Genomic DNA, 72,089 nt, shown 5'->3' on the forward strand with positions numbered 1-72,089 from the left:
ATAATTTTTTTATCCCACTTTGTAACACAACAAAATGTGGAAAAAGTCAAGGGGTGTGAATACTTTCTGAAGGCACTGTAGATAGTGTGTTAAAAGTCATGTAATCATTAACTAGGCTATTCAATCACCAATACTTATTATACATAATTGATTATAAATAATTTATACTGTACATACCTCCTCTCAGTCAGCAACAGTCTTCTAATGGCTTCATGAAACATGGTCCCCTCAATTGACTCCACACGGAAATACTGAAATAAAAGTAACAATTAGCTCATTGCCAATGTCAGGCTGGGTCTGTAGCTCTATTTGGCATATCCCATAATAAAAAAGTATGTTTATTTGAAAGAGTTAGCCTGCTAGATTGTACAGTGGAGAATTAAAGTAGCCTAGCTTTTTCTGTTTAGCTAGCAAGCTTACAAAGGTGCACAAATTCTAATAATGTTTCAACTTTATTTATCTAGCTGTAGTTTATCATATGACTTTGGGTTCATATATTTGAATTAAATAATCAACTTTGCTTAACTTAATACATTGAAAGATAACGTGCTTATTGGTAGGTTACTTGCAAGTTTGTTCAACCACCATCCTCTTGCGTCGTCATGCTGGAATGGCAATTGGTTTTTGAATCGGAATGGCCGTTAAATTTGAATTGACCAAAAGGTTCTATATAGAACCCCACATTTATATCTGCTTCTAGCTAGAATTTAGTTTGCAACAGCACAGGTTTGTATGAACCTTGCTGTTTGTCACTCAGACCTCTGCAAAATGTAGCAAAATATGAATTCGATTTTCCCCCTGCCATAGAGAGCTAATGGTGTCGGATGTCAGCCAGCCATTTTGCTGACCAGGCGAAATCATGCAGCAGCATCATTAATATGGATATAAATGTAAAACAGCTGAAACAAATTAAAAGGGAACGTTAGCTGTAATTTGAGAGTTTTATGTGACTGGGTTAGCTTTTGTTAGCTGTTGTTTTTCTAAAATCCCCATTACACTCTGGGGTAGGGATAGAACTATTAAGGTTATTTGCCTTCACTGGGTATATCATTTATATAGAACCTTTTTTAATAAAGGGTTCTTTAATCTCATCCGAAGAACCAGAAGGTTCTATATAGAACCCCAAATAACTATTTTTTCTAAGCATCAGATAGATGGGCTACACAGACTGAGACAGAGGGGGCGCTGTTTCGCTCGCTCGGATGCTTTCTTGCGAATTGAAGGAAAACATGTTATTTTATATTTTATTATTGGTCAATTCTTGGGGGAAGCCTGTCTTCCCTTGGCATCCATGAGTACGCGCCACTGATTGTGACATAGCTACACAGCTCTGAGACCAACATCCAAGGGGAATGGACAGGCCAAACACGCACCTCCCCACAAATCAAATCAAATCAAATACATTTTTATTTGCCACATGCACCGAATACAACAGGTGTAGACATTCCCAACCAACACGTCTCCAGTACGCGGCCTCTAATCTTTTGAATTTGTTGACAGTTGGAGAAATTGCTTGAGCTGCAGTGAGAATTCGCAGAAGTATGAATGTCAACGGTACAATATTCTAGAACACTGCTGTGTGTACCCGTTTGGTACGCTGATAGACCCTTTAGGGGTTGATGTAAGCCTTAAAGTAAATAAGATGTTTTCATTGTCACATACTGTAGGCTACACCAGATAGGTGCAGTGAAATTGTTTTTTTTTTACAGGGTCAGCCATAGTAGTACAGTGCCCCTGGAGAAAATTAGGGTTAAGTGCCTTGCTCAAGGGCACATTGACTGATTTTTCACCTTGTCAGCTTGGATATTCAAACCAGCAACCTTTCAAATACTGGGCCAACACCGCTAGGCTACCTGCCGCCCTAAAGTGCCCTAGCCCGTGTACTACACACACTGTCCTGTGCTGTTCTGTGCCAATTACTGTGAATCTTCAGCATTATTAAAACACCTCAACTGTAATAGAGTACCACAGTATGAGTCATAATACCCATAAAACCTAGCAGTCAAACAGGGAAATCGTTCCAATCCTTTTTCCACCATTCATTTTCCCCATAGGGGATTTTAGAAACACTTCAAATGCTGTGTGTCGTGTAGGCTTACCCTGGCGTGACGTTTTGATAACCGTGTAAATCTCTTTAAGACAAGGTGACTTTTATCAATATATTTGCCTGTATTTACCCCCAAAAATGAAACGCTAATTAGCTTCTAATGTGGCTATCATAAAGAACTACAAATGCCATGATGATCTGGACGACATTGCCGAATCGAGGCAAAGGTAAGAATATCTGGATTAACTATCTAATGTTAGCTAGATGTAGTAATGAATAAATTGGCTAAATTTCTTTAAGTTGACAATTCTGTGTACTGTCTTGTGGAAGTTTTAAATTGATACAATACCTGTTAGCAAAGGTGTCAGCTAGAGATGACGTTCAGGAGCTTGCAGGGATTTGTAGTTTTGCATGATGTCTACTTTGATGCTAATTAGCATTTTTGAATCTGAGAGTAAATAGAGATGAATATATTGATAAAAATCACCTTGTCCGAGAGAGATTTACATGGTTATCAAAACGTCACACCAGGGTAAGCCTACATGAAACACAGCCCTTATTTTAAGTGTTTCCACCATCCCCTAGAGGGAAAATGAATGGTGGAAAAACGATTGGAACCATTTTCCTGTTTGACCGCTAGGTTATATGGGTATTATGACACCTCCACTGTGGGGCTCTATCCTCTGTCTTGTCGTCTGTGCCCTTACCAGCACACAGGAGTGAATACATAAAGTAAAACATAGCCTAAAGAACATCAAGTCGTCAGTAACAAATACTATGCTAACATTCATTCAGCCATTTTCGTTCAAAACTCGTCCCACCAGTAGGTGGCAGTATAGTCATATAATTGAGGGGTCCTAGCGTTGGAGAAGGACCTGAGCGATGAAGGGCCTGAGAGATGATGTCTAAACTCGTCCCACCAGTAGGTGGCAGTATAAAAAGGGGCCTGAGAGATGATGGGCTTGAGAGTGAAGTTAGACTCTATTGAAAGTGGCCTGACAGCGACGTAATTTGGAGGTATTAGTGATGACCCCATTACCCGCAGTTATTGCCGCGTTCTAAACAACTGGGAACTCGGAAAAATAGGTCACATTATGACGTCATTGATTTTCAGGTAGGAAAGTCAGAGCTCTAGAAAAAGCCCTGAGTTCCCGAGTTGGAATTCCTAGTTGGATGACCGTTCAAATCGATTTTTTCGCAATTGAAAATCGTTTTAATTCCGAGTTCCCAGTTGTTTTGAACGCACTGTCTATGTCGGAAATTTCGGAAGTCAGAGATTTGTTGTTTTGAACACGGCATAAATCCGTGGGCCGTCGGGTTATACGAGACCAGGCTGAATTATAGACAAGTTGACTAATAAATAGCCTACCAAAATGTCGGAAATTATTTGCAGAAACATATCTAAATCAGGCAAAAACATTGTCCTGCTTAGTGGGTCGGGTGTGAGCCTTTGATTTTCACTTGGTCACATATAGTCCGGTGGTTGCGGATGGATTATTAGCAATTGTGGGAAGGTGCAGGTGAACAAACAGCTGACCCGCGCACCACTAGGAGGTATGGCTATACGAGACTAGCAGTAGTTTAACCCCATTTATACATAAACTCAAAGAAACAGTGTGGAAGTAATTGTGTTGGGAAAGTTTGCTTTCTGTGTTGCAGTGAAGAAATCCCCTCACACTGGCCCTCTGCCAAAGATCATATTTGCTCAGTACTTCTATTTCTATTTGGTTTGTTTTGGGTAGACTTTGGAGACATATTAGTACCTCATTAATTTAGTCTGGGACCGCAAAAATAACAAAAATACACGTATGAATTCATATGATATTGCAAAACTGTATGGATCAAAAGGTAGGCTACATTATAGATTGACCATCCATCAGGCTATTATCAAATAAAACCAAGAGAAGAGCCAATAGTGTTGGTGGTTGGGTCAGCCAGTTGCACTGTGCAATGGGTAAATGACCTTTATCTTAAATCGCCAGCTAATCAATGTTTGTTTGAACCCACACAAAAGGAAGATAAAGATGGTGTGACACTTTTTGGGGATTTTTGCCAGGATTTCTGTAGGATATTCAATATTCGGTCTGGTGAACAGATGTTCGCTCTGATTACCTTGGTGCAATCTACACCTTCAAACAAAGGTAAATCATGACAAGATCTATCACTTTGAGAAAAGTTTTTAACACTTTAGTCCAAGACATGTTCTGACAGTGGTGGAGTGACTAAGTATAAAAGAAGACAGACTGATTTTGAGGCGCTTCATCTGTTCATCTGTTCTAGCCTATAGGCTAAGTTCAAATAACTTTAGGCTATTCAGTTGTATTGTTGCCTTCCCTTAATTGTATTCACAATAAATAAAGACAGATCTATGCTGCATTAATTGTAACGTGCCTTTTCTCCAAAATACATCTGAACACTCTTCAAATGTTCAAAAGACAAACCATGGGGGAGATGTGTGAACCTGAAATGATTAATCACCTAAAAAGAGTATTGGTGAAGCTATGAGCTATATAATATATATTTTATAGTCTTTATATCCTACTTATACAGATATAGATCTATATAGATATTGATTTTCTAGTCAGTAATATAGATATTCTTATTCACTATAAATATTCTATAGACAATCTTTTGACAGTGCAGTGGCACAGTTATCTTTGAGTAAAATAAATGACGAAAACCCCAAATTTGGTGACGCAATGGGATTATGTGTATGCTGATCCAGAAGGAAGTGACGACAAAAGCGGCCACAACAACATGTTCGTTCGCATCTCCTGAAATTATTTTCGAGGCAACGTTACAGGTAGGTGGCAACAGTAGCTTTTCCACGAACTGGAAGCTACGTGGAGAGAAAATTATTTGTGTAGCACCACCTGAGAGGGGAGTCGCCTTATGTGATAAACCCGTCATTCACAAGCCAATTATATGCGAATTTGACGCGTTTTCTTTTGTGCGAGTCATCCCTCCAGATTGCTAGACGGAATGCCCATGTGTCCGTGTCCAGGTTGGATTAGCTAACGCTAGCTAGCTAGCTTGGAGAGATGTAGACACAGGGTCTAGCTTTATAGGCTATCATCAGTGGTTTGCAAATTGCATAATGACTATCATTTATGCAACTAGCCAGTTAGCCACAGTCTGACATTGAACTGATGTATTTAGCTATCTTCTTTGCAGTGACATACCATTTGCGGGGTATGAACAGCTGGAATAACTGGTACATTTCTTAGATTTGTGGTGGGCAGAAACTGGCTAGCTAGCTACGGAGATGTTATTTTTGTAACAATGTATCAATACAACAACATTATTATAGCATAATCGTTGACACACTGTAATATTTGTAGCAAGTCACCGCGTTGATTTAAATGTATACATTGTGTCAAATTCTCTTATCACGTTGGCACGAACTGTCTGGGCCGGACATTTACAAGGTCAACTAAAGAAAAAAGCTCGCGGTATCACTGTGTTCTAACCTGTCATTCATGAAGGGCCAGTGCTATCCGGGGTCATTTGGACGTCCCTACTACCCTAGTCCTTGATCATGAATCACAGTTAGATTACATACTATACTCTCACCATTACAACAGGGGAGGTTAATTTATGTATATCGGGTCCAGATGGGAAAGCCAAATTTAATTTCGGAACGGGTCAAACTTTTCTCTCTATTTGTGACTACTATGATTTCCCATTGTAGCCAATTCAATTGCAGTCATTCTGTTACAGATTTTTTGGCAATTCTGTTACCAATTTGGTAACAGAATTTCGAGTTAATCACTTCATAATTCATAAACCACATAGATATCAGTAAAAACATGAACTAATTGGAAGGTCTTAGTCTACCTTTACTTGTTAGTTGTGTGAACTTTCATTATCTTCCCTGCATGAGGGAGGGAAATTAGAAAATATCTTAAAGATATGTGGGTTTTTGGTAACAGAATTAAAGGGATACTTCTGGATTTTGGTAATGAGGCCATTTGTCTACTCCCCAAGAGTCAGATGAACTCGTGGATACCATTTTTATAGGTAGTTTCATGAACCAATGTTAACTAGCGGTAGCGCAATGGTTGGAAGTCTATGGGTATACCCATAGACTTCCAGTCATCGCGCTATCGCTAATTAGCAATTGTGCTAGTTAGCAACTTCCTTCAAACTGCATGCAGAGAAATAAAAATGGTATCACACGAGTTCTTCTGACTGGTGAAGTAGATTAAGAGTCTCATTGCCAAAATCCTGAAGTATCCCTTTAAGGCACAGGGCAATGTTTCTTAAACATACACAAGGCAAATAATTTCTCAAAAACTAAATATAAGTGTTATTAGTTGGCAGGGGTCTTCAGCATTGTTGTGTTTTGATGTATTTCTAGTACCTATTTAAAGGGATACTTTGGGATTTTGGCAACGAGGCCCCTTCATCTACTTCCCCAGAGTCAGATGAACTTGCGGATACCATTTTTATGTCTCTACGTACAGTATGAAGGAACTTAGTGGTAGTTTTGCGAGCCAATGCTAACTAGCGTTAGCGCAATGACTCGAAGTCTATGGTATCTGCTATCATACTAGCAGATACCACAGACTTGACTGGATTGCAACAATTGCACCTACCCAGTCACCCACTGGTACAGATCATGCCAAACTTATTCCAAAGTTAGTATTTTGACATTTTATTTTCAATTAACAGTGTGCTTTACTATCTCAACCCGCTTCAGATGCTGACAGACTTGGATGGGGCAGTTTTGGATGACACGCAGTGAAATAACAGAATATATTCTCAGGATATAGCTATCTACTCGACCTAGGGATTCAGAAAGCAATGACCAAGCCCGACTCGAAAAGGAGCGGCATGGCTCTTGTCACTGGCAGACCTGCCAATGCTGCGGAGGAGCAGGTCAATAATGGCTCATCCGACCCTTCAGTGTCCGGTGCGCCCCACCATGCAGTGACCCTGGCGACTCCAACCAAACCCAAATCTGCTAAACAAGTCTCCCGAGACAACCTTTCTAGACGAAACACGGAGTCTGAAGTATTCGACGACGGAACCAACACCTTTTTCTGGTGAGTGCTGCTGCCCAATGGCAGGTCATTTTATTCTCCCAAACTGAAGGCTGTCACAGTTGGCTACAGATATGAAACAGCTCTGCTTTTTATGTGGGCTATGAATTCAAGGTTAATTGTAAATTTGTCACATGCCACTGGAATGCAAGCTCAGACAGGCTTTTCATGCCCCCATGTATTTGTGATGGGCATTCTGAGTCTTTTTGGTGATACAGATCTTTTGGTTCTGTTAACCTAAAAGAGATGTTCCTTTGGCTCCCAAATGGCTCTCCGTTCAGTAGTGCTAAAAATTGTATGAAAACCCATGAAAAAAAACATATAATGTAACGCCTAAAAAGTTATCTACCATTATCTCAGATCGTAAAATGTGAGTTCAATTAAGTTTTTTACCTGACAAAATTAGATTAAATTAATTTCTTTTTAACACATTGCAAAAATGAGCATGGACCAGAATGATGCTCTCTCCTCACAACCTATTGTTCCTGCAGTATAACTAATCTCCAGATAATCGTTGTCTGGAGCTCAAAAAGCATTAGTAGCGGTATGCAAATCAGAGAGCCAAATTAATAGCTCTTTCACAGATGCGATTCGGATCAAATCTAAAATAAAAGTGTATTTGTCACATGCGCCGAATACAATGGGTATAGACTTAACTGTGAAATGCTTGCTTATGAACCCTTCCCAACGATGCAGAGTACAACAAATAATAATAAAATAAAATGGTAACGAGGAATAAAGTACACAAGATGGTGCTACAGTTGAAGTCTGAAGTTTACATACACCTTAGCCAAATACATTTAAACTCAGTTTTTCACAATTCCTGACATTTATGGCAGATTTATGGCACAATTCCTGACAGATTCCCTGTCTTAGGTCAGTTAGGATCACCACTTTATTTTAAGAATGTGAAATGTCAGAATAATAGTAGAGAGAATTATTTATTTAAGCTTTTATTTCTTTCATCACATTCCCAGTGGGTCAGAAGTTTACATACACTCAATTAGTATTTGGTAGCATTGCCTTTAAATTGTTTAACTTTGGTCAATCGTTTTGGGTAGCCTTCCACAAGCTTCCCACAAAAAATTGGGTGAATTTTGGCCCATTCCTCATGACAGAGCTGGTGTAACTGAGTCAGGTTTGTAGGCCTCCTTGCTCGCACATGCTTTTTCAGTTCTGCCCACACATTTTCTATAGGATTGAGGTCAGGGCTTTGTGATGGTTACTCCAATACCTTGACTTTGTTGTCCTTAAGCCATTTTGCCACTACTTTGGAAGTATGCTTGGGGTCATTGTCCATTTGGAAGACCCATTTGCGACCAAGCTTTAACTTCCTGACTGATGTCTTGAGATGTTGCTTCAATATATCCACATAATTTTCCTTCCTCATGATGCCATCTATTTTGTGAAGTGCACCAGTCCCTCCTGCAGCAAAGCACCCCCACAGCATGATGCTGCCACCCCCGTGCTTCTCGGTTGGGATGGTGTTCTTCGGCTTGCAAGCGACCCTCTTTTTCCTCCAAACATAACGATGGTCATTATGGCCAAACAGTTTTGTTTCATCAGACCAGAGGACATTTCTCCAAAAAGTACGATCTTTGTCTCCATGTGCAGTTGCAAACCGTAGTCTGGCTTTTTTATGTCGGTTTTGGAGCAGTGGCTTCTTCCTTGCTGAGCGGCCTTTCAGGTTATGTCGATATAGGACTCGTTTTACTGTGGATATAGATACCTTTGTACCTGTTTCCTCCAGCATCTTCACAAGGTTCTTTGCTGCTGTTCTGGGATTGATTTGCACTTTTCGCACCAAAGTACGTTAATCTCTAGGAGACAGAACGCGTCTCCTTCCTGAGCGGTGTGACGGCTGTGTGGTCCATGGTGTTTATACTTGTGTACTATTGTTTGTATAGATGAACGTGGTACCTTCAGGCGTTTGGAAATTGCTCCCAAGGATGAACCAGACATGTGGAGGTCTACAATTTTTTCTCTGAGGTCTTGGCTGATTTCTTTTGATCTTCCCATGATGTCAAGCAAAGAGGTACGGAGTTTGAAGGTAGGCCTTGAAATAAATCCACAGGTACACCTCCATTTGACTCAAATGATGTCAATTAGCCTATCAGAAGCTTCTAAAGCCATGACATCGTTTTCTGGAATTTTCCTAGCTGTTTAAAGGCACAGTCAGCTTAGTGTATGTACACTTCTGACCCACTGGAATTGTGATACAGTGAAATAATCTGTCTGTCAACAATTGTTGGAAAAATTACTTGTCATGCAGAAAGTAGATGTCTTAACCGACTTGCCAAAACTATAGTTTGTTAACAAGAAATTTGTGGAGTGGTTAAAAAAGGAGTTTTACCTAAGACTCCAACCTAAGTGTATGTAAACTTCCGACTTCAACTGTATATAAAGGGAGTACCAGTACCAGATCATTGTGCTGGGGTATGAGGTATTTGAGGTAGATATGTACGTGAAGGCAGGGTAAAGTGACTAGGTATCACGATAGATAAGAGTAAAATGAAGAACGGAGTTGCAGCAGCATATGAGTGTAAAAGTGTGTATTCAGAAAGTATTTATACCCCTTGACTTATACCACATTTTGTTGTTACAGCCTGAATTCAAAATTGATAAAATAAAATAAAAATCTCACCCATCTGCAAACAATACCCCATAAGGACAAAGTGAAGATTTGTTTTTAGACATTTTAGCAAATGTATTGAAAATGAATTACTGAAATATCTCATTTACATAAGTATTCAAACCCCTGAGTCAATACTTTGTAGAAGCACCTTTGGCAGCGATCACAGCTGTGTCTTTCTGGGTAAGTCTCTAAGAGCTTTCTACACCTGGATTGTGCAACATTTGCCCATTTATTATTTTCTAAATTCCTTAAGCTCTGTCAAATTGGTTGTTGATCATTGCTAGGCAACCATTTTCAGGTCTTGCCATAGATTTTCAAGTGCATTTAAGTCTAAACTGTAACTCGGCCGCTCAGGAACATTCGCTGTCTTCTTGGTAAGCAACTCCAGTGTGGATTTGGCCTTGTGTTTTAGGTGATTATCCTGCTTAAAGGTAAATTCATCTCCCAGTGTCTGGTGGAAAGCAGACTGAACCAGGTTTTCCCTCTAGGATGTTGCCGGTGCTTAGCTCCATTCTGTTTCTTTTTTCTTTTCCTACAAAACTCCCCAGTCCTTAACGATTAGAAGCATAGCCATAACATGATGCAGCCACCATTATGCTTGAAAATATGGAGAGTGGTACTCAGTAATGCGTTGTGTTGGATTTGCCCCAAACATACTTTGTATTCAGGACAACAAGTTTATTGCATTGCCACGTGTTTTGCAGTATTACTTTAGTGCCTTGTTGCAAACAGGATTTGTGTTCTGTACATGCTTCCTCCTTTTCACTCTGTCAATTAGGTTAGTATTGTGTAGTAACTACAATGTTGATGCATCCATCAATAGGTGCCCTTCTTTGCGATACTTTGAAAAACCTCCCTGGTCTTTGTGGTTGAATCTGTGTTTGAAATTCACTGCTCGACTGAGGGACGTTCCAGATAATTGTATGTGTTTGGTACAGAGGTAGTCATTCAAAAATCATGTTAAACACTATTATTGCACAGAGAGTGAGTCCATGCAACTTATTGTGCGACTTGTTAAGCACATTTTTACTCCTGAACTTTAGGTTTGCCATAACATAGAGGTTGAATACTTATTGAATCGAGACATTTCAGCTTCGCATTTGTGATTAATTTGTCAACATTTCTGAAAACATAATTTCACTTTGACCTTATGGTGTATTCTGTGTAGGCCAGTGACCCCAAAAAATCTAAATTTAATCAATTTTAAATTGAGGCTGCAACACAACACTGGTAAAAGTCAAGGGGTAGGAATACTTTCTGAAGACACTGTATGTGTGTGTATTTGTTGTGTTGGTTTGTGTGTGTGTGTAATGTATGTGAATGTCTGTGGGTTGTGTGTGTATACAGTGTGTGTGTATATACACTGAGTATACCAAACCATTAGAAACGCCTTCGTAATTTTGAGTTGCCCCTTTTTCCCCCAGACCAGCCTCAATTCATCGGGGCATGGAGTCTACAAGGTGTCAAAAGCGTTCCACAGGGATGCTGGCCCATGTTGACTCCAATGCTTCCCACAGTTGTCAAGTTGGCTGGATGGCCTTTGGGTGGTGGACTATTGTTGATACACACGGGAAACTGTTAAGTGTGAACCCCAGCAGCTATGCAGTTCTTGACACAAACCGGTGTGCCTGGCACCTACTACTATGCCCCATTCAAAGGCACTTAAATCTTTTGTCTTGCCCATTCACCCTCTGAATGGCACACATACACAATCCATGTCTCCTCCCCTTCATCTACACTGATTGAAGTGGATTTAACAATTGACATCGATAAGGGATAATAGCTTTCATCTGAATTCACTGAATAAAAACAATTATATATATTTTGCTCAGAACTTAGGGGGACAAATCAAATCTTCTGTGTCCCAATTTCGCTTTGCATGCCGCCAGTTGGGGAATCCTGTCCAGCAATATATTATCAACTCAAAAATATTACCTGAATAGTAGCCTCATCGCATTGACCGTCAATTCACTGTCTGGCTATTACTAGCTAGATCATATCTCATTATCTGCATACGAGTGATCATTATTGACATAAATTAGGGTGTCCTCCCACTCTGCCAAGAGAAAATGCGCTTTGGTGTTGAAATTTCACTTCCTTATGTTATAAAATACATTTTACCAAGACAAATATGATTATTCATGTTCTGAATCGTTCAGTGGGGTCTTTCTCTAACATATCATTAACATTATATCCAAAAAGTCGGATTTCGTAACCTAATACAGCCGATAATAAACATTGAACTCTGTTGATAATAGAGGTGCAGGTTTCTCGTAACAACTTTAGAGGATTTTACATTTCGTAGTTGTCGTCTTCAAAGTTGTTTCCGCGGGACGCAAAAAGTAAAATTAAATGTAAAATGCTTTGAAAATAAAAAGCTTTGTATACTCTCAATGCTCTGTTGACATTTTACAGAGATATGTTTGTTTTTGTTAGAAAACTTCTAAAATTAACAGGAATTTTGAGTAAATATGAAAAGCGTATGCTAAAAGAGATACTACATGTCATATCTGAAAATCGATATCCATCTTACCTCTTTTGATTTATGTCTTGCGGATTTGAGAAGAAAGATGACGAGTTCAACGGGAAAGTGAGCCTGTCAGGTAGCCTTAATTCTTGCACAGAATCCAGCCTAGCTGAAGCGATGCAATTTTCAGGATTTTTGTCCACTTTTTTCTCTGGCCTCCATAGGTGATATGCACAGGCGAGCATGACGTATTTCCGGTTAAATCTCAGGATGGATGTAAACTTCCGGTTATCGTAGAATGCTGTGCTACCGTATGCTAGCATTGAATGCTTGTCGTCAAAAACATCCGAAACGGTTAATTTTCGTTGTTGTTGTTGTTTATCTTAATGTTTATGTTAATGTTTTTACTTGTAATACTTCGTCTTGACTTATAACACGATGACGTGTAAACGTACGAAAGTGTAAACGTACGAAAGTGTCCTTTCAAAAACGGGATGACAGCTCTTCCAGCCATCACTGCTGTGTGCCGCAATGTACAGTGTCTGCCAGATGCAATTCTTCTGTTCGTTTTTTTACTTTTCCCAAAGACAGTGAATTACATAAACGGTGGGTGATTAACTTTCAACGAGTCAACTTTCTTACAACAAACACATGAGTCTGCAGCCGACACTTTCTAAGTGAAGATGTGATAGAGCCTCCGACGGAGAGATGCTAGTATGCATGTGACACAACTGTCTGGTATTGAAATGATACAAACCATTGTTCGTGGTTTATGCCACTTCTGCTCTGTTTCAGTGCACGAAAGTACAGGAGGGACGACAGACATGCCACATTCAGAGTAATGGGCAGTCTGATATAGTAATGCAACCAAATGTTTGCATATCCCACACCCAGCCACACAGGAACAGTAGCTTTTAACAAGCACAACTGGCTGTGAATCACGCAATGTCATCTGAAATACACAGAAGCATAATTTTATGGGTTTTGAAAGACGAGGGTCTACAGCAGCAGGAGTAGGAGCAAAACTTGTTCTTTCTACTTTTTACTGGTGTAAGCAACTTATCTACTGTCTCGTGTCACTTTTGTGCTTTCTGCATCACTTTCCTACTGTCTTGCACCACATGGCTATACTGTTTCCCACCACTTACCTATTGTCTTGTGCCATTTACCTACCTTCAAACAGTATTGGCAGAGCAGTAGGTGAGTGGTGCAACATTGTAGCCTAGTACCAATAACAACAGTAGAGTGAAGGTTTTGCTCCTAATTCCTCTTGAAAAGTAGAAACATCAAGTACAAAAGCAAGGAAGTTGGGCCATATGTTTATAAAGAAAGAAGTAAAGATGACAGGACAGTTTTGAGTAGAACATCAGCAGTTTGAAGAATAGCTGAGTGGAATATGTTACTGTCATTGCAGTCATCAAGTCAGGAAAAAGTAGTAATCTCATTATTGTTTACATTTCAAACCAAACTCCAATTTGTTTACAACAGACCCAACAACAAAGCATGGCAATTCCCACTCAGCTACCCTGGTCTGTATTAGGCTACCACTGTTCAGCTATCGTGAAAACCACTAAAGTTCTAAAGTGTTCTCTTAGCAATGGCAATCAAAGCTGTGGTAACATTAAACGAGTAAAACGTGTTGAACGGAACCTTGAACAAGTTCAACAGAACTTTGAACGTGTCACTTAATCTAGTCCTACTCTCAGCTGGTGTGGTGGCTTTAGTTTCTTCATTGAGCGGTAGCAGTGGGCTCTCACAGAGATCTCATTTGTAGCCCCGTTTTTACCTGATACACATGAAGTGAGAGGTATATACACATGATTAAACTTTATTTAAAGCATGATTAACCTGAGGCAGGACGGAGTCATGACTTAAAACACCAAAGCAAGGCTTCTAGCTCAGGCTAGCTAGCGTTAGCATATTACCTTCAAAGTTGCAAAGAAAAGAAGAAACGTAAAATTTGAAGCCTTTATCCAGTTTGCTACGTGGTGTCGTACTGGATGTCCGGACGACCCTCCGTATATCATTAACAGATACTTTAGGCAACTCCAGCAAACACCTTGTAAACTTCATCTCTGCCATCATAACGGTCTACTGTCACTGGCTAATGTTTTTTTTCCGGTAACAGGAAATGCCCAAACATCCTTATGCCAATGCGGAAGTGATGCGTGCGTAGAGCCTATTGATTTAGTCACCCTAATTCTGGCCATCCTACAAGTGTAAAATCTCCAATAACTTTTGAATGGACTATGATGGAGACTTGAGGTTTGGACCATTGGTTTTCGTAAAGGAGTATCTACACAATTAACATAGTATTTTACACATTGGTCAAAATATGTGTTTTTGATTGGACACCCTACATAAATGTTTATTCCCCAGATATAGGAGTGTCTTATCACGTCAGTTAGTACTGGGCTGTAAACCGTGTTTTACTATATACCGGTATTGATGCATGGACCGGTTTTGGACTTTTACTTTACCTTACGTAACTGTATTTCAATGTTTGGTTTGTTAAATGTTGTATGAATGTAATAACTGAGTGATGAAAGTCTTTATGGCAATCATCCGTTCTTACCGGCAGTAAGAGTCTGCTTACCGTTGAGAACTGCACATTTTTCTAGCAAGAGCTTCTGGTGTGCAAATGTACTTTTTTGCCATGAATCTTGCCTGTGCGGCAGTGCTGGTGCCAAAAGCAAAATTGGCACCCTTTCCCTTGTGGCGAAAGTAAGAACTGCCATTGAAAACACATGGTCCTAGAGGATAATTATTATTTTGATTAAGGAAAAGTGACTTTTTCACAAAATAGAGGCATACAAAGACTAAACAAATGTGGTACAGTGTGGAAAGGATAACATGGGTGAAGGAAATGCAGAAATTGGTGAAAATGCTGACTTTTTTTTGGGGGGGGGGGTTGATTTTAAAACCACTTAGAGAGAGAGAGAGAGAGAGAGAGAGATTGATTTTAAAACCACTTAGAATGTATTTGTTCCCAACATAGGGTCATGCACTACTCATGAAGCATATTTAGAATTTTATTATTCAAAAACATAAAATACTGTCTCATACCGTCAACAATGAGAAAAATATTTTGGCCATACCCCCCAGCCCTAATGTCAGTATAATTTGTTTAATTTCTGATCCATAAAAAGGGCTCACAGACATTCACACCTGAAAATGCTGTTGAGGATTATTTATTGAAGCCTAAATGAGCATTATTATTAAGTGTTATGATTTTTATGGAGACCTTTGCCTGTCAAATTTGAAATGATCATGATGTAGTCTAAATTGACAAATCTTCCAAGTAGAAGAAGGAGAGAGACATTGAATATGTTATGTTCTAGCAAGCATGTTCTGACAGTATCATTTCAAAAATGCTGGTAGGTGAGCAGCAACAAGCATTAGGCCAACATTTGAAGCTTATGTTGAGATTTGACTGCGATACATTGCACCATGACACTTTAGCTTGCGATAATGTGCTTCTTGGTCCTAGCCCATGTGAGCTTTTGTGAACTGAGAGCTGTTTGACAGGCTATATCCCCACCCCTGCCTCGTCAGCAGAAAGCACTTAGAGATCATTAAAGTCATTTAAAGGGTTACTTCGGGATTTTGGCAATGAGGCCGTATATCTACTTCCCCAGAGTCAGATGAACTTGTGGATATTGTTATGTGTCTGTGTCCAGTATGAAGGAAGTTGCAGGTAGTTTCACAAGCCAATGCAAATTAGCGTTACCCGTAGACTTCCAGTCGTTGCGCTAGTTAGCAATTGCACTAGTGCTAGTTAGTAACTTCCTTCAATCTGCATGAAGAGACATACAGATGGTATCCACAAGTTCATCTGACTCTGGGGAAGTAGATAAAGGGCCTCATTGACAAAAATCCCAAAGTAACTCTTTAAATGACTTTAATGATCTCGAAGTGCTTTCTGCTGACGAGGCAGGGGTGGGGATATAGCCTGTCAAACATCTCTGTTCACAAAAGCTCACATGGGCTAGGACCAAGAAGCACATTATCACAAGCTAAAGTGTCATGGTGCAATGTATCGCAGTCAAATCTCAACATAATCTTCAAATGTTGGCCTAATGCTTGTTGCTGCTCACCTACCAGCATTTTTTAAATGATACTGTCAGAACATGCTTGCTAGAACATAACATTGTCTCATTGTCACAATCCAGAAGTATCCCTTTAAGCCGGGACAGATGCTTCGGGGGGCAGTGGAGGGAGTGCAGATATCTGCATCCTGTAAATGGTAGTGGCAACCCACGATCGCCTGTCTGGTTTTAAGACCGACACCTCTGTAGGCCTGTAGGCCTACACATACAAACTTTGAGGACCACAGATCCAAGTAGCTGCCATGCATGGGACAGAAGCTCTAAGTGGGGTTGAGGCTATATTAATTTTTTCATGTTTTCTTGAAATAAGCTTTGTTGTACAATTGAAGGTCAAATAAACTGCATTTCAAACAGTCAGCAATAATCTAATGAATTCAGGGCTTGTGAAGTTATTCCTAGGCTAAATATGTCTTCCACAACCATAAGACCCACTAATAATTACAATATTTTATCGAAATAGTTTAACCTGCTTTTTTGCAATAATCACTGAACTGGCTTTCAAGTCTATGAAAATGCTAATTTTGGTACAAATGTAATCAGAACCATGCATAATGCACATTCATTAATAATGACTAACTTATTGCAGCAGGCATTATTGAAAATTGACACAGATCTCAAAAACAATCTCAAGCACAAGTAGCTAGCTAATCTTTTATATTTCAAGTTTAGCCAACTTAGATCTATTTGATAGCTAACAAGGCAGAACAGTTGAATTGTTATGAACACACCCTTCTGTCCGTCTCCAACTGTTTGAACAGCATGCTAGCCTGTCCACTTTGTTCAGATTTGAAATCAAGTGGCCTACCTTATTTCTCAGAATGAGAACAAGTTGGCAATTCCTTTTTTGCTTATTGCACATTTATAAAACCGACTAGACCGCTAGTATAACAGTCTTTGGCTAAAATGCTGCTAGTGGTACTGCAATGCCGTGCGAGACATTGAGCATTCATTTTCCAGAATCAATGTTAATTGATACTCCCATTTTAGTAGTGTCTGCTCTGCTCGCAATTTGAGGAGTTGAGACAAAAAGGGTATCATGAGAACCTTTCTCATGATAACCTAACTTCTCCTCTATTAGAGTAAAATAATGTCTCAATGTGATTCGGTGTCCATATGACCGATTCTGTTGGACCAAACCTCAAATGCAAATAGTGAGTTGAAACCACTTGTCAGAGAGGAAGAAGTGATCTCATCTTTTTTTGTTTTGAGTGGCAGGGGGCGTGGCTTGGTGTGTGTGTGTGTGTGTAAACAGAGGAAGAGGCGAAGCGAGGTTTCACTCTTGCCAAAATCGGTCCAAAATAACCCCAATGCGTTTCTATGGGCTTATTTTGGACCTAAGCTTGTCGCCTGCCTTTCCGCCTATGGGACAACGACTCCCATTGTTAGGGCGGAGACATGAGCATCTCGTCATTATAAAGTGCCTTCAGAAAGTATTCACACCCCTTTACTTTTTCCACATTTTGTTTTGTTACAAAGTGGGATTAAAATTGATTTAATTGTCTTTTTTGTCAACGATCCACTCAATATTCTGTCAAAGTGGAAGAAATATTGTATTTTATGTATGAAAAAGTAAATACTAATGTATCTTGATTAGATAAGTATTCAACCCTTGAGTCAATACATGTTAGAATCACCTTTGACAGCGATTACAGCTGCGAGTCGTTCTGGGTAAATGTCTCTTAAGAGCTTTGCACACCTGGATTGTACAATATTTGCCCATTTATTCTTTAAAAAAGATATTCAATCTCTGTCAAGTTGGTTGTTATCATTGCTAAACAGTTCTTGCCATAGATTTTCAAGACAATTTAAGTCAAAACTGTAACTAGGCTACTCAGGAACATTCAATGTCATCTTGGTAAGCAACTCCAGTGTAGATTTGGCCTTATGTTTTAGGTAGTTGTCCTGCTGAAAGGTGAATTTCTCTCCCAGTGTCTGTTGGTAAGCAGACTGAACCACGTTTTACTCTAGGATTTTTATTTCTGTTTTACTCTAGGATTTAAATATTCCGTTTATTTTTATCCTAAAAAACTCCCTAGTCCTTGCCGATGACAAGCATACCCAAAACATGATGCAACCACCACCATGCTTGAAAATATGACGAGTGGTGCTCCGTGGTGTGTTGTTGGGTTTGCCCAAAGCATAACGCTTTGTATTCAGGACAAAAAGTGAATTTCTTTGCCAAAATGTTTGCAGCATTGCCTTATTGCAAACAGGATGCATGGTTTTTATTTAAATGTTTATTCTGTACAGGCTTCCGTATTTTCACTCTGTCATTTATGTTAGTATTGTGGAGTAACTACAATGTTGTTGATCCATCCTCAGTTTTATCCTATCACAGCCAATAAACTCTGTAACTGTTTTAAAATCACCATTGGCCTCATGGTGAAATCCCTGAGCGGTTTCCTTCCTCTCTGGAAACTGAGTTAGGAAGGGCGCCTGTATCTTTGTAGTGACTGGGTGTATTGATACACCATCCAAAGTGTAATTATTAACTGCACCATGCTCAAAGGGATATTCAATGTCAGTTTTTTTCTTTTTTTACCCATCTACCAATAGGTGCCCCTTGTGAACCATTGGAAAAAAACCCTGGTCTTTGTGGTTGAATCTGTGCTTGAAATTCACTGCTCGACTGAGGGACCTTACAGATAATTGTGTGTGTGAGGTACAGAGATGAGGTAGTCATTCAAAAATCATGTTAAACACTATTATTGCACACCGAGTGAGTCCATGCAACTTATTATGTGACTTTCTTTACTCCTGAACTTATTTAGGCTTGCCATAACAAAAGGGTTGAATACTTATTGACTCAAGATATTTCAGCTTTTCATTTTTTATTAATTTGTAAAAAAATATATATATATATCCACTTTGACATTCTGGGGTATTGTATGTAGATCAGTGACACACAATCTCAATTTAATCAATTTTAAATTCAGACTGTAATACAACAAAATGTGGAAAAAGTCGAGGGGTGTGAACACTTTCTGAAAGCACTGTGTATACAGATCTCTGGTATAAATGGGAAGGTGCACACAGCACAGCACAGAGACGAGACCAAAAAGACAAAAGCAGACATAAACGCTCATATAAAAAATCAACTTCCATTTGGAATATCGCACTAAAACATACGTTCAAATTAATTGAATGAATTTGATATATTGCCCAGCCCTAAGCTCACTCCCTCTCTCTCAAGAATGCTGGCAGACAGGCATCGTACCTCAGAGGGATTCTGTGACCGCCGCGATCCCTTTCTTCCACCCTTCTCCCTCCTTCCCCTATCGCTCTCTCACACAATTTACCCTTTTGAACATCCTCCAACCTATCATTCACTCAATGTTTTTCTTCTCTTCCCTGCCCCTACCAGTCTTTTATGGTTAAACAGTGTCTGTAGATACATTGTGTGGTAGGTACGTGCTTGAAACTTAAAACATGCAATGTGGCCTGTTCATATGTAGCACTCTGAACTGTGGAGAAAAGGGAAATCTCATAACTGTACTCAAACTAGGATGCTGTATGGAGGAACGTTATAACAGCCCAGTATCAGCACATGCATGGCAAAGTGCAGATTAACTGTCTGTTGTCATTGAACTGAAGTCGCCCAAGAAGCTCAACTCTCTCTTACACACATACTTTGTGACTTCTGCTCATGTCCAGCCAATGAATGTTGCTGATTCTTCTTGCCACACTGTCATTATTGCCATTCTCTCTCCCCACCCTCTCTCTCTCTCTCTCTCTAATTGCAGGAGAGCACATACAGTCACTGTGCTTTTCATTCTCACCTGCGTGTTGGTCTATGTCACTCTGTTGGAGGAGACACCCCAGGATACAACGTACAACACTAAAAGGTCAGCCATTCGGTTACGCACGCACAATGTCTCTCCCATGACGTCTTATATATTCATGCAGCACACTACAAAACACATTCACTTAGTCACGACCGCTTGTGTGAAATGAATCACTTCCACCTCCAACAGCCAGTCACCTTCAGCCCAGCTGGCATGTAGCACAGTCAGCACATAGACTATTAGGTTCCTCCTTTATTTTTTAGGTTTAACTGTTCCATTCTTGAGCACTTTTGAAATGTCAAAATATATATTGTACAGTAAGACGTGCTGAACTCTTACTAAGTTATGTAGCGTAAAGATGCTTTAGATGCTGTGAAGCCTAGTAGAAATCTGACTTTTATGAAAGAGATGGCCAGCACTTCAGCAAAGCGGCTGATTGAGAATACATCTAAGATTGCCAGGCATAGATATAATGTAGGAAAAAGCTAGGTATTGACTAATGGATGCTTTGGAGAGCAGAGGACTGTTTCTATTTCTCCCCCCCCCCCCGCTTTGGTACTAGTCATAAACATACATTAGAGTCCCAAAATTTACTAAAGTATAAGTAAGATAACTTTAAGAACCTTTTTGAGCCTTTGCATGATCTTAAGCCATTTCAGTGAGTTTTGCGAGCAGAGGAATTTGGCAGCATTGGGGAGTCTTCAGACGGAGGAAGTGTGTTTGCGTGCTTGTTTGTGTGTGTAGTATGTGTGCGGGCGTTACTTAGGAAGGAGTTAACAGGAATAGCTGGGCGGGGGTTGTCTGTACTGACAATCTGACGGTCATTAACGGGATTTGCCATGGTCAGCGAGGCCCAGCTGGCCTGGGAGATTAGAGCCCACAGCAACTTCTTCCCCCGGGTCACAACCAACGGCACTGCCCTACTGCCTGCCTGGCTGAATGCCTTCACCTGAATGTACTAATCCCCTGGGGGTGGTTGTCTAACTCACCTTGGCTTTCTTACCTGATCGCCTCTGTCATGTGCACTGATCAGAAAGGACATGATAGGGAAAAGCACACATGCCCTCATAGGCGTAATGCAGTTTGCTATATTGTTTTTGTCGATCCAGGTCTCTCAGATGGGTGTGGTGAAAGGAGAGGAGGCCGTGTAGATTGAGATGCAACCCTGTAGACCTTTTAGCTAGCATGCCACATATACTCAGCGTGCCTGGGCCCTGACCTTAACTTGCCTGGTCTTTGACCTCATTGGTCAAATAATGATCATATTTCAATGCAAACCATGAATTCCAGTCCATGTACACTGCTCAAAAAAATAAAGGGAACACTTAAACAACACAATGTAACTCCAAGTCAATCACACTTCTGTGAAATCAAACTGTCCACTTAGGAAGCAACACTGATTGACAATACATTTCACATGCTGTTGTGCAAATGGAATAGACAACAGGTGGACATTTTAGGCAATTAGCAAGACACCCCCAATAAAGAAGTGGTTCTGCAGGTGGTGACCACAGACCACTTCTCAGTTCCTATGCTTCCTGGCTGATGTTTTGGTCACTTTTGAATGCTGGCGGTGCTTTCACTCTAGTGGTAGCATGAGACGGAGTCTACCACTCACACAAGTGGCTCAGGTAGTGCAGCTCATCCAGGATGGCACATCAATGCGAGCTGTGGCAAGAAGGTTTGCTGTGTCTGTCAGCGTAGTGTCCAGAGCATGGAGGCGCTACCAGGAGACAGGCCAGTACATCAGGAGACGTGGAGGAGGCCAACAACCCAGCAGCAGGACCGCTACCTCCGCCTTTGTGCAAGGAGGAGCAGGAGGAGCACTGCCAGAGCCCTGCAAAATGACCTCCAGCAGGCCACAAATGTGCATGTGTCTGCTCAAACGGTCAGAAACAGACTCCATGAGGGTGGTATGAGGGCCCGACGTCCACAGGTGGGGGTTGTGCTTACAGCCCAACACCGTGCAGGACGTTTGGCATTTGCCAGAGAACACCAAGATTGGCAAATTCGCCACTGGCGCCCTGTGCTCTTCACAGATGAAAGCAGGTTCACACTGAGCACATGTGACAGACGTGACAGAGTCTGGAGACGCCGTGGGGAACGTTCTGCTGCCTGCAACATCCTCCAGCATGACCGGTTTGGCGGTGGGTCAGTCATGGTGTGGGGTGGCATTTCTTTGGGGGGCCGCACAGCCCTCCATGTGCTCGCCAGAGGTAGCCTGACTGCCATTAGATACCGAGATGAGATTCTCAGACCCCTTGTGAGACCATATGCTGGTGCGGTTGGCCCTGGGTTCCTCCTAATGCAAGACAATGCTAGACCTCATGTGGCTAGAGTGTGTCAGCAGTTCCTGCAAGAGGAAGGCATTGATGCTATGGACTGGCCCGCCCGTTCCCCAGACCTGAATCCAATTGAGCACATCTGGGACATCATGTCTCGCTCCATCCACCAACGCCACGTTGCAGCAGACTGTCCAGGAGTTGGCGGATGCTTTAGTCCAGGTCTGGGAGGAGATCCCTCAGGAGACCATCCGCCACTTCATCAGGAGCATGCCCAAGCATTGTAGGGAGGTCATACAGGCACGTGGAGGCCACACACACTACTGAGCCTCATTTTGACTTGTTTTAAGGACATTACATAAAAGTTGGATCAGCCTGTAGTGTGGTTTTCCACTTTAATTTTGAGGGTGACTCCAAATCCAGACCTCCATGGGTTGATACATTTGATTTCCATTGAAAATCTTTGTGTGATTTTGTTGTCAGCACATTCAAGTATGTAAAGAAAAAAGTATTTCATAAGATTATTTCATTCATTCAGATCTAGGATGTTGTTTAAGTGTTCCCTTTATTTTTTTGAGCAGTGTATATAGATGTCATAATGTTATAAATGTATATTTTAGTCATCCTGTAAAGAGGACTGATCTCTATGTGAGTTTATCATTAGTTGTTCTAATTACTTAAGTCTGCTTATGTTTTCTACCAGAGGGATTGTGGCCAGCATCCTAGTGTTCCTCTGCTTTGGAGTGACACAAGCCAAAGATGGCCCATTCACCAGACCACATCCAGGTAACACAACCTCCACCCGCAGTGCAAATACTCTTCACATTTCAGCTTCTTTGTGCTCTTGTACTTCAGTTAACACAAGCCTGACACATTAAATGGGACTCACTCACAGCATAACTACATCCTGTCCAAAGAAGAGACACTGCCAGTGCTAAAAGTTAGTGAGTCAATTTGCAGTCGCTCTTACACCTTGAAAGAAGAAAAGAGGGAGATAATACATTTGCGAAACCGAAAAGCGGCATCCCTATAAGAATTCTTCCCAAGGTACGGCCTGCGGTGAATCACTGCTTTTAAAGGGGGTGTTGCAGCAGCACTGTGTACATGTCAAACATATAAAAAGTTGTCAACTGCCGGGGAAAGCACAGACGTTAAGTCAAACTCTGTAATGGAGTATTGATCCCCTGTCTGTTCTTCTTCCTTTGGAAATGTCTTTAGTGGGGAGAGACAGAATGCATGTCTGCTTTTAGATCAATATAGATGTTTGGAGGCACCGCAATGGAGTGGGCCATGAAGACTATCCCGACTGTGTGTGAAATACAGACAGATTACATACACTGCGTCAGATAACATTACATCCGCCAAACCCAGATTAGTCCATCGGACTGCCAGATGGTGAAGCGTGATTCGTCACTCCAGAGAACGCATTTCCACTGCTCCAGAGCTTTACACCACTCCAGCCAACACTTGGCATTGCGCATGGTGATGTTAGGCTTGTGTGTGGCTGCTCGGCTATGGAAACCCATTTCATTAAGCTCCCGACAAACAGTTATTGTGCTGACGTTGCTTCCAGAGGCAGTTTGGAACTTGGTAGTGAGTGTTGCAACCGAGGACAGACTATTTTTACGTGCTTCGGGACTCGGTGGTCCCGTTCTGTGAGCTTGTGTAACTTACCACTTCGCGGCTGAGCTGTTGTTGCTCCTAGACGTTTCCACTTCACAATAACAGCACTTACAGTTGACCGGGGCAGCTCTAGCAGGGCAGACATTTTACAAATTGACTTGTTGGAAAGGTGGCAAGCTTGACGGTGCCACGTTAAAAGTCAATGGGCTCTTCAGTAAGGCCAATGTTTGTCTATGGAGATTGCATGGCTGTGTGCTCGATTTTATACACCTGTCCGCAATGGGTGTGGCTGATATAGCCAAATCCACTAATTTGAAGGGGTGTTCACATACTTTTGTGTATATACAGTGCATTCGGAAAGTATTCAGACCCCTTGACTATCTCCACATTTTGTTACCTTACGGCCTTATTCTAAAATTGATTAAATTGTTTTTTTTCCCCTCATCAATCTACACACAATACCCCATAAAGACAAAGCAAAAACAGGTTTTTAGAAATGTTAAGTTTCTTCAAGTGCAGTCGCAAAAACCATCAAGCGCTATGATGAAACTGGTTCTCATGAGGACTGCCACAGGAGTGACCTCTGCTGCAGAGGATAAGTTCATTAGAGTTACCAGCCTCAGAAATCAGCAATTAACTGCACCTCAGATTGCTGCCCAAAATAAATGCTTCACAGAGTTCAAGTAACAGACACAGCTCAACATCAACTGTTCAGAGGAGACTGTGTGAATCAGGCCTTCATGGTCGAATTGCTGCAAAGAAACCACTCCTAAAGGACACCAATTAGAAGAAGAGACTTGCTTGGGCCAAGAAACACGAGCAATGGACATTTAGACCGGTGGAAATCTGTCCTGTGGTCTGATGAGTCCAAATTTGAGATTTTTGGTTCCAACCTCCGTGTCTTGATGAGACGCAGAGTATGTGAATGGATCTCCGCATGTGTGGTTCCCACCGTGAAGCATGGAGGAGGTGGTGTGATGGTGTGGGGGTGCTCAGCATATGTGGGAACTCCTTCAAGACTGTTGGAAAAGCATTCCTCATGAAGCTGGTTGATAGAATGCCAAGAGTGTGCAAAGCTGTCATCAAGGCAAAGGGTGGCTACTTTCAATAATTTAAAATATAATTTCATTTTTTTAACACTTTATGGTTACTACATGATTCCATATGTGTTAATTTATAGTTTTTATGTATTCGCTATTATTCTACAATGTAGAAAATAGTACAAATAAAGAAAAACCCTTGAATGAGTAGGTGTGTCCAAACCTTTGACAGGTACTGTATGTATTCAGACCCTTTACTCAGTACTTTGTTGAAGCACATTTGGCAGCGATTACAGCCTCGAGTCTTCTTGGGTATGAAGCTACAAGCTTTGCACACCTGTATTTGGGGAGTTACTCCCATTCTTCTTTGCAGATCCTCTGAAGCTCTGTCAGGTTGGATGGGGCACGTCGCTGCACAGCTATTTTCAGGTCTCTCCAGAGATGTTAGATACGGTTCAAGTCCAGGCTCTGGCTGGGCCACTCAAGGACATTCAGAGACTTGTCCCGCAGCCACCCCTGCGTTGTATTGGCTGTGTGCTAAGGGTCATTGTCCTGTTGGAAGGTGAACCTTCGCCCCAGTCTTAGGTCCTGAGCGCTCTGGAGCAAGTTTTCGTCAAGGATCTCTCTGTACTTTGCTCTGTTCATCTTTCCCTCGATCCTGACTAGTCTCCCAGTCCCTGCTGCTGAAAAACATCCCCACAGCATGATGCTGCCACCGCCGTGCTTCACCGTAGGGATGGTGCCAGGTTTCCTCCAGACTTGACGCTTGGTAGAGTGGCCAGACAGAAGCCACTCTTCAGTAAAAGGCACATGACAGCCCGCTTGGAGTTGGCAAAATGCACCTGAAACGATTCTCAGACCATGAGAAACAAGATTGAACTCTCCAAATACAGGTGTGCCAGGCTTGTAGCGTCATACCCAAGAAGACTTCAGGCTGTAATCGCTGCCAAAGGTGCTTCAACAAAGTACTGAGTAAAGGTTCTGAATACTTATGTAAATGTGATATTTCAGTTTTTTGTTTAGTAAAATTGTGTAAAAACCTGTTTTTGCTTTGTCATTATGGGGTATTGTGTGTAGATTGAAAAAAAACAATAATTTAATCCATTAGAGTAAGGCTGTAACGTCACAAAATGTGGAGAAAGTTAAGTGGTCTGATCCTTTCCAAATGCACTGTATGTTTGAAATTCACTGCTCGACTGCGGCACCTTAATGTGCTTCTTCTTGAGCCACTCCTTTGTTGCCTTGGCCGTGTGTTTTGGGTCATTGTCATGTTGGAATACCCATCCACGACCCATTTTCAATGCCCTGGCTGAGGGAAGGAGGTTCTCACCCAAGATTTGACGATACATGGCCCCGTCCATCGTCCCTTTGATGCGGTTAAGTTGTCCTGTCCCCTTAGCAGAAACACCCCCAAAGCGTAATGTTTCCACCTCCATGTTTGACGGTGGGGATGGTGTTCTTGGGGTCATAGGCAGCATTCCTCCTCCTCCAAACACGGTGAGTTGAGTTGATGCCAAAGAGCTCCATTTTGGTCTCATCTGACCACAAAACCTTCACCCAGTTCTCCTCTGAATCATTCAGATGTTCATTGGCAAACTTCAGACGGGCATGTATATGTGCTTTCTTGAGCAGGGGGATCTTGCGGGCGCTGCAGGATTTCAGACCTTCACGGCAAAGTGTGTTACCAATTGTTTTCTTGGTGACTATGGTCCGAGCTGCCTTGAGATCATTGACAAGATCCTCCCGTGTAGTTCTGGGCTGATTCCTCACCGTTCTCATGATCATTGCAACTCCACGAGGTGAGATATTGCATGGAGCCCCAGGCCAAGGGAGATTGACAGTTATTTTGTGTTTCTTCCATTTGCGAATAATCGCACCAACTGTTGTCACCTTCTCACCAAACTGCTTGGCGATGGTCTTGTAGCCCATTCCAGCCTTGTGTAGGTCTACAATCTTGTCCCTGACATCCTTGGAGAGCTCTTTGGTCTTGGTCATGGTGGAGAGTTTGGAATCTGATTGATTGCTTCTGTGGACAGGTGTCTTTTATACAGGTAACAAACTGAGATTAGGAGCACTCCCTTTAAGAGTGTGCTCCTAATCTCTGCTCGTTACCTGTATAAAAGACACCTGGGAGCCAGAAATCTTTCTGATTGAGAGGGGGTCAAATACTTATTTCCCTCATTAAAATTCAAATCAATTTATAACATTTTTGACATGCGTTTTTCTGGATTTTTTTGTTTTTATTCTGTCTCTCACTATTCAAATAAACCTACCATTAAAATTATAGATTGATCATTTCTTTGTCAGTGGGCAAACGTACAAAATCAGCAGGGGATCTAATACGTTTTTCCCTCACTGTATTATGTGACTTGTTAAACACATTTTTACTCCTAAACGCAATGAGGCTTGCCATAACAAAGGGTTTTATACTTATTGACTGAACATTTCAGCTTTAATTTTAAATTTTTTTTTGTAAGAATAAAACAAAAACATAATTCCACTTTGACATTTATGGGGTATTGTCAAAAAAATCTGTAACCCAACAGAAAATTGGACAAATCATGTTGTGTGAATACTTTCTGTAGGCCCTGTATTAGAGTTTGAATCCCTTATCCATTACTGGAAGCAGAGTACTTCAAAGCACCAATGTAATGCCTTAATCTGAGCTCTCACTGCACTGCCAGTGGAATGTCTACAGTGCTAGGAGTTCACATCAATGGGACCAGTCAGAGCCCGTTTCTCAACCCCTTTTTCTGTGTATGATCACCGTGTATGATGGATTTAGCTACAGTTTAGCATTTTAGATAGCGATCAGCAGTACCTCTGTTTGTTTGCACAGCACATTTCCCATCCTTTAACATAGACTGATCCGTTCATACTGTAGTCAAGGAGCCTTCAGATAAGCTTTATTTTCAATCAACAGTTGGAATTTTGTGGATGTTTATCAGAACCTCTTAGATTCTCAGAATGGGTCATTTTAACCAGATGACTCTTATCCAAATTCTACAACACTATCTTGCCTCTTCAGATAGTCCTGAGCAGAGTAGGTGAGATCAAATAGTTTGCAGGCCGAGCTAGGTCTTGCCTCCAGATCGGCAAGGAAAATTTAAAGCAGCAGTTTCATAGGAGACAGACGACTTCCTTTTATCAGGGAAGTGTGCATAAAGCCCATGTGAATGCACTGTTGGTGCCAGGTTCCTTAGGGCCATGAAATGACTCAGTCACAACCATAGTAGGATTCCTAGTGAGGGAGAGGAGAGCAGATGCTTGACTGCAAGCCTTTTGGGGAACAGGAGGCATTTTGATAATGCGAGCTATCAAGTTTCCAGTTTTGTTGTGCACACGTGCAGTTAAATGCCTTTCTTGCAAGCTGTTTCCCAAAAATGCAGTTATCAATATCAGTAGTACTATAAAATAAAGTAAAGTCGAACAAAAATCCACAATAAATCTAAATGAGAAGAACACGAGAAAGTAAGTAAGCTATATACAGGTTCAGTTCCAGAGTCGATGCCAATAACATATTTCCAATGTGCAGGGCTACTGGAGTGGTAAGTTAGATATGTATACGGTAAGGTGACTAGGCATCAGGATATATGATAAACAGAGTAGCAGCAGCATATATGATGATTGTATGTGAGTGTGTGTGTGTGTGTAGAGTCAGTATGCATGTGTGTGCGTGTTGTGTGAGCAAATGAAGTGTGTGTGTGTGGTCAATACAGATAGTCCGTTTAGCCATTTTGTTAGCTATTTAAGCTATGCAAACACGACGACACTTGTCATGCTTCAAAACAGACAATGCATGCTGTGCAGTAATGTTGCCTTGCGGTCCTTATTAGTGACTGAGTTTTGTGGTTATTTACTATAGAGTCGAATGACTCACCAGTGCGTCAATCTAAGTTACATAACAAAAAAATCCCCATAAAAATCTGTCAGTTTTAAACTGAAGATATGTTTTTTTGCATTGGATGAGTCTCAATCCACCACATCTGCCAGTGTCGCACTTCTGCATCTGTGGTGAAAGGTGGCGGTGTTTGTCAGACCATGAGACATCCCGAAAATCGGTCTTCTCACAAATGTCTGTAGCGTCCGAACAGTTTGACCTACAAAACTATTATGCTGTATGGGGAGACTCTCACGAACACAATGGTGTCCTCCGTTTTGCTCTATGACCCCCACAAGTGTCACGGGATTCATCTGAAGGTAACCGGTTTAAAAAAACAAATGGCAGTATGAAGGCAGTTTTGTGTAAAAAACATATGTATATACTTCTCCTAGATTTAGGACAGACACTTAAAAACCTGGTTTCTTATAATACATTTTTGGACTGTCCTTTTTGCCATTTATGAATGTGTTTCTATGGCTTTAGTAGTAAAGGCCAAAATCTATATTTTATCAAAACGGGGGGTCCTAAAATTCCAAATCAAAGAGCTAAATAATCGATAGTATGACCATCTTAAAACAATTCTATATGTTAGCTTAGCCCTCCCCCAACGTCTTAGACTCTAAAGAATTAACAAGGAAAGCACTGTGTGTGAAGTTCCAGGAATGCTTAGCAACTGTAGATTATGCTAAAATGATCATCTTTGTGTTCTCTCTTTTTCTCTCCAGCATACTGGCGCTTCTGGCTATGTGTCTCTGTTGTCTACGAGTTATTCCTTATATTTGTGCTGTTCCAGGTGGGTCGATTGCACCAACACACACTAGAGCACTGAATTGTTTGTGCTATTATAGCTGCAATAGATCTGTCGTTCGAATGAAGAATCACTCCAATCAGCTTTGAAATACAGAGCCAAGTTCTCTCTGGGAGCACTGACAACTAGATCTATTTAGGAAAGATGGACAATCAAAAGGAAAAGGATCAACGACATGATTAGATGCAGAATGGATCTGAAGGGAATGAAACAAAACACGTCTTTGAGAAACTAGTTAACTTCTCAATGTACATAGAGAAGTTATGTTCAAAGTATACTGAACTAAAATATAAACGCAACATGCAGCAATTTCAACGATTTTACTGAGTTAAAGTTCATATAAGGAAATCAGTCAATTGTAATAAATAAATTAGGCCCTAATCTATGGATTTCACATGACTGGGCAGGGCTGCAGCCATGGGTGGGCCTGGGAGGGCATAGACCGGGAGGGCATAGACCCACCCACTTGTGAGCCAGGCCCATCCACTGGGGAGCCAGGCCCATCCAATCAGAATGACTGGTCTCAGACGATCCCGCAGGTGAAGAAGCTGGGCTGGCGTGGTTACACGTGGTCTGCGGTTGTGAGGCCGGTTGGACGTACTGCCAAATTCTCTGAAACGACATTGGAGGCGGCTTATGGCAGAGAAATGGACAATCAATTTTCTGGCAACAGCTCTGGTGGACATTTCTGCAGGCAGCATGCAAATTGCACGCTCCCTCAAAACTTGAGACATCTGTGGCATTGTGTTGTGTGACAAAACTGCACATTTTAGAGTTGCCTTTTGTCCCCAGCACAAGGTGCACCTGTGTAATGATCATGCTAGTTTAATCAGCTTCTTGATATGCCACACCTGTCTGGTGGATGGATTATCTTGGCAAAGGAGAAGTGCTCACTAACAGGGATGTAAACAAATTTGTGCACAAAATTTGAGCATTTTGTGTGAATGGAAAATGTCTGGGATCTTTTATTTCAGCTCATGATATATGGGACCAACATGTTGCTTTTATATTTTTGTTCAGCATACATACAGACAAGTACATATAGACAAAGCACTAAGTAGTATCTATTTGTGTATGTTTAATTTGCCCTCATTCATTAGACGGTCCATGACGGCAGACAGTTTATGAAGTACATTGACCCCAAACTGGGGGTAGCCTTGCCGGAGAGGGACTATGGCGGCAACTGCCTCATATACGACCCGGGGAACACCACCGACCCCTGGCATAACATCTGGGTAAGACACGCATGCGCGCACACATTAACCTGTAGCATCAGGAGACCACCGCAATGGTGGCACCTGCAGGAGCTGTGACACTAAAGACTTCTCTCTCGCTTTGTCTCTCGCGTTCTCTCTCTCGCTTTCTCGGGCACTCTCTCGGTGTCTCTCGCTCTTTCTCTCTGTCTTTCTCTGGCCGTCTGCGAGGCTCTTGACTGATGTGTCTAGAGCAGATTGGATGCTTAGACCGAGACGGAGTTTTAAAGTACTTCACTCAGGGCTCCAACAGACTGCTCTAGTGGACTGTACACTCCAAAATGCTGGCGTTCTGTGGGCTTGTTAATTTTGTAACCATAAATTACACTAATTAATCACTGTAATTTCCACATATATTTCAAACCACTGTTGTCCTCGTCAAACAAGGTTCTCAGTTCTCTGTTAACATGGTTGTAAAAGGGCTGTCCCAAAGGTCACTGTTGACTGTAGGTCGCTGTTGGTTGTAGATTCCACCATAAATGCTGAAATGCAATTGTAACAATTGCTTAACACTATGGGCTACTGTATGTTTAAGCTTAAACTCTATTGGACCAGTTAGGTTTGCTACTGGAGTAGTAGGGAGAATTGAAAACCGCACAACTGAATAATTTAGGAAAAGAATGCCGAAAAATTATTACAAAAAAAGAATCACCTTGAGTAAATATTGATATGTGAAATGTGTACAATGAGCTCAATATTAATTCAATACATCAACAGTACAATAGACTTAGATATCGGCCATATATCCCGCCTATAGTTTACTATGGTGCACCCAACTCTATTTTAATCTGAGGGTATCTCAGCTTTCAAAGTTCAATACAAATACAATAAACATGAGTCTACAGAAAAACACAACCCAATTCACAAATACTGACTTATAAACCACTATGAGATGGAATCAAATGTGAGTGACTATGCATATCAATAAACACTGTAATGTGTTTAAATGTGGTATGTGCTTATGACAGTTCAACTGCAATGTATGGTGCTATGATGTCTTGCAACAAAGACTCCTACCACACTGTGGTATGGCAGTGCAAATTCAGTATCCTCCAAGAAAAAGGAAAAATAAATATTTGCATGCAAATCTTCTTACGGATGTCCTGGGTTCGGGCAGCTCGCTATCCTTGGTGGATCTGAATCCATACTTAAACCTGACCTGTTATACAAACAGGATCACAGAATATATATACAGTGGGGAGAACAAGTATTTGATACACTGCCGATTTTGCAGGTTTTCCTACTTACAAAGCATGTAGAGGTCTGTAATTTTTATCATAGGTACACTGCAACTGTGAGAGACGGAATCTAAAACAAAAATTCAGAAAATCACATTGTATGATTTTTAAGTAATTAATTTGCATTTTATTGCATGACATAAGTATTTGATACATCAGAAAAGCAGAACTTAATATTTGGTACAGAAACCTTTGTTTGCAATTACAGAGATCATACATTTCCTGTAGGTCTTGACCAGGTTTGCACACACTGCAGCAGGGATTTTGGCCCACTCCTCCATACAGACCTTCTCCAGATCCTTCAGGTTTCGGGGCTGTCGCTGGGCAATACGGACTTTCAGCTCCCTCCAAAGATGTTCTATTGGGTTCAGGTCTGGATACTGGCTAGGCCACTCCAGGACCTTGAGATGCGTCTTACGGAGCCACTCCTTAGTTGCCCTGGCTATGTGTTTCGGGTCGTTGTCATGCTGGAAGACCCAGCCACGACCCATCTTCAATGCTCTCACTGAGGGAAGGAGGTTGTTGGCCAAGATCTCGCGATACATGGCCCCATCCATCCTCCCCTCAATACGGTGCAGTCGTCCTGTCCCCTTTGCAGAAAAGCATCCCCAAAGAATGATGTTTCCACCTCCATGCTTCACGGTTGGGATGGTGTTCTTGGGGTTGTACTCATCCTTCTTCTTCCTCCAAACACGGCGAGTAGAGTTTAGACCAAAAAGCTCTATTTTTGGCTCATCAGACCACATGACCTTCTCCCATTCCTCCTCTGGATCATCCAGATGGTCATTGGCAAACTTCAGACGGGCCTGGACATGCACTGGCTTGAGCAGGGGGACCTTGCGTGCGCTGCAGGATTTTAATCCATGACGGCGTAGTATGTTACTAATGGTTTTCTTTGAGACTGTGGTCCCAGCTCTCTTCAGGTCATTGACCAGGTCCTGCTGTGTAGTTCTGGGCTGATCCCTCACCTTCCTCATGATCATTGATGCCCCACGAGGTGAGATCTTGCATGGAGCCCCAGACCGAGGGTGATTGACCGTCATCTTGAACTTCTTCCATTTTCTAATAATTGCGCCAACAGTTGTTGCCTTCTCACCAAGCTGCTTGCCTATTGTCCATAGCCCATCCCAGCCTTGTGCAGGTCTACAATTTTATACCTGATGTCCTTACACAGCTCTCTGGTCTTGGCCATTGTGGAGAGGTTGGAGTCTGTTTGATTGAGTGTGTGGACAGGTGTCTTTTATACAGGTAACGAGGTCAAACAGGTGCAGTCAATACAGGTAATGAGTGGAGAACAGGAGGGCTTCTTAAAGAAAAACTAACAGGTCTGTGAGAGACGGAATTCTTACTGGTTGGTAGGTGATCAAATACTTATGTCATGCAATAAAATGCAAATTAATTACTTAAAAATTATACAATGTGATTTTCTGGGTTTTTGTTTTAGATTCCGTCTCTCACAGTTGAAGTGTACCTATGATAAAAATGACAGACCTCTACATGCTTTGTAAGTAGGAAAACCTGCAAAATCGGCAGTGTATCAAATACTTGTTCTCCCCACTGTATACCATGAGTACCTTTCATATAAACATTAATATAGCTCTTAGCTTTAATCTCTTACAGGAATAAGAAAATAAAACTTAGTCAAAATGCTTTACACTTTAACTACAGCACCAGGCTCACGTGGACTGAACAATAGACTAGCCTGGGCAAATGGAAATTACTAGTGCTTACACCATTTCTTATAAAGTAATCTAAAACATAACTGTGTACCAAAATATATTATGATAATAGCTAATCACATTTTATAAAAGTATGAAAACTAAAATAGTTCGCCATGCATGATTAGCATGATCACTAACGTTTGCTATTTCAATTGATCGATAGCTGAGCTAGCCTAAATGTTAACGGCTTGTGCGTATGCTTGGTTCAGTATGAACACGCACAAAATGCTAGCAATAGCTTAGCTAGCCTAATCGCTAGCGTCTCGTTCTCCTTTTGAAAACTCACCAAATCCTGCCGTCAATCTTTCCCTCAACCCCTTCACAGCACGTTCGGATAGATAAGTGAGCTATTATCCGTTTTTTTTTTTTTTTAGTTCAGTATTATACAACTTCTCACAACGATTTGAAACTTATTTTTTCTTCGATAGAATGGCGGTATCTCTTCACGTTCCGTTCTAGCTCATTTTTAACATGTTGGCGTCCACTGGTGTAGAATGTGTGGTTAGGAGAGGGACTAAGATATAATATTTTGTTTTGATTGGCTCAACATAAACTGCTCGTCATGCAGCTTCTGAACATATCATAATATAATATGATTGGTTACTGGAATCTCACTAGTAACGATAAGTATTCAACATTAGTTGACCTGTGTTACACAATGTTGTAGGTGTTGTCATTAATGAAACATCTATGGAATGCACTCTTCATGAGTGTGTCATATAGTCCTTGTCCAAGGTAGTCTCATACAATATCAAATGGTCAATGAGTGGTAAGGTTAAGAATTATTACAAGAATGCTGTTTTTGCAGGACAAGATGGATGGCTTTGTCCCCGCTCACTTTCTTGGCTGGTATATTAAGGTGGGTCTGAGTAGTGTACTGTATTTTAGGCCTATATTTAATACTTGATTAATATTAGTACTGGATTAAAGGTAGAGTTAGCAATGTGACATCATCATACATCCACAACAACCGAATTCACATCTCCGTCTCCCTCTTCATCTGTCAGACACTTGTGATCAGAGACTGGTGGATGTGTATGATCATCAGTGTGATGTTCGAGTTCCTGGAGTACAGCCTGGAGCACCAGCTCCCCAACTTCTCTGAGTGCTGGTGGGACCATGTATGTACCTCTTCTTCTTCTTCATAACACACAATTGTAACTGACAAGGATATTTTTGTCCACTGTTGATTTCAGTTGATTTCACTATTGATTTACAATTTGGATACTGGATGTTTAGTCTGTTTTGATACTGGGAGGCAATTCAAAAGCAACTGACTTTATTGAATTTCAAGTGTTTGTCAGTAGATGTTGAATGTTATGTGCAGAAAGCTTGAGTTAGGATTTTGTCCTCAGTGAATGCTGAATGCCATGTCTCTCTCTGTGAATCCTAAATGTCATGTCTGTGTCTTTTCAGTGGATAATGGATGTGCTGGTGTGTAATGGCCTGGGGATCTACGCTGGGATGAAGACCTTAGGCTGGCTGTCTATGAAGCCCTACCAGTGGCAGGGACTGTGGAACATCCCCACATACAAGTACGCTGCCCACCTCCTGGAACCTTGGTTACGCTTGGTTACGCTTGTGCACAAAGAAGTTCCAAGTCCCAACGTCATAAGAGTTATAGATATGGCCGTTGTTTACACCCTCCATCCCTAATATTCTCCTATCAAAGAGTTTGTAGTAGTAGTTTCTTATAGAAGGTTCTCATTTCTTATTAGGGATGGATGGTGTATGATATGTGTGTGTTTGTTAATCAGGGGGAAGATCAAGCGCATGGCCTTCCAGTTCACACCCTACAGCTGGGTCAAGTTTGAGTGGAAGCCTGCCTCCAACCTACGCAGGTGGCTGGCTGTCCTGGGCATCATCTTCATGGTGAGACTCAATCTCTCTCTCACTGTTGCGCTCTCTAATTTCTCTCACCTCTCTCTCGCTCTCACTTAAATCAAATCAAATGTTATTTGCCACGTGCAGAATACAACAGGTGTAAACCATACAGTGAAATGCTTACTTACAAGCCCTTAACCAACAATGCAGTTTTAAGAAAAAAAAAGTGTTAAGTTAAAAATAATTAAAGAGCAGCAGTAAAATAATATAACAGTAGGGAGGCTATATACAGGGGGTACCGGTACAGAGTCAATGTGCGGGGGCACCGGTTAGTAGAGGTAATAGAGGTAATATGTACATGTGGGTAGAGTTAAAGTGACTATGCATAGATAATAAACAGAGTAGCAGCAGCGTAAAAGATGGGGTGGGGTGGGGGGGACAATGCAAAAGTCTGGGTAGCCATGATTAGCTGTTCAGGAGTCTTATGGCTTGGGGATTGAAGCTGTTAAGAAGCCTTTTGGACCTAGACTTGGCGCTCCGGTACCGCTTGCCATGCGGTAGCAGAGAGAACAGTCTATGACTAGGGTGACTGGAGTCATGGTATAGAGGTCCTGGATGGCAGGAAGCTTGGCTGTGATGTACTGGGCCGTAAGCACTACCCTCTGTAGTGCCTTGCGGTCGGAGGCCGAGCAGTTGCCATACCAGGCGTTGATGCAACCAGTCAGGATGCTCTCGATGGTGCAGCTGTATAACTATTTGAGGATCTGAGGACCCATGCCAAATCTTTTCAGTCTCCTGAGGGGGAATAGGCTTTGTCGTACCCTCTTCACGACTGTCTTGGTGTGTTTGGACCATGATAGTTTGTTGGTGATGTGGACACCAACGAACTTGAAGCTCTCAACCTGTTCCACTACAGCCCGGTCGATGAGAATGGGGTTGTGCTCAGTCCTCTTTTTTTCCCTGTAGTCCACAATATTCTCCTTTGTCTTGATCACGTTAAGGGAGAGGTTGTTATCCTGGAACCACACGGCCAGGTCTCTGACCTCCTCCCTATAGGCTGTCTCATCGTTGTCGGTGATCAGGCCTACCACATTTGTGTCGTTGGCAAACTTAATGATGCTGTTGGAGTCGTGCCTGGCCATGCAGTCATGGGTGAACAGGGAGTACAGGAGGGGACTGAGCACGCACCCCTGAGGGGCCCCCCATGTTGAGGATCAGCGTGGCAGATGTGTTGTTACCTACCCTTACCACCTAGGGGCGGCCCGTCAGGAAGTCCAGGATCCAGTTGCAGAGGGAGGTGTTTAGTCCCAGGGTCCTTAGCTTAGTGATGAGTTTGAGGGCACTATGGTGTTGAATGCTGAGCTGTAGTCAATGAATAGCATTCTCACGTAGGTGTTCCTCTTGTCCAGGTGGGAAAGGGCAGTGCGGAGTGCAATAGAGATAGCATCATCTGTGGATCTGTTGGGGCGGTATTCAAATTAGTGGGTCTAGGGTTTCTGGGATAATGGTGTTGATGTGAGCCATGACCAGCCTTTCAAAGCACTTCATGGCTACAGATGTGAGTGCTACGGGTCGGTAGTCATTTAGGCAGGTTATCTTAGTGCTGTTGGGCACAGGGACTATGGTGGTCTGCTTGAAACATGTTGGTATTACAGACTCAGTCAGGGACATGTTGAAGACACTTGCCAGTTGGTCAGCGCATGCTTGGAGTACACGTCCTGGCCCTGCGGCTTTGTGAATGTTGACCTGCTTAAAAATCTTACTCACATCGGCTACGGAGAGCGTGATCACATAGTCATCCGGAACAGCTGATGCTCTCATGCATGCTTCAGTGTTGCTTGCCTCGAAGCGAGCATAGAAGTGATTTAGTTCGTCTGGTAGGCTCGTGTCACTGGGCAGCTTGCGGCTGTGCTTCCCTTTTGTAGTCTGTAATAGTTTGCAAGCCCTGCCACATCCGACGAGCGTCGGAGCCGGTGTAGTACTCTCTCTGTCGACTGTCTGTCTATGTCGCTCTCTCACCCCCTCACACTAATCTCTGTCGCTTGCCTCTCCACTCTCTCTCGCCCTCTGTTAGTTCCTGCTGGCGGAGCTGAACACCTTCTACCTGAAGTTTGTGCTGTGGATGCCCCCGGAGCACTACCTGGTGTTGCTTCGCCTCGTCTTCTTCGTCAACGTGGGCGGCGTGGCCATGAGGGAGATATACGACTTCATGGACGACCCGTGAGTATTAGTAACACTGTGTGTATCGTGTACAGTGTGTCATTACAACTGACTAGGTATCCCCCTTTCCCTTTCTAGCCATTAAATCCCCCGTCTCTCTCCCCCTTCCTCCCTCAGGAAGTTCTATAGGAAGCTGGGGCAGCAGGCGTGGCTGGTGGCGGCCATCACCGTGACCGAGTTCCTCATCGTGGTCAAATACGATCCCAGGACCATCATGCTGCCCATCCCCTTCTTCGTCACCCAGTGCTGGTTCCTGGGCATCGTCCTCATCCTCACCTGGACATTGTGGCGCTTCTTCATCCGGTAAGCTGCCAACCAGTCTGCCAGTCTCCTCCTCTGAGTCGTCTGTTGTAGAACATAGCAATAATGACAAGAATGTGGAATAAAACGGGTCTTTCTCTAGCAGTGTTAGGGTCATGAACTGGAGTCATTCTGGTCTCTTCTGTTAACTGTGGCATGCAGACATGCTTTGGTAACACTTAACATTCCGATTACCATCAACATTAATGAATTGTCAATTGATAAGAAATGCCTTGCGTGAAGACATACATTTATGTTGATTCATGGAACCCTATGTTCAATAATTGCCCATTCTTATTTTAGTAATGTAATACGTTTCCATCTATTTCTTTATTGTGTGTTTTTTGTTGTTGTAGATTTTTTGTTAACTTTTTATTCCATGCATCTCCTCCCAATATGGTATAATGGTTGTTTTATATTTGTTTTTTCCGGGGCTGAGTGTGCTAATTTGTTTTATGTTGCGCCCCCCCCCCCCCCATGCTGGACGTGACTGGGTATATTAGCCCTGCATGTTAAAGCTTCTCGTCTGTGTTCTCCACCCCTCCTCGTGTCCCTTCTCGTTCTCAGCGGCAATGTTCATGTCCAGTAAGGTAGGTGTAGGAGCGAGGCTGTGCCTTTTCTCCTATGTATCTGTGGTTTGCCGTGGTGCCATCATCATCACCCTTCCACCCACCACCTCACCTTCTATGGATCCAAAATGTATCCATGTTTTCCTCCACAGAATGAATCCTTCCCATGATGCATGTTGTTTTCGGGTTATGCCGTGTCGTACATCATCTATCCTCTTCCTGTTTTTTTGTTTTGTTTTCTGACCCTCAGGCCTTTTTGTCTTTTCACTCTCGGATGGTTCCTCAAGTAGAAGAGGGTTTGATCAGTGAAAACACTTTAAATGAAGTGGAAGTGGTCAAGTGCACACTTCAAAGTGCCGTTGTGGAACATTAGGAAGCTATGACTACAGTGTATTCGGAAAGTATTCAGACCACTTCCCTTTTTCCACATTTTGTTATGTTACAGCCTTATTCTGAAATTGATTAAATAAAAACAATTCCTCATCAATCTACACACAATACCCCATAATGACGAAGCGAAAACAGGTTTAGACATTTTTGCAAATTTATAAAAAAATAAATAATAACCTTATTTACATACGTTTTCAGACCCTTTGCTATGTGACTCGAAATTGAGCTCAGGTGCATCCTGTTTCCATTGATCATCCTTGATGTTTCTTCAACTTGATTGGAGTCCACCTGTGGTAAATTCAATTGATTTGGACATGATTTGGAAAGGAACACATCTGTCTATATAAGGTCCCACAGTTGACCGTGCATGTCACAGCAAAAACCAAGCCATGAGGTTGAAGGAATTGTCCATAGAGCTCTGAGACAGGATTGTGTCGAGGCACAGATCTGGGGAAGGGTACCAAAACATTTCTGCAGCATTGAAGGTCCCCAAGAACACAGTGGCCTCCATTATTCTTAAATGGAAGAAGTTTGGAACCACTAAGACTCTTCCTAGAGCTGGCCGCCCGGCCAAACTGAGCAATCGGGGGAGAAGGGCCTTGGTCAGGGAGGGGACCAGGAACCCAATGGTCACTCTGACAGAGCTCTAGAGTTCCTCTGTGGAGATGGGAGAACCTTCCAGAAGGACAACCATCTCTGCAGCAATCCACCAATCGGGCCTTTATGGTAGAGTGGCCAGACGGAAGCCACTCCTCAGTAAAAGGCATATGACAGCCCGCTTGGAGTTTGCCAAAAGGCACCTAAAGGACTCTCAGACCATGAGAAACAAGATTCTCTGGTCTTATGAAACCAAGATTGAACTCTTTGGCCTGAATGCCAAGCGTCACGTCTGGAGGAAACCTGGCACCATCCCTACGGTGAAGCATGGTGGTGGCAGCAGCATGCTGTGGGGATGTTTTTCAGTGGCAGGGACTGGGAGACTAGTCAGGATCGAGGGAAAGATGAACGGAGCAAAGTACAGAGATATCCTTGATGAAAACCTGCTCAGGACCTCAGACTGGGGTGAAGGTTAATCTTCAAACAGGGCAATGAACCTAAGCACACAGCCAAGACAACGCAGGAGTGGCTTCAGGACAAGTCTCTGAATGTCCTTGAGTGGCCCAGCCAGAGCCCAAACTTGAACTCGATCAAACATCTCTGGTGCGACCTGAAAATAGCTGTGCAGCGACGCTCCCCATCCAACCTGAAAGAGCTTGAGAGGATCTGCAGAGAAGAATGGGAGAAACTCCCCAAATACAGGTGTGCCAAGCTTGTAGCGTCATACCCAAGAAGACTTGAGGCTGTAATTGCAGCCAAAGATGCTTCAACAAAGTACTGAGTAAAGGGTCTGAATACTTTATGTAAATGTCATATTTCCATTTTTTATTTTTAATACATTTTCAACAATTTCTAAAAACCTGTTTTTGCTTTGTCATTATGGGTTATTGTGTGTAGATTGATGAGATTAAAAAAAACATGTTTAATCAATTTTAGAATAAGGCTTTAACGTAACAAAATGTGGAAAAAGTGAAGGTCTGAATACTTTCCGAATGCACTGTATGACTCATTCCTTAGCCACCAACACAGTTTATAAAGGGTGACATGGCATGAGCTGGTGGTGTAAGATGCTGTGTCAATTATTATTTCCTGTAACATGCCATGTCACCCTATAAGAAATCGAAAAATGGCTTGAAACTCACGGATGGTTTCCAAAGCTGATGTCAAATCAAATCCAAATGTATTAGTCACATACACGTGTTTAGCAGATGTTATTGCGGGTGTAGCGAAATGCTTGTGCTTCTAGCTCCGACTGCAGTAATATCTAACAAGTAATATCTAACAATTTCACAACATATACCCAATACACACAAATCTAAGTAAGGAATGGAATTAAGAATATATTCATATATGAACAAGCAATGACTGAGCGGCATGGACTAAGATACAGTAGAATATAGTATATACATATGAGATGAGTAATGCAAGATATGTAAACATGATTAAAGTGACTAGTGTTCCATTTCTTAAAGTGGCCAGTGATTTCTAGTCTGTCTATAGGCAGCAGCCTCTAATGTGCTAGTGATGGCTACTTAACAGTCTGATGGCCTTGAGATAGAAGCTGTTTTTCAGTCTCTCGGTCCCAGCTTTGATGCACCTATACTGACTTCGCCTTCTGGATGATAGCGGGGTGAACAGGCAGTGGCTCGGATGGTTGATGTCCTTGATTATCTTTTTGGCCTTCCTGTGACATCGGGTGCTGTAGGTGTCCTGGAGGGCAGGTAGTTTGCCCCCGGTAATGCGTTCGGCAGACCACACCACCCTCTGGAGAGCCCTGCGGTTGTGGGCGGTGCAGTTGCCGTACCAGGCGGTGATACAGTCCAACAGGATGCGCTCAATTGTGCATCTGTAAAGGTTTGTGAGGGTTTTCGTTGTCAAGCCAAATTTCTTCAGCCTCCTGAGGTTGAAGAGGCTCTGTTGCACCTTCTTTACCACACTGTCTGTGTGGGTGGTCCATTTCAGTTTGTCAGTGATGTGGACGCCAAGGAACTTGAAGCTTTCCACCTTCTCCACTGCGGTCCCGTCGATATGCATAGGGGGGTGCACCCTCTGCTGTTTCCTGAAGTCCACGATCATCTCCTTTGTTTTGTTGATGTTGAGTGAGAGGTTATTTTCATGGCACCACACTCCCAGAGCCCTCACCTCCTCCCTGTAGGCTGTCTCGTCATTGTTGGTAATCAAGCCTACTACTGTTGTGTCGTCTTGATGATTGAGTTGGAGGCGTGCTTGGCCACGCAGTCATGGGTGAACAGGGAGTACAGGAGTGGGCTGAGCACGCACCCTTGTGGGGCCCCAGTGTTGAGGATCAGTGGAGGTGATGTTACCTACCTTCACCACCTCGGGGGCAGCCCGTCAGGAAGGCCAGGACCCATTTGCACAGGGCGGGGTTCAGACCCAGGGCCTCGAGCTTAATGATGAGCTTGGAGGGTACTATGGTGTTGAATGCTGAGCTATAGTCAATGAACAGCATTCTTACATAGGTATTCCTCTTGTCCAGATGGGATAGGGCAGTGTGCAGTGTGATGGCGTTTACATCGTCTGTGGATCTATTGGGGTGGTAAGCTAATTGAAGTGAGTCTAGGGTGACCGGTAAGGTAGAGGTGATATTATTCTTGACTAGTCTCTCAAAGCACTTCATGATGACAGAGGTGAGTGCTACGGGTGATAGTCATTTAGTGCAGTTACCTTTGCTTTCTTGGGTACAGGAACAATGGTGGCCATTTTGAAGCATGTGGGGGCAGCAGACTGGGATAGAGAGAGATTGAATATGTCCGTAAACACACCAGCCAGCTGGTCTGCGCAAGCTCTGAGGACGCGGCTAGGGATGCCGTCCTAGCTTTATTATTAGCAGTTATAAAGTGTGGCCAAGGGTTTCATCACAGGCAACTGTTGCTATGAGAATAGGGAGATTGTTACTGTGTTGTCCTTCAACCTGTCAGTCAGCATGCTGACTCCACCCCGCCCGCCGTCCTCTGACAGCCAATCAGATCAACAGCTCCTCACCCTGCACCTCCCACCAACTATCTTCAGGCATGGTTCTGAAGCACACAGAGGAATATAGCCGTATGTTATCTGGATATAGCATCTTTAAACAGACTTGAAAAGTGGTGTCCTCCTCCCAAGCTGTGTGTTTGACAGACACACAACCTATGTACACTACCAGTCAAATGTTTGGACACACCCACTCATTCAAGGGTTTTTCTTTATTTTTACTATTTTTTACATTGTAGAATAATAGTGAAGACATCAAAACTATGCAATAACACATATGGAATTATGTAGTAACCAAAAAAGTGTTAAACATATCAAAATATATTTTATATTTGAGATTCTTCAAATAGCCACCATTTGCCTTGATGACAGCTTTGCACACTCTTGGCATTCTCTCAACCCCCTTGACTCTCCTCCTCTGCTCTACCTGCAGTGACATCACTCTCCGCTACAAAGACGCTCGCCGGCGGAAGCAGGAGGTTACAGGGGACAGCGACCGTCCCCATGGCAACGGTGGCACGGCAACCCCGTCGGGACGCAGCAAACTCAACGGCATCTCCGAGTCACTCCGACACAGGAAGTCCTGAGAGGCGGGGCCTGCCGTTGCACCGCTGGTAGGGGGTGGGGAAAGGGACAAAGAAAAGAGCCTCAAAAGCGCTCCATCACCTTACACACGCAGGTCACCTGCAAGTGTAGAGGTGTGAGGAGGTGTGTGTGTATGTATGTCTGTCTGTCTGGGGGAAGGGGGATGTTGTTCTTGTGCCTACCTGAACAGAGTCATAGTCGTTGTTTCCTATGCTGGCTTTTCACTGTTATCACTAATCACAGAACAAAACACCGGACAGGGATTTTGGGTTGGGGTGTCAGCTAGCTATCTCATACTACAGGGATTTACCTCATTTACTTTTATTGTGTAATCGTGCTGGGAACTTTACGGGGGCGATTTATTATTCTGTTATGTGTTGAAATGTAATTGGGTCAACAAAATTGCGCTAAACTGGGATCACAAAGGGTATTGGGTTGGGACAGATCATAGATTTGTTTTCACCATGGCAGAATTATGTTAACTTACATGTAATCATGTAATGTAATCAGGATGAAGCAAGGATTGAGAGGGAGAGGAACTGAACCCCCAAGGGGCCAGCAGCCATACCTACAAGCTAAGTAACAGCCAAAGCTTTGAACTCATCCCTGCTCAAGCCATACTCTGCTAAACCAGGCTTTCCCAAAGTCGTTCCTGGGGTGCCCCAGGATGCACGTTTCGGTTTTTGCCCTAGCACTACACAGCTGATTAAAATAACCAACTAATCATCAAGCTTTGATTATTTGAATCAGCTGTGTAGTGCTAGGGCAAAAAAACAAAATGTGGACCCAGGTGGCGCACCAGGATCGAGTTTGGGAAACCCTGACTAAACCGCTTGGGCTGTGCCGCTCAGAACCTGCGCTAGGGAAATTAAGTTTACAAAGTCCCAATGCCGTAGAGGTGCAATATCATCATTAGATCCTAGTAACGTGGTAATGATGGCTGTAACATAACCAAATTGGACTCCAAGCTGGAGAGGAGGGATGCAAGGTATTGCAAAGCCGGCCAAAAAACGCTTTCAATACAGAATTAACATCTGTACAATTCTAAATATGCTTCAAGAACGGAGGGCACACATAGCCATTGGTGAAATTTGAACGACATCTAACACACCTGTTTTTATTTAGTCTCTCTCATTTCTTAATTAATCACACTGGTGCCATTCATGGGAAATAAGTCTCAGAATAGCCAAAAGCCAGGTGACAGGTAACAATTAGTGTTGGCTTTCAAGTTGAAGTGGTCGCTACAGTCCTACGGAACGATTTGCCCCTCGTCGCACTGTTCAGCATGGGCGAACATCAAGCCTAGGTGACATGAAGGGACTTCTTTTAAGGAAGCGTGTAGAGAGTTATCCACGTTATGGATGGTTGGCTACAGACTTAATCCACTTGTGTTGGGGTTCACCCTCCCAATAAATAAGGGAGAGAAAAAAAGCACATCAAAAAGATAAGACTAAAATGGGCAGCCTTTGCACTGCTCAGAGCTCAATGTTGACTCTGCTGGGACATGAACTTGGGCACCTTGATTCCATGTGTTCCAAGCACCATCCGATGTAAAATAACTAGTTGTGTGTCGCAATAGGTATTACTGTATGTATGTCCCTGGATGGAGAGTAGAAGACTTGTGCTAAATAGTTCCAAACTGCCTGATGTGACCTATAACATGCTTAATGCCATTTATAATCTATTGTGAATGTAAGCCAGCAGCTCTAAACCTTAAAAGAAGAGGGCTTCTCATTGAACGCCAATTATTTAACATGTTATGTGCTGGTTATAAACTGGGCTGTGGTGCAACGTAGCATTGCCATTGAAGTCCCGTGTAGCTCAGTTGGTAGAGCATGGCCCTTGCAACACCAGGGTTGTGGGTTCGATTCCCACGGGGGACCAGTATAAAAAATATAAAAAATGTATGCACTCACTAACTGCACTGCTAAATGACTCAAATGTAAATGTAAAAAGTCTACATATATATTTCTCAACAGTTTCATTTTTAATTGTAATGCTTTTCCTCTCTCCTAACAGTAATATTTCTGGAAATAATGATGATGTATGTATGTATGTATGTATGTATGTATGTATGTGTATACATATGCAGTGCTATGAAAATGTATTTGCCCCCTTTCTAATGTTCTCTACTTTTGCATATTTGTAATACTGAATGTTATCAGATCTTCAACCAAAACCTAATAGATAAAGGGAACATAAGTGAACAAATAACACAACAATTACATATTTATTTCATTTATTTCATAAACAAAGTTATGCAACACCCAATTCCCCTGTGTGAAAAAGTAATTGCCCCCTTACACTCAATAACTGGTGTGCCACCTTTAGCTGCAATGACTCCAACCAAATGCTTCCTGTAGTTGTTGATCAGTCTCTCACGTCACTGTGGAGGAATTTTGGCCCACTCTTCCATGCAGAACTGCTTTAACTCAGTGACGTGTGGGTTTTCAAGCATGAACTGCTCGTTTCAAGTCCTGCCACAACATCTCAATTGGGATTAGGTCTGGACTTTGACTAGGCCATTCCAAAACTTCCAATTTGTTGCTTTTTAGGAATTTTCATGTAGACTTGATTGTGTGTTTTGGATCGTTGTCTTGCTGCATGACCCAGCTGCGCTTCAGCTTCAGCTCACAGACGGATGGTCTGACATTCTCCTGTAGAATTCTCTGATACAGAGCAGAATTCATGGTTCCTTCTATTAAGGCAAGTCGTCTAGGTCCTGAGGCAGCAAAGCATCCCCAAACCATCACACCACCACCACCATGCTTGACCTTTGGTATGATGTTCTTACTGTGGAATGCAGAGTTTGGTTTTCGCCAGGCATAATGGGACCCATCTCGTCCAAAAGGTTGACTCAAGTTTGCCAAAAAGCACCTGGGTGATCATCAAGACTCTTGGAAGAACGTTCTATGGACAGATCATTCAAAACGTATAACTTTTTGGACGACATGGTTCCAGTAATGCCTGGCGAAAACCAAACTCTGCATTCCACAGTAAGAACATCATACCAAAGGTCAAGCGTGTTGGTGATGGTTTGTGGATGCTTCAACAACTATAGGAAGCATTTGGTTGGAGTCATTGCAGCTAAAGGTGGCAGAACCAGTTATTGAGTGTAAGGGGGCAATTACTTTTTCACACAGGGGAATTGGGTGTTGCATAACTTTGTTTATGAAATAAATGAAATAAATATGTAATTGTGTTATTTGTTCACTTATGTTCCCTTTATCTAATATTTGGTTTTAGTTGAAGCTCTGATAACATTCAGTATCACAAATATGCAAAAGTAGAGAAAATTAGAAAGGGGGCAAATACTTTTTCATAGCACTGTACATACACACACACACACTGTACCAGTCAAATGTTAGGACACGCCCACTCATTCAAGGGTTTTTCTTTATTTTGACTATTTTCTACGTTGTAGAATAATAATAAAGACATCAAAACTATGAAACAACACATATGGAATCATGTAGTAACTAAAAAAGTGTTAAACAAATCAAAATATGTTTTAGATTTTAAATTCTTTAAAGTAGCCACCCTTTGCCTTGATGACAGCTTTGAAAACTCTTGGCATTCTCTCAACCAGCTTCATGAGGAATGCTGTTCCAACAGTCTTGAAGGAGTTCCCACATATGCTGAGCACGTATTGGCTGCTTTTCCTTCACTCCGCGGTCCAACTCATCCCAAACCATCTAAATTGGGTTGAGGTCGGGGGATTGTGGAGGCCAGGTCATCTGATGCAGCACTCCACCACTCTTCTTCTTGGTCAAATAGCCCTTACACATCCTGGAGGTGTGTTGGGTCATTGTCCTGTTGAAAAACAATTGATATTCCAACTAAGCGCAAACCAGATGGGATAGCGTATCGCTGCAGAATGCTGTGGTAGCCATGCCGGTTAAGTGTGCCTTGAATTCTAAATAAATCACCAGCAAAGCACCCCCACACCACCACCTCCATGCTTCACGGTGGGAACCACACATGCGGAGATCATCCGTTCACCTGCCCTGCGTCTCACAAAGACACGGCGTTTGGAACCAAAAATCTCAAATTTGGACTCAGACCAAAGGACAGATTTCCACCTGTCTAATGTCCATTGCTCGTGTTTCTTGGCCCAAGCAAGTCTCTTCTTCTTACTGGTGTCCTTAAGTAGTGGTTTCTTTGCAGCAATTCGACCATGAAGGCCTGATTCACGCAGTCTTCTCTGAACAGTTGATGTTGAGATGTGTCTGTTACTTGAAGTTTGGGCTGCAATTTCTGAGGCTGGTAACTCTGATGAACTTATCCTCTGCAGCAGAGGTAACTCTAGGTCTTCCTTTCCTGTGGCGGTCCACATGAGAGCCAGTTTCATCATAGCGCTTGATGGTTTTGCGACTGCACTTGAAGAAACGTTCAAAGTTCTTGAAAATGTCCGTATTGACTGACCTTCATGTCTTAAAGTAATGATGGACTGTCGTTTCTCTTTGCTTATTTGAGCTGTTCTTTCCATAATAGGGACGTGGTCTTTTACCAAATAGGGCTATCTTCTGTATACCACCCCTACCTTGTCACAACACAACTGATTGGCTCAAACGCATTAAGAAGGAAAGAAATTCCACAAATGTAACTTTTAATAAGGCACACCTGTTAATTGAAACGCATTCCAGCTGACTACCTCATGAAGCTGGGTGAGAGAATGCCAAGCGTGTGCAAAGCTGTCATCAAGACAAAGGGTGGCTACTTTGAAGAATCTAAAATATATTTTGATTTTTCTTAACACTTTTTTTGGTTACTACATGATTCCATATGTGTTTTTCAGAGTTTTGATGTCTTCACTGTTATTCTACAATGTAGAAAACAGTACAAATAAAGAAAAACCCTTGAATGAGTAGGTGTGTCCAAACTTTTTACTGGAACTGTGTGTGTGTTTGTGTGTTAAAAAAAGAAATTGGTTTCAGAACATTTTGCCCCCTTCTTTGAATGTTCAGGCTGCCTGAACAACGTACAACTTAAACATAAAAATACTATTTAGCTTAAGTATCTAAGTCTGTACCCGTTTTCTTGTACTGTGTTATATGGTGGAGTCTCTTGAAGATGACACTTAGAATTTTGTTTTCTTTGTTATTATTTTAGACGTGGGCCTGGGAATTCAGTCTAGCGTGCCCCTTGCTAAGGATCAGGATTTCGGGTCAATTCTATTTCAATTCAGGAAACTCTGATGATGATTGAAATTCAAATCATGGGTTGATAATTGCTCATTATTTTCAATGTGTACTTTTCAATTCACTTCCCCAAGCTGACATCACTGAAATGGGATTGATCCCAAAACCTGCTTAGTCTCGAAAACAAGCAACAGTGACTAGTCTGGCTTCAATGATGGACTCTTTTGGCATAGAGGAACTACGTCATTGCCTACGTTGATTGGGTGGGTGGGGGCTCTGGGGACTCTACCAACAAATCACGAGGCATACATGCCAGAACGTTGCGATTCAAAACCAAAGTTTGCAGCCAAAAACTTTGCAGTGGTTTGACGTAAACTAGCCACTTGGGAAATGCACTCATTAAAAATAGCCTACGTGATCTCCATCTTGCTAGCTACTAATTTATAAGTCGCTCTGGATAAGAGCGTCTGCTAAATGACATAAATGTAAATTTACTATTTTGTATTTTATTCAAGCGGATATAGTGACGTAGGCAGTGATCTAGTTCCTCTATGGCAAAATAGTCCATAATTGAAACCAGAACCTAGTCATTGACCACGTTTACATGCACACCAATATCCCCTTATTACTCGTGATACTCAAGTATACTGTTTTTGAGTTGATGCATTTAAACATCATAACCCATTTATAATAACCTGAAAAAGCTTGTATCCCGGTTATGAGAAACCCAGATAAGATGCCTGGGATATGCTGATCTTAGACGGGATACTGTGGCATGTAGACATCTTATCCCGTTTACTGTTGTTTTCAGTTTCGCATATCATGGGTATTGTGTAATGATATTTTCATTTGATTTGTCAAACAAATCACTTCAAAACGTAGGCTACCTGAACAGTTCAAGCCACCAAAATAATTCCATAATAATTAATTTAGCTGATACTCCGTACTGGACCGTAGGCCTATAGCCTAATGGCTACTTTCACCCCTAATTTAGACAATTTTCTGCTTATAATTTACGACATTTGGTAGGACATTTGTTTTTCAACTAAAGTTAGATACATGTAGCTTCTCATATGTCATAACTTGTTGCCCCAGAAGACTAAATAAAGTAGTGCTCACCAGAATGTCTTCCGTCGATAGAATGAATGCATTAGTAATGTAGGTAAGACCGGTAAAGTTGTCTGTTTCGTTTAGTTCTGTGTTTATGGACTGTGGAGGAAACGCAATAACACCGAAACAGTGGAAAGATTGGTTGTTTGCAAAATGTCCAAATGTCATCAGTTTGATCGGTTTTAAGGAAATGAAAAGCTGAAGAAACGATGAAACACGTTTCTGATGAGACTTCAGTTCGTCGTGGGTGCATATTTTATGTGGTTGAAATACTGTTTGCTTGCATAAGTGTCAAAGATAACACATTACACGTGCATTCGCATTTTCTCAAGAGATGAAAAAAATACAAATAAATAATATTCTCCACTCCTGTTCCCGAGACAAAATTAACATTTGTTCTATAATTTTACTGCAAGAAATGCATATTTCTGCAGGAGTTAATATTATATTACACTACATGTGAGAGGTTATAGGCACTACAGTCAGTCCATATTTATGTTACTATTCCATTTAACCCATATAAACTTAAGAGGAATATACAGTTTGTTCATGGATACAGCGATACTCGTGAGCGGGATAAAGGTGCATGTAAACCGCTTATCCCAAATAAGACCTTAAGCAGGATATGAGCTACTATCCAGAATACTGTGCGCATGTGAACTTGGTCACTGTGTTGCCTAGGGTCAGGTTTGAGACTAAAAACGGCTTGGGTTAAAACCAAGGCCTAATAGCATGGTGTCACGTCAGTGAACTCCCACTCTTAGCCACAAGAGAGCAGCAGATCTCTTCTGTCACAGCCTCTGCCTGTGCGGTTGGTCTGAGAGGGCTGTTAAAGCCATTTTCTACTGTTTTAATAAATGTGAACATGTAAAGGATAGTAAACAAAAAATGAAATGCTGCTGTAGCATGTTATTTTATAAAATTTTCAATAAAATCTAATTTAAAATTGGTGTCCTGGGATTGTATTTGTGACTCATCAATTATGGACGGTGCATTCTCTTTTTCACTGAGAATTTACACCGGTGTTTTACCAAAAAGGCACAGACTTTTGTGTTTCCACCTACACGGCCCAGCTCCAGTGACTCACTTGGCCATGGCCTCTGCGGAACTGCTCTGACTTTTCAAAGCGAGGCTGCTGGTACTTTTCAGCTGGCATTTATATAACAATGGAAAAACTGAACATGGCTTAACACCTTCCACGGCTGACACCATCTCACAAAGCAACTCCGCCAACACTGCTCTCCCAGTTCTCGCCCCTGCATCCAGCAACTTGAGAGAGTTCTGTCAAATGCTCAGTCTGCTCTGCACTCACGTGGTTGGCCAGGGACCTTGGCAAAGTCTCAACTCACTCAACAAATAGCTGCAGATGACCCTATGCCTGTTGGCTCTTATGGGAATGAGCTTAATACCCCCTCTGACTTTAAATCTCGTAGGGGGCTCGGGCTAATGCACCTAAATGTGCAAAGTATGATATCTTTTTTTGACACAATTGACATTTGGGTATAGGACTCATGCCTACGATTCTGGTTCTCTTGGAAACATGGTTAAATGGTTCTGTCTCTGATAAAGACATTGAACAGTGGCGGTCAGTGCCTTTTTATGTTGAGGGAGGACAAAACATTTTTTTCATGAGCATGGCCTTATTTCTATTACAGCATATTGGATGATTGTCATTCATATTCCATTCACCCAGTTCAATGTAACATCTATAGGTTTAGGCTACTACATGGTACACATGTTCCCTATACCCATCATGAGGTTGCTACAACCTAGCCTATGAATGAAAAAGTTTACAACGTAGGTGCACACAGGTCGAGAGAAACATTTCAGGTGACACCTTGACAGACAGTGACACATTCAATACCGCCTTGCACACTCTTGCCTGCATCTAGTTTATCTAGGGTGTAATCATTAGTCCAACAGTTGCAAACGAGAGTTTCTATTGGGCAAATTCAGGCATTTTTATCCACGTTTTGTTTGCTTCAGTTTAAGAAACGGTTTAACAGAATCGGAGGAATGATTATTTATTTGGTGAAATGTTAATATAATTAGTATAGTTTTATCTAAAAAGGATAACTTTTAAAATATTTAACTTTAAAAAAATTCAGAAATTCACTAAGGATCCCCTTCCTCCTCTGAGGAGCCTCCACTGACATTGAAGTAATGTATTTACATGTTACAAATTACAGAAAGGAGGAGGGGCCATATGTAAAATCACATTTCATGGCGTCCCAATCTTTCTGTTCCCAAGAAATTTGAGCTCCTGGTTGTAGTTGTCCATAAACCAAAATACACATTTTCACTGAACAACAATAAATGCAACAATTTCAAAGATTTTACTGAGTTATAGTTCATATAAGGAAATTAGACAATTTTAATAAATTCTGCAGACAGGTGAGGACGACTAGCACGCAGATGAGCTTCCCTGAGACTGTTTCTGACAGTAGAAGCAGAAATCCTTTGGTTGTGCAAACCCACAGTTTCATCAGTTGTCAGGGTGGCTGGTGTCAGATGATCCCGCAGGTGAAGAAGCCGGATGTGGAGGTCCTGGGCTGGCATTGTTACACGTGGTCTGCGGTTGTGAGGCCGGTTGGCTGTAGGGCTGTTGCAGTGACCATGTTATCGCCAGTCATGAGTCATGTTGAGTCACGGTAATCTCCTTTAATGCACTCTGGACATGCTTTGGTAGTACCCAACTACCATCAGGTCCTAATGGCCTGGTACTCAGGGCTCTATTGTCCATCTAACCACTCTGACATCAATGCAAATGCAATCGAAATCATATCAAACACTTATCAAAACAGTAGGCCTATCAAACTTTTAAAACTCACCTCACTGTGATGATCAATTTGAAGAAAGAAGTTCAACAGCAGGTTGAAACAGTGTAAAACATGGTTGTTGTGGATGTTATTTCAAAGCCTAACACAATGAAATTGACAGCCTTTCTAAGGTGATGATTAATTCAAAACACTTCTGCATATTAGCGCTTATGCATAGGCTTATGAGCCCGAAAAATAAATAAAAAAGAATTTAAATGATGATTGTGCTGTTATACAATACATAGCCTACTGCATATTACTCATGGCTTAAAACAAAACTGATTTAAGATGTCTTTGGTACATAATTGGTCTAGCTATACTCCAAAATTAAACAAATTTGAGTAATCGCCTTTGAGTATGGACTGTATTATTATGCATACTGGAGGGACTGGTTACCTTACGCTACGCTCCAAAATGTCTATCCATGAGTCTGGGAGAAAGCGTATAGCCCTAGGCGCGATGCTGTTGCTTCATTGTTTGTGCAGGACGGCTTACAGTTGGCCTACAATTAGTCAATTTGTATTTGATTTTGAATAGCCTAGTAATAGGAAATGTTTTAGATTTTCATAATTAACTGAGTGACACATTTACCTTTAGCTATACAGAATATCTAACCACCATGCATTTCCATCTCCTCCTCTCTCTCTCTCCTTTATTAATTTCTATAGTGTATTTCTTGAAATACACTATACAGTGCATTCAGAAAGTATTTAGACCCCTTGACATTTTCCACATTTTGTTACGTTACAGCCTTATTCTAAAATTGATTCAATTGTTTTTTTCTTCCCCTCACACATCTACACACAATACCCCATAATGACAAAGCAAAAACAGGCTTTTAGAAATGTTTTGCAAATGTATTACAAATAAAAAAACAGATATCACATTTACATACAGTACCAGTCAAAGGTTTGGACACACCTACTCATTCAAGAGTTTCTTTATTTTTACTATTTTCTACATTGTAGAATAATAGTGAAGACATCAAGACTATGAAATAACACACATGGAATCATGTAGTAAACAAAAAAGTGTTAAACAAATCAAAATACAGTTGAAGTCGGAAGTTTACATACACCTTAGTCAAATACATTTAAACTCAGTTTTTCACAATTCCTGACATTTAATCCTAGTAAAAATTCCCTGTCTTAGGTCAGTTAGGATCACCACTTTATTTTAAGAATGTGAAATGTCAGGATAATAGTAGAGAGAACGATTTATTTCAGCTTTTATTTCTTTCATCACATTCCCAGTGGGTCAGAAGTTTACATACACTCAATTAGTATTTGGTAGCATTGCCTTTAAATTGTTTAACTTGGGTCAAACGTTTCGGGTAGCCTTCCACAAGCTTCCCACAATAAGTTGGGTGAATTTTGGCCCATTCCTCATGACAGAGCTGGTGTAACTGAGTCAGGTTTGTAGGCCTCCTTGCTCGCACACACTTTTTCAGTTCTGCCCACAAATGTTCTATAGGATTGAGGTCAGGGCTTTGTGATGGCCACTCTAATACCTTGACTTTGTTGTCCTTAAGCCATTTTGCCACAACTTTGGAAGTATGCTTGGGGTCATTGTCCATTTGGAAGACCCATTTGCAAACAAGCTTTAACTTCCTGACTGATGTGTTGAGATGTTGCTTCAATATATCCACATAATTTTCCTTCCTCATGATGCCATCTATTTTGTGAAGTGCACCAGTCCCTCCTGCAGTAAAGCACCCCCACAGCATGATGCTGCCACCAAAAGCCATCAAAAGGGAAGGGGTCTGAATACTTTCCGAATGCACTGTATGTCTGACTCTGGCATTATAACTGAGAAGAATGGGGTAGGTGATGCTTTTAGTCATAATTCTATCTCCGGAGGCTTTTTATTTTAGAGAAACGGTGGTGTAGTTGACCCTGGTCAGTCAATCGACTGCTCTTCCCTCTGCCAGCCTCGACAGTTAAACCATCAACTTCTGGTGAATCTTTGTTTTCATTTCAAGAATTTACTATCTGTGATGTGCCAGATGCCTTGCTTAAGATTGATGAAAAAACAACACTGGAGCTGATATGCTTGATCCATTTTTGCTGCAGCTCTCTGCCCCTTATTGCTGAATCATTAACCCATATTTTTTAACTGACAATTTTATCTGTTACTATCCCCAAGGTTTGGAAGGCGGCCCATGTACTCCCCATTCAAAGGTGGTGACCCTTGTGACCGAAATAATTATCACCGTATTTCAAAATTTTCTCCCCATCCAACCTGACAGAGCTTGAGAGGATCTGCAGAGAAGAATGTGAGAAACTCCCGAATACAGGTGTGCCTAGCTTGTAGTGTCATACCCAAGAACACTTGAGGCTGTAATCGCTGCCAAATGTGCTTCAACAAAGTAAAGGCCACAATCCCCTGACCTCAACCCAACTGAGATGGTTTGGGATGAGTCGGACCGCAGAGTGAAGGAAAAGCAGCCAACAAGTGCTCAGCATATGTGGGAACTCCTTCAAGACTGTTGGAAAAGCATTCCAGTTGAAACTGGTTGAGAGAATGCCAAGAGTGTGCAAAGCTGTCATCAAGGCAAAGGGTGGCTATTTGAAGAATCTCAAATATAAAATATACAGTTGAAGTCAGAAGTTTACAAACACTTAGGTTGGAGTCATTAAAACTCGTTTTTCAAACACTCCACACATTTCGTTTTGGCAAGTCGGTTAGGACATCTACTTTGTGCATGACACAAGTAATTTTTCAAACAATTGTTTACAGACAGATAATTGTATTTATAATTCACTGTATCACAGTTCCAGTAGGTCAGAAGTTTACATAAACTAAGTTGACTGTGCCTTTAAACAGCTTGGAAAATTCCAGAAAATTATGTCATGGCTTTAGAAGCTTCTGATAGGCTAATTGACATCATTTGAGTCAATTGGAGGTGTACCTGTGGATTTATTTCAAGGCCTACCTTCAAACTCAGTGCCTCTTTGCTTGACATCATGGGAAAATCAAAAGAAATCAGCCAAGACCTCAGAAAAATTATTGTAGACCTCCATTAGTCTGGTTCATCCTTGGGAGCAATTTCCAAACACCTGAAGCGACCACGTTCATCTGTACAAACAATAGTATGCAAGTATAAACACCATGGGACCACGCAGCCATCATACCGCTCAGGAAGGAGACGCGTTCTGTCTCCTAGAGATTAACGTACTTTGGTGCGAAAAGTGCAAATCAATCCCAGAACAACAGCAAAGGACCTTGTGAAGATGCTGTAGGAAACAGGTACAAAAGTAGCTATATCCACAGTAAAACGAGTCCTATATCGACATAGCCTGAAAGGCTGCTCAGCAAGGAAGAAGCCACTGCTCCAAAACCGCCATAAAAAAACCAGACTACGGTTTGCAACTGCACATTGGGACAAAGATCATACTTTTTGGAGAAATGTCCTCTGGTCTGATGAAACAAAAATAGAACTGTTTGGCCATAATGACCATCGTTATGTTTGGAGGGAAAAGGGGGACCTTGCAAGCCGAAGAACACCATCCCAACCATGAAGCATGTGGGTGGCTGCATCATGCTGTGTGGGTGCTTTGCTGCAGGAGGGACTGGTGCACTTCACAAAATAGATGGCATCATGAGGAAGGAAAATTATGTGGATATATTGAAGCAACATCTCAAGACATCAGTCAGGAAGTTAAAGCTTGGTCTCAAATGGATCTTCCAAATGGACAATGACCCCAAGCAGTTTTGGAGCAGTGGCTTCTTCCAAAGTTGTGCCAAAATGGCTTAAGGACAACAAAGTCAAGGTATTGGAGTGGCCATCACAAAGCCCTGACCTCAATCCTATAGAACATTTGTGGGCAGAACTGAAAAAGCGTGTGCGAGCAAGGAGGCCTACAAATCTGACTTAGTTACACCAGCTCTGTCAGGAGGAATCAGACAAAATTCACCCAATTTATTGTGGGAAGCTTGTGGAAGGCTACCCGAAACGTTTGACCCAAGTTAAACAATTAAAAGACAATGCTACCAAATGCTAATTGAGTGTATGTAAACTTCTGACCCACTGGGAATGTGATGAAAGAAATAAAAGCTGAAATAAATCGTTCTCTCTACTATTATTCTGACATTTCACAATCTTAAAATAAAGTGGTGATCCTAACTGACCTAAGACAAGGAATCTTTACCAGGATTAAATGTCAGGGTTCTGCCATGAGTTTAAATGTATTTGGCTAAGGTGTATGTAAACTTTCGACTTCAACTGTAGCTAGCTAGCCAAATAGACACATTGTTGCATTTATATTTTTGTTCAGTATACAATTTCATAGATTTGACTGAGTTAGTATATTTCTTACGGTGTATATTGTGCTATTTTTATTGGATTGGAGAAAGGAAACAAAGTTGGTGGCCGGTATGGTGCCATAAACTTGAGTGAACTATTTAAAGAAAATATATACAAAATAATACATATTGGAGCAAGTCAGCCTGAATATCAGGACGCAGAACTGCAACGCTTTTCGACTACTAATTCATACGCACATTGCATCTGGAACGGTTCTTTAGAAATTGCAACTCCTCTGTCCCCACAAAAAGTGTGTTTAGGGCTCCATCTAAGTTCATTCCAACTTGGCCTATTGAACCAATTGTGGATACGTACTACAGATTGGTTCGTAGACATATCCAAGCAGGAGGCAATATCTCTAGCTTAAACTGACAGATTTTGATGGGGATTTTTTTTATTATGTTACTTATATTGACACACCGGTGCGTCCCTAAAATACTGTTTATTGATTTAATATCAGCTTCTTTTCAGAAATAACAAGGAATAAATAAGCTCAAACTGCAGCCGTGAAATGATTTGCGCAGAGAAGTAAGCCCCAACAAGCTTCTCATGGGAAATGCGCTCTACAAATTACATATTATTATTATAAAGTAAAATACACATGTAAAAGCTTAATTACACAAAGGAATTTAGTGGTAATGTAGTCATAATATAAACAAGTGAAAGGAGAATGGAATATATATGAAAAGCCTAAAATACATTGAGATGAAGCTGCCCCCATGTCTGGATGCCATTTCTCTAAAATCTATTACATACAGTGGGGAGAACAAGTATTTGATACACTGCCGATTTTGCAGGTTTTCCTACTTACAAAGCATGTAGAGGTCTGTAATTTTTATCATAGGTACACTTCAACTGTGAGAGACGGAATCTAAAACAAAAATCCAGAAAATCACATTGTATGATTTTTAAGTAATTAATTTGCATTTTATTGCATGACATAAGTATTTGATCACCTACCAACCAGTAAGAATTCCGGCTCTCACAGACCTGTTAGTTTTTCTTTAAGAAGCCCTCCTGTTCTCCACTCATTACCTGTATTAACTGCACCTGTTTGAACTCGTTGCATGTATAAAAGACACCTGTCCACACACTCAATCAAACAGACTCCAACCTCTCCACAATGGCCAAGACCAGAGAGCAGTGTAAGGACATCAGGGATAAAATTGTATACCTGCACAAGGCTGGGATAGGCTACAGGACAATAGGCAAGCAGCTTGGTGAGAAGGCAACAACTGTTGGCGCAATTATTAGAAAATGGAAGAAGTTCAAGATGACGGTCAATCACCTTCGGTCTGGGGTTCCATGCAAGATCTCACCTCGTGGGGCATCAATGATCATAAGGAAGGTGAGGGATCAGCCCAGAACTACACGGCAGGACCTGGTCAATGACCTGAAGAGAGCTGGGACCACAGTCTCAAAGAAAACCATTAGTAACACACTACGCCGTCATGGATTAAAATCCTGCAGCGCACGCAAGGTCCCCCTGCTCAAGCCAGCGCATGTCCAGGCCCGAGTGAAGTTTGCCAATGACCATCTGGATGATCCAGAGGAGGAATGGGAGAACGTCATGTGGTCTGATGAGACAAAAATATAGCTTTTTGGTCTAAACTCCACTCGCCGTGTTTGGAGGAAGAAGAAGGATGAGTACAACCCCAAGAACACCATCCCAACCGTGAAGCATGGAGGTGGAAACATCATTCTTTGGGGATGCTTTTCTGCAAAGGGGACAGGACGACTGCACCGTATTGAGCGGAGGATGGATGGGGCCATGTATCGCGAAATCTTGGCCAACAACCTCCTTCCCTCAGTAAGAGCATTGAAGATGGGTCGTGGCTGGGTCTTCCAGCAAGACAACGACCCGAAACACACAGCCAGGGCAACTAAGGAGTGGCTCCGTAAGAAGCATCTCAAGGTCCTGGAGTGGCCTAGCCAGTCTCCAGACCTGAACCCAATAGAACATCTTTGGAGGGAGCTGAAAGTCCGTATTGCCCAGCGACAGCCCCGAAACCTGAAGGTCTGTATGGACGAGTGGGCCAAAATCCCTGCTTCAGTGTGTTCAAACCTGGTCAAGACCTACAGGAAACGTATGATCTCTGTAATTGCAAACAAAGGTTTCTGTACCAAAAATTAAGTTCTGCTTTTCTGATATATCTAATACTTATGTGATGCAATAAAATGCAAATGAATTACTTAAAAATCATACAATTTGATTTTCTGGATTTTTGTTTTAGATTCTGTCTCTCACAGTTGAAGTGTACCTATGATAAAAATTACAGACCTCTACATGCTTTGTAAGTAGGAAAACCTGCAAAATCGGCAGTGTATCAAATACTTGTTCTCCCCACTGTATAAGTAGGGACCGGCACAGAGTCCAGTAGGACAGTGTCACAAGGCTACAGTACATAGCCATAGACCTACACTTCACAACTACTGGAGGGAATACACAGCCATCCTTGATTGTGAATGAAATGTAGAATGAAATGTGTGCAACGCGAGGTAAACAACGGTTTTCTATCAATAGAATCCATTTAGGGACATAGGCCGCACGTGAGTTTCAAATTTGGGGAAGCTAATTTTCGCCATAAACATGCACCTTTATAATAAAGCATTCCATGCATCCTCACATTTGCAAACTTATGTAAGATAGCCTACTACTAACATATGGAAATGTCTGCTCTACCCAAAATTACAACCACATAATTGCAGCATTACTGCAAAAATGGAAGAGGAAAGTGGAAGGGGGAAAAAGTTAGGAACTTAGCTGTCGGCCTTGCATTAAAGAACATAATTGGTTAAAGAAAATTGTGATAAATAAAAAAGTATACTAGTTTCATTTAAGGACCAAAGGATTGACAGCCGTCCCATATAGATTGCAAAATAGTTGGGAAGAGATTTTTGACGTACCGATCCCATGGCATAGTGTTTATGAACTGATACGTAAAACGACGCCGGATTCAAAACTTAGAATTTTTCTATTTAAATTATTATATAAAATTCTTGCTACCAATAGAATGTTATTTATATGGGGGATACAATCCTACCAGCTCTGCAGATTTTGCTGCGAAGAGACAGAATCATTAGCTCATTTGTTTTGGTACTGTCCATTTGTAGCTTGTTTTTGGACACAGGTCCAGGAATGGCTAAAGGATTGCAATATTTACCTGGAGCTAACCCTGCAGATGGCACTACTGGGTGATCTGAAAAGTCATAGTCAATCGATCAATAATAATACTTTTAGCAAAAACATTTATTTTCAATTTACAGTCTATATAAACAATGAGAATAGAAAGGGTCAGAACTTTTGTAAAACATCACCGTACAGTTGAAAAATATATGGGAAATAGAAATCCAATATGGATGGTGTTAAGAGATAGATGGGTGGTGTTGAATGGAGTTGAAGGATGGGACTAATAACAACTAACAACAACAAGATAACTAATAATGTAAGCATAGTGTGTCCATAATAAGTATATAGGTTATAGGTTGAGAGCTTTTGGGAAAGAGCACAGTTAGAAAGATATGTCATATAGAAGCAAACCGGATGGACATCATGAAAATGATCGGAGAGGTTGAGGATAGAGGAAGTTCAGGAATAAAAACAAACAAAATAGAATTATTGTAAAATTGACTGTGTCCATAAAATGTATAGAATATGTATAAGCTGGAAGTAGAGGCCTAAGCATTGTTGTTCACTAGTTTACTCCAATTAGGGAAGGGGTGGTGGGGTTGGAAAGTAATAAAGGGAAATATATGTATGTATGTATGTTTGCGAGAGAAATAAAAACATATGGGGGATTGGAAGTGATGCAGACAATTACATTGATGGAAGTTACAATCTATCTGCAATATTAAAACTGATCTACCCCCCCCCCACCCCCCCCACAAAAAAAAAGAAAAGAAAAGAAAAAAAGATTGCTTACTATTCGTAATGTGATAAGTAGATTGGATAGTCATAATTTAGGCTAATAATATACAGTGGGGGGGGGAAGTATTTAGTCAGCCACCAATTGTGCAAGTTCTCCAACTTAAAAAGATGAGAGGCCTGTAATTTTCATCATAGGTACACGTCAACTATGACAGACAAAATGAGGGGAAAAAATTCCTGAAAATCACATTGTAGGATTTTTTATGAATTTATTTGCAAATTATGGTGGAAAATAAGTATTTGGTCAATAACAAAAGTTTCTCAATACTTTGTTATATACCCTTTGTTGGCAATGACACAGGTCAAACATTTTCTGTAAGTCTTCACAAGGTTTTCACACACTGTTGCTGGTATTTTGGCCCATTCCTCCATGCAGATCTCCTCTAGAGCAGTGATGTTTTGGGGCTGTCGCTGGGCAACACAGACTTTCAACTCCCTCCAAAGATTTTCTATGGGGTTGAGATCTGGAGACTGGCTAGGCCACTCCAGGAGCTTGAAATGCTTCTTACGAAGCCACTCCTTCGTTGCCCGGGCGGTGTGTTTGGGATCATTGTCATGCTGAAAGACCCAGCCACGTTTCATCTTCAATGCCCTTGCTGATGGAAGGAGGTTTTCACTCGAAATCTCACGATACATGGCCCCATTCATTCTTTCCTTTACACGGATCAGTCGTCCTGGTCCCTTTGCAGAAAAACAGCCCCAAAGCATGATGTTTCCACCCCCATGCTTCACAGTAGGTATGGTGTTCTTTGGATGCAACTCAGCATTCTTTGTCCTCCAAACACGACGAGTTGAGTTTTTACCAAAAAGTTATATTTTGGTTTCATCTGACCATATGACATTCTCCCAATCCTCTTCTGGATCATCCAAATGCACTCTAGCAAACTTCAGACGGGCCTGGACATGTACTGGCTTAAGCAGGGGGACACGTCTGGCACTGCAGTATTTGAGTCCCTGGCGGCGTAGTGTGTTACTGATGGTAGGCTTTGTTACTTTGGTCCCAGCTCTCTGCAGGTCATTCACTAGGTCCCCCACACTCCAAACCAAGCTGCTTACCTATTGCAGATTCAGTCTTCCCAGCCTGGTGCAGGTCTACAATTTTGTTTATGGTGTCCTTTGACAGCTCTTTTGTCTTGGCCATAGTGGAGTTTGGAGTGTGACTGTTTGATGTTGTGGACAGGTGTCTTTTATACTGATAACAAGTTCAAACAGGTGCCATTAATACAGGTAACGAGTGGAGGACAGAGGAGCCTCTTAAAGAAGAAGTTACAGGTCTGTGAGAGCCAGAAATCTTGCTTGTTTGTAAGTGACCAAATACTTATTTTTCACCATAATTTGCAAATAAATTCATTAAAAATCCTACAATGTGATTTTCTGGATTTTTTTCCCTCAATTTGTCTGTCATAGTTGACGTGTACCTATGATGAAAATTACAGGCCTCTCATCTTTTTAAGTGGGAGAACTTGCACAATTGGTGGCTGACTAAATACTTTTTTTCCCCACTGTACCTGTAGATCCACACGTTATTGTCTATCATGCAGAATTGTCATCTCGTTGTTACTTAGGGAGCTCTTTCTATAATACAGATGTGGGTGATTTCTGTCCCAGGTGGTTGCAAAAATCTGGTAACTTTCCCAAAACGCCCTGGTTTTCCAGAAAACCTCCATCACACAGTTGAGACGAGCACAGGGTCAAGCTGCAGTGCAGCGCCCCTGGATGGAGAGCATGTTGTGCTTTAATGGCCTTGCTCAATGGCCCAACAGTAGGGGAATATCTTTGGGACGTGAACCCAGCAGCCCTCCAGTTGCCAGATCAATTCCCTCCTTTTTTCCAGCGTCATACCCGGGATTCGAAGCAGCCACCTTTCGGTTATAGGTCTAACTCCTTAGGCGCTGTGCTCCCTACCGATACTATTTAAATTACTAACACTCTACTCATGAGGAGTGGAGAAGCCCTATGCACCATAAACCTGTCTACTGGAGTAACTTTCTGTCAGAGAGACCGTGACTAGAGGGTTTAGACAGGAGGCCCTGGGCCAATGGGAGGTCACAGGTGAGGGCTTAGGGGTCAGAGTGGGCCATTTTGTTTAACATGGCCCGGTGCCCCGGGTGGGTGGTTTGCACATGTTAAACCATTCCATTGGTCCTTAAGTGAAATTGACACCCATCTGGGGCATCAGGCCATGCAAAACGAATTCACCCAGTAAGAGGGGAAGTTAGATACAACTTGAACCACAGAGTAAGGCTGCCTTCAAATCAAAATGCATATAATGCATGTCCGACGCAGCGGTTTGGTGAGGAGAAACTCTGCTCTAGGTTTTCAGTGGATCCCTCTCCAGGTGCTACAGAGACAGAATATTCCAAGGACCTCCAGAGCCTTCTGACCAACTACCTGTGATTTACATTTTACATTTTAGTCATTTAGCAGACGCTCTTATCCAGAGCGACTTACAGGAGCATCTCTCCAGAGCACAGAGAAGTATGCTCCGCTTGTAATAGTATACTTATGGCACCTTCACTATTGCTGTCTGTGTGATATAGCATCTAATCAAGGGTCACTGGTTGGATTTACTGTACTCACTTCAAAACTTGTGCCCTCTCCTCCCTCAGTCGCCCCGACTTTACTGAAAAACTAACATGCGTCTTTCCCCCTATCCTGCTGAGTCTGCTGGGCCATGGAATTCTAGAGCAGCACATCCATTAACATGCCACCCTGTGGTCAACAGGCCGTTCCCTGAGGAAGGATACAACAGTCAATGGCCGAATTTGGGGGATGACTAAATGCAATATAACTGTGTATAAACTATGCATATGATTTGTTTTTGGAGTAGTTAGGTTATAAAATAATACAACTTTCATAGCCTGTTGGTCTTCAAATTTTTACTGACTACTATGGTAACTTAAACATTTTATAGTTTTGATGTCTTCACTAATATTCTACAATGTATATTACCGGTCAAAAGTTTTAGAACACCTACTCATTCAAGGGTTTTTCTTTATTTTTAATATTTTCTACATTGTAGAATATTAGTGAAGACATCAAAACTATACTATTACTTTATTTTCTTAAAGGGAGTGCTCCTAATCTCAGCTTGTTACCTGTATAAAAGACACCTGTCCATAGAAGCAATCAATCAATCAGATTCCAAACTCTCCACCATGGTCAAGACCAAAGAGCTCTCCAAGGATGTCAGGGACAAGATTGTAGACATACACAAGGCTGGAATGGGCTACAAGACCATCGCCAAGCAGCTTGGTGAGAAGGTGACAACAGTTGGTGCGATTATTCGCAAATGGAAGAAACACAAAATAACTGTCAATCTCCCTCGGCCTGGGGCTCCATGCAAGATCTCACCTCGTTGAGTTGCAATGATCATGAGAACGGTGAGGAATCAGCCCAGAACTACACGGGAGGATCTTGTCAATGATCTCAAGGCAGCTGGGACCATAGTCACCAAGAAAACAATTGGTAACACACTACGCCGTGAAGGACTGAAATCCTGCAGCGCCCGCAAGGTCCCACTGCTCAAGAAAGCACATATACAGGCCCGTCTGAAGTTTGCCAATGAACATCTGAATGATTCAGAGGAGAACTGGGTGAAAGTGTTGTAGTCAGATGAGACCAAAATCGAGCTCTTTGGCATCAACTCAACTCGCCATGTTTGGAAGAGGAGGAATGGTGCCTATGACCCCAAGAATACCATCCCCACCGTCAAACATGGAGGTGGAAACATTATGCTTTGGGGGGTGTTTTTCTGCTAAGGGGACAGGACAACTTCACCGCATCAAAGGGACGATGGACGGGGCCATGTACCGTCAAATCTTGGGTGAGAACCTCCTTCCCTCAGCCAGGGCATTGAAAATGGGTCGTGGATGGGTATTCCAGCATGACAATGACCCAAAACACACGGCCAAGGCAACAAAGGAGTGGCTCAAGAAGAAGCACATTATGTCCTGGAGTGGCCTAGCCAGTCTCCAGACCTTAATCCCATAGAAAATCTGTGGAGGGAGCTGAAGTTTCAAGTTGCCAAACGTCAGCCTCAACCTTAATGACTTGGAGAAGATCTGCAAAGAGGAGTGGGACAAATTCCCTCCTGAGATGTGTGCAAACCTGGTGGCCAACTACAAGAAACGTCTGACCTCTGTGATTGCCAACAAGGGTTTTGCCACCAAGTACTAAGTGCTGTTTTGCAGAGGGGTCAAATACTTATTTCCCTCATTAAAATGCAAATCAATTTATAACATTTTTGACATGCGTTTTTCTGGATTTTTTTGTTATTCTGTCTCTCACTGTTCAAATAAACCTACCATTAAAATTATAGACTGATCATGTCTTTGTCAGTGGGCAAACGTACAAAATCAGCAGGGGATCAAATACTTTTTTCCCTCACTGTATAACGTGATTTGATGTCATTTTTTTTGTGGCCAATGACCTTGAGCCTTCTTGGATGGGCACTTCTAATGTAACTCTTTGCAGCACCCAAGGGGCTTTAATTTTCGAGCTCTACCCTTAGATTTGGCAGTGAAGTAGTGTCCCCATGAGTAACAGAACACTAAGCCAATCACGGCGCAACTAGAGAACATTACCAACTCCTATGCTCCGTATTTTCCGCTGGCTGCCCCACCACGACAGATAGCACTGAGCTAGGCTGAAACACCTGCATTTTGGAGCTGCCTTACTCAAGAAAGCAAAAAAGAGACCATGTTTGTATGCAGCTTTATTAACTCAATTATTTGTATAATTTTTTTTTTTTTTACATTGTTTGCAAACTGATATGTGACACGTATTAATGCCAAAATAACATGCAAAACAGGCAACCCCCCCCAAAAAATAACCCTGTCCTGAATGACAGGTCGCCACTGCATTTATAGTCCCCTGTAGCTCAGTTGGTTGAGAATGGCGCTTGCAACACTAGGGTTGTGGGTTCGTTTCCCACGGGGGGCCAGTATGAAAATGTATGCAATCACTAACTGTAAGTTGCTCTGGATAAGAGCATCTGCTAAATTACTAAAATGTAAATTTATATAATGGGCTCTAGTGTGCCCAAAGTCATTTTCCAGTGCTTTGTCTCCATTATTTCTTGATGTGCATCAGTTCTAGAGTATATTAATATGTTTAATGGAAAAATGTTTGTCATTATTGAGACACCTAGTTCCAATCTAAATAGCCTACCTACAACTGTTTGCACGTGCTGCTCTCTCTCCGCTTGCTCACGTGACTCAGCCAATAACTGTAGCGCTCTCTCAATACACACACCTCAGGCCCTCCCCATCACTCACTCAGCAACAGCCTGTCTCACTGCCTGACAGTCAGGAGCAGGTCACAGTGAAATATGTATATTTTTAAGAGAAATGCCTTGGCGGCCACGGAGCAACTTAGAAGTAGCCCAAAAACCGGCAACCCGCGCGCGACCAATACATGTTCACACGTTTTCAAAGTAGCCCAATTTCACGGGAAAACCGCGAACATGGCAACACTGCTACCTGGGGACGTAAACATCACGTTGGTCCCGCCAAAGCAGTGCTTTGATTTGCCAATAAGGCTGGCAATGATATTTGAGTAACACTAGATTTACGAGCACACAGAGATCGCGCAAACACAGACACTGTGAGCAGGGAGCAGGGAGATGCTGTGCTCTACACTTAATGTCGTGCGCTCAATTCCACTTTCTGTGCACACAACAAGTTTGTTTGAGCTCTTTACTCTCTTTCAGCTCCTCAACATGATCCCCTTTATCTGAACTCTCAACTCTCCACCTGCGCTCAACATTATTTTCCACGTTCTGGACATGTCCGCTTGCGCCTTCAAATTGTGAGAAGGAAATGACACCACATCAGTGCCTGGTCTGGCAAAGTGTAGGTAGCTGTATGCTGGAATGACCCTTAATGGGCGTGTGGAGAGAAGTGGGGAGCACTGATGGGAGGATCAGGCGCTGGATGGCTTCTCTGTAATTGGTTACTTTTTGTCACTTTTTACCAATACATATTAGGTCTATAACTCATTATGACATCTGTTTGGCTATCATATTACAATACAACTGTGTTTTGTTAAAAATGCTTATTATAATTACTGTTGTAGGTTTATTATTAGGCACCAAACAGACTATACAGGTTTTTTATTTACCAGTAAATCTAAATTTCCTTATTATAACTCATGGCTATCATCATAGGATGACAATAAAATAGTTTTTGGTTCAATAATCTACTCTTGTAGAATCTGGCAGCAAACCAGGTTAGAATGGGAACTGCTGGGCTCTGTATTGTATTGTCATTCTATTCAATGGCAATGTCAACAATACAATCCATCAATATGACTCCTACCGTAAATCCACTGTAGGCAACATAACATAATATGTTATGTTGCCTATTATGAAAAGACTAAAATTAACCTAATTACTTTACATAAAGTTTGACTTAAATTGTAAAGTGTGTTAAAATCAAACTTTGAATATCTTGAAGAAAAATGTGGCCTTAATTGGCCACGTGTACTCTTACATCTCAACCAGGCACAGCCAGAAGAGGAATGGCCTCTCCTCTCTAGGTTTTTCCCCTAGGGCCTAGGCTTCTGCCTTTTCTAGGCAGTTTTTTCTAGCCACTATGCTTTGCATGCTCTTGGGGGGTTTAGGCCGGGTATCTGTATAAGCACTTAATGACAACTCCTGATGTAAAAAGGGCTTTATAAATAACATACGATTCATTGAGAGGTTTGTGCAGTGGTGTGATTACCACCACCTCATACATGTCAAGAACATGTTTTTTTTATTTAAACTCCATTGGTGACTTCTCACCTGTGATGTGGTGCTACATAATCTACTCAGGGTAGATTCAGGGTTTTTGGAATCAAACCCAAGGTCATGCTCCTATTCTACCAGACTGTTCTAGAGAGCTTTTTATTATATGGTATTTTAGCCTGGTTTGTGAAATTGATGCAACAGTTTCTCATTGTAAGCTGAACAGATAGCACTCCTTCATCCCGTTTAGTAATACTCCTAAACAGCAGTATGCAAGGGGAGACCATGTGCAATGTGATAAGAACAGTATATATATTTATTATATAAATCATGATTTGGTGGGCTATTTGTGTCTGAATGGAAGCAAGTCCCCGCAGCAATGTTCCAACAGCTAGTAGAAAGCCTTCCCAGAAAAGTGGAGGCTGTTATAGCAGCAAAGGGGGGACCAACTCCATATTAATGCCCATGATTTTGGAATGAGATGTTCGACGAGCGGGTGTCCACATAATTTTGGTCATGTAGTGTATGTGAAGGACACATATGTTGCAAAGTGTCACTTCTCACATTGAGACTTTTTTTTTTTTGATTGTCCCTGCCAAATACACTTAATATCGCCTATTCAGTTAAGCTAAACAAAGTTAAACAATCCTGAACCACAGATTTTACATGGAGTAAAAGTAATGATAGAGGGAGTCAAAATCACACATCAATGTTTAACCTGGTCTGACGGTGTGGTTATATGGTGTATAACCCGGAGCCCCGAAACAGTGCTTGCAGTTGAAAATAATTAGGTTTTATGACCTATTCTTTACAATTCTAAACTTTGGTGAAAGGTGAAGTGGAACAATAATCAAACTCAAAACACAATTTGCCTTTAGGGTTGAATATCACCTACATGTGACATCTTCCTCTTGCTGGGGAGGCCAAAAGCCTCCTCTACTTCTGCCTCTGAATCCTCACCATGTTCCCATCTACGGAGTCCTTTAATATATACAATTAATGATGACACTGTCCCTCTTCTGGCCAAAGTGGTTACAGCGGTCCTCTGTTGCTAAGTTCCAGGCTGGGTCCATGAGGAAGATGAGAGGCAGCTGTGAAGTTGACTTTAGGTCCACCCCTCCAGTTTTGAATGAAAGCTGCTTGTTCAATGGGCTGATGCGTGTGTTGCTCTGGAACTCCTTTCTCTTCTTTCTTATAGTGCCGTCCAGACATACAAACCTGAAAGCCTCTTCCAGGTAGACCGACCAGACACAGAGAGGGAGAGATTTACAGACACAGAGGAAGGAAGAGAGAGAGAGTGTGTGAGAGAGAGGAAAAAAAGATGAGATGTCCATATAAAATATTTGAAATGTGTTTTATACAGCAGTGTAAAAATACTTTAAAGTACTACTTAAGCTGTTTTTTGGGATATACTTTACTATTTATATTTTTGAAAACTTTTACTTTTACATTTTACTTCATACATTTTCCCTGACACCCAAAAGTACTTACATTTTGAATGCTTAACCTGACAGGAAAACGGTCCAATTCATGCACTTATCAAGAGAACATCCCTGGTCATCCCTACGGCCTCTGATCTGCTTCATTTGTAAATTATGAGTGTTGTAGTGTGCTCCTGACTATACGTAAAAAATAATAATATTGTGCCGCCTGGTTTGCCTAATATAAGGAATTTGAAATGATTTACACTTGTACTTTTTATACGTAAGTATATTTTTGCAATTATACTGAACAAAAATATCAACGCAACATGTAAAGTGTTGGTCCCATGTTTAATGAGCTGAAATAAAAGATCCCAGAAATTTTCCATATGCACAAAAAGCTTATTTCTCTCAAATTCTTTGCACAAATTTGTTTACATCCTTGTTAGTGAGCATTTCTCCTTTGCCAAGATAATCCCTCTACCCGACAGGTGTGACATATCAAGAAGCTGATTAAACAGCATGATCAATACCAGTAGTGGTGCGTGGGTAAAATCACTGGGTTAGCCAAGCACTATTACATATTGAACTTCCATCCTCTCAGGCCAGGGGCACAATGTATGAACTAATGGTTGGATCAGAATCGCCGTTATAATCATTGGCCATTACGGAGAATTAAGTAAAACCACAAGTCCAAATCCCTTTCTCCATCCATGGCTAATTTAGGAAAGGCCAATTTGATCTAACTTGCTAGCTAGCCACCGGAGGACAACAACACAACGAGATGCAACAATTCAAGTTGTTTCTGTTAATGACGTATGCTCTCAAAGCGATTTGATAGGAGAGATGCCAAATCAAAGCTGGCTTCCCTTGACACTTTAAAAAAAAATTTCGCCAGGACCATTCACAGTTGAGCACTCTGTTTAGCTCAATGCTGATTGGCACATTTGTTATACTTCTTTTTTGTCAAGGGAGGCCAAATACTCGCTGGCTTCTTTTGCATTCAATGCTATGGGCGGCAACAATGTCATTTGGACCAGACAGTATCAGATAGATGGCCTACACGTAGAGCGACAGAGGGGCGCTGTTTCGCTCGCTCGGATACATTCAGCCTCTAGCGAATTGAAGGAAAATTATGAAACACAGAGAGACGAAAGATAAATTATTGTCTTTTTTTATTGTCTTTTTTGGGGAAGCCTGGCTTCCCTTGGCATCCATGAGTACACGCCACAGATCATTACATTGCACCTTGTGCTAGGGGACAATGAAGGCCATTCTAAAATGTGCAGTTTTGTCACGCAACACAATGCCACTGATATCTCACGTTTTGAGGGAGCGTGCAATTGGCATGCTGACTGCAGGAATGTCCACCAGAGCGGTTGCCAGAGAATTTAATGTTCATTTCTCTACCGTAAGCCACCTCCAACGTCGTTTTAAAGACTTTGGCAGTACGTCTGACCGGTCTCACAACCGCAGACCACGTGTAACCACGCCAGCCCAGGACCTCCACATCTGGCTTCTTCACATGTGGGGTCATGCGAGACCAGCTACTAGGACAGCTGAAGAAACTGAGGAGTATTTCTGGTCTGTAATAATGCCCTTTTGTGGGGAGAAACTCATTCTGATTGACTGGGGCTGGCTCCCCAGTGGGTGGGCCTGGCTCCCAAATTGGTGGGCCTATGCCCTCCCAGGCCCACCCATGGCTGCGCCCCTGCCAGTCATGTGAAATCCATAGATTAGGGCCTAATTAATTTACTTAAATTGACCGATTTCCTTAAATGAACTGTAACTCAGTAAAATCGTTGAAATTGTTGCATTTATATTTTTGTTCAGTATACATTTACTTTTGATACTTGAGTATATTAAAAACAAAATACTTTTAGACTTTTACTCAAGTAGTATTTTACTGGGTGACTTTCACTTTTAGTTGAGTAAGTTTCTATTAAGGTAGCTTTACTTTTACTCAAGTATGACAATGGGGTACTTTTTCCACCACTGGTTTTATGTGTATGGTAACTGAGTGGTGCCTCCAGTAGAGGGAGGAAGCATGTGAACTCAGAGACACCCAGACTTGATGGTGCCGTCATCACAGCATAGTCTGAGTCCCATGTGGCTCAGTTGGTAGAGCATTGTGCTTGTAACACAAGGATGGTGGGTTTCATTCCTACAGGGGACCAGTACAAAAATGTATGCACTCACTACTGTAAGTCGCTCTGGATAAGAGTGTCAGCTAAATTACTTACATTTAAAATGAGCAGGCTAGACATTAGCATCAACATTGAACTTAACCAAATAAGCAACAATTGTCTTTGTAAACATTAAATTCAAGTGTCAAAATTGTGAAAGTGTAAATAGTGCAAATAAGTCATTGGCTGCAATTTCTATAAAATATTTTTTGGTTAGCTGAAAGGAAAAAAATACCTATCAAGGCATTGTAGAAGCTGGTAGGCGTCAGCAATACCTGAGGAACATGTCCCTAGTAATGGTAGTCTAGGCTTCATGTAGCTGACTAAACTCAACTCCATGATTTACGATCGAGTTGAGCAGCGATTAATCAAATCAAATGTTATTGGTCGCATACACATGTTTAGCAGATGTTATTGCGGGTGAAACGAAATGCTTGTATTCCTAGCTCCAACAGTTCAGTAATATCTAACAATACACAAAAATCTAAAAGTAAAAGAATGGAATTAAGAAATATAGAACTATTAGGATGAGCAATGTCCTATAAACTGGGTGGGTCAAGCCCTGAATGCTGACTGGCTGACAGCTGTGGAAATCAGACCGTATACCATGAGTATGACAAAACATGTATTTTTACTGCTCTAATTACGTTGGTAACCAGTTTATAATAGCAATAAGGCACCTCGGGGGTTTGATATATAGCCAATATACCACAGCAAAGGGCTGTGTCCAGGCGGTCCACAGTGCAAAGGTTATTTTCTTTATTGTCAGTTGCCTACTTCAGCATATCCAGCAGCAACTGCATAAATCTATTGAATGTGTATGTTTGTCATTTTGACTTGCATGTTCATATTGTACAAATGCTGGAGAGTTGGTTATGTATTACAATGGAGGGTGTCATTTTATACAGTGCTATGTTCGCTTCACTTTAGAGAGTGCTTTGCTTATTGACAGATCTGTTTGTGCTGTCTTGCCAAACTGGTTTGACAATGACCATAGGAGTTGGCTTTACAGTACAAACAGATCATAATTACTCAT

General features: G+C 41.8%; 1 protein-coding gene across 1 annotated transcript; it reads left to right on the forward strand.

The window, feature by feature from the left end:
* Positions 1–4,794: 4,794 nt before the first annotated feature.
* ptdss2 (phosphatidylserine synthase 2) lies at positions 4,795–45,610 on the forward strand. The gene is made up of 13 exons (XM_084169134.1): positions 4,795–4,850; positions 6,750–7,095; positions 20,047–20,148; positions 23,074–23,156; positions 29,642–29,709; positions 30,825–30,959; positions 34,745–34,795; positions 34,944–35,057; positions 35,353–35,471; positions 35,694–35,808; positions 37,835–37,980; positions 38,098–38,283; positions 43,261–45,610. Exons 2-13 carry the CDS (start codon positions 6,854–6,856, stop codon positions 43,412–43,414), a joined length of 1,515 nt encoding a protein of 504 aa, XP_084025260.1. The 5' UTR covers positions 4,795–4,850; positions 6,750–6,853; the 3' UTR covers positions 43,415–45,610.
* The last annotated feature ends 26,479 nt before the right edge of the window (positions 45,611–72,089 follow it).

The sequence above is a fragment of the Coregonus lavaretus genome (assembly GCF_964263955.1).
Source record: "Coregonus lavaretus genome assembly, chromosome: 9".
Classification (NCBI taxonomy): domain Eukaryota; kingdom Metazoa; phylum Chordata; class Actinopteri; order Salmoniformes; family Salmonidae; genus Coregonus; species Coregonus lavaretus.

Bases quoted from the DNA above. Each gene is read 5' to 3' on its own strand.
- ptdss2 (XM_084169134.1), top strand. From the start codon at position 6,854: ATGACCAAGCCCGACTCGAAAAGGAGCGGCATGGCTCTTGTCACTGGC. The intron at 34,796-34,943 runs GTGGGTCTGAGT...TTCATCTGTCAG, and splicing joins TTCTTGGCTGGTATATTAAG to ACACTTGTGATCAGAGACTG. The intron at 35,809-37,834 runs GTGAGACTCAAT...GCCCTCTGTTAG, and splicing joins TCCTGGGCATCATCTTCATG to TTCCTGCTGGCGGAGCTGAA.